Here is a 72089-nt window from a genome sequence, read left to right on the forward strand (position 1 = left end):
AAAATTAGCCTTATAGCTGCTCAATGTATCTTAATACCTTTCCAACAACTATTCGTTTTTGTAAAATAGAGTTGTGAGAAGAAAGATATGATCTATAAAAGGGAAAAAAAACATGCAGCTGATTCAACCTGCAATATCTAACAAAGAAGGGTAGAATATTTCAATAAGACTTGCAATTATGAAGAGTGCTCATTTCCAGCTTTCCGTCAAGTACTCATTTGCAAAAAACTGACACCCGAGGCAAAAGTTATGCAACTTTTAAGAAAGGTTGCTGAATTTTCCTGATAGAAAAACGGCTTAAGCCTTGTTGAAACTCGATTTCTGCAAAAATTATTAATTTTCTAGAAAAACCCTCCAAAACCCAGAAGTTTTTCGATGCTGGGAACAAAACCCATAAATATTTTTTTTCTGAAAATCAACAAAGGTTAGAACACTAGGGCCGAAATGAAAACAACTCTAGTAAAATATTTCACTCTGATTTTTTTACTGTGTTCTCCAAACTCTGAATTTGGTGAAATAAAAGTCACTTATGATTTTCACAAGCCTTCTGGACACTCTGGAAATGCTAAAGAAGCCTCCAATATTACCAAAAATGCTGCAATCACCCAGATCTCAAAGAACACATATATAAAACCAGATTTAACTAGAAGCTTATTTTCCTTTAAACTGTTCTGATTCTCCAGATCACACGAAAATGCAGGAGAAGAGCATACTTGGTTTTAAAGAAAAATATTAGCTATCTAACAATCTCAAATCTCTCAAATAAATCAGAAAAGAAATGAGCTATACCAGACAACAAGGCTCTGATACCATGTTAAATTCTGTGAGAAGCAAGAATCGAGCCAGGATCTGATGTCGGTCATAGATCACATGCAACTCCAAGAAACGGATGATCGAAGATCAAAATAGTTGAATGAAGATAAATCTGATATGAGAGAAAAATAGAGATAAAGAATAGAATTTTGAGAAGACTCTCACCAAGCTATCACTTAACTAGTGAAGGTGAAAGTATATTGCTTATTATATAAAAAAATAATAGCATATACAACCAAGAGGTGCATTAACTCCCACCTCCATAAAAAGTGGGAGGTTTTACCTACTACCCCATAAAAGGTGGGAGGTTTTTACCTACTTGGTAAATGTCAAAACATGTGGCATAACCTCCTTACATGAAAACAAAAAAGGAGTTATAAGAGGTGGCACATAAGGCCAAAAGAGGGTGAGAAACCCAACTACCCCATAACCCACTTAGGAAATGACAAAATAGTGGTTATGAAAGGTGGCACAACAAGCCAAAAGAGGGTGTGTAACTCAACTACCCATGTGAGGTGGAGAGTTACACATGTAGCTAATGTATTCCGCCACGTGTCCTCATATTAACCACACCTAATAACCTAAGCAAGTTTAATAATATATGTGTAGGAAAAATAAATACCCCCTAACATAAGGAAAATAAAAAAACCTACACTAACACAACCAGTCCAAAAAAGGTGGTGAAGACAACAAACCATCACTGTGACCCTGACAGGCCTAAAAACCCTCATAAAAACCCTCAAAAACCCCTAAATTCACCTAGGGTAGTGTACGGACACTTGGAGGCCCAAAACCAGGAAAATATTTGAGCCTTTTCCAAATGAATAGCAGTCCCTTTAGGAAGTTTCACAAGTTTGGGCATCGTTTGCAAGAGGGAGCCCTAAAAGTCCGGAATGGAGGCCTAATTGAGGCACATTCCTTGTAGCCCTATTTAGTAGGAAAGAAGCAAAATAGTGAGATCTGTAACAAGTAGGAAGGTCAAAACCTCTTTGGGGCACATTAATGGATGGAGAACCATGTCAAAGACCTATCCTATCCTTGCTAGGACCTGAGAAGGTGTAGGAAGAGTTAAACCCTTATTAGCCTATGTGAGGGTTTTTGAAGCTTGTGAGTAGTTGAGACCTTAGGAGAAGAATCACATGTTGTTGGTGGGTGGATTGGGCAAGGTTAGGGGATTCCACAAGCAAGGGAAGTCCTAGAGACCCTAGGGTGTGGTTGGAACACCTGGTGATCCAAGGAGAGGATCAAAGAGCATAGACTAGGCTAGTCTATCCCATACCCATTTCCATCACTAAGGAATTTGTGTTGTATACTGACCATTAAGCCTTGCAATATTTAAACAGTTAGAGTAAGTTGAATTAGAGACATATGAGTTTGGTATAGTTCTTGCAAAGTTACACCTTTGTGTTGAAGCATAGAAGTGGAAAGTCAAACAAAGTTGTTGATGCATTTAGTAGGAGGAGGAATTTGTTAACAAAGATGAGAGTGACAGTATTAGGATTTGAAGAGTTGAGGACCTTGTATGATGATGACCCAGATTTTGCAGAACCTTGGAAAGCATGTAGAGAACAGATTGTGGTGGACATAAGTCAGTGGTTGGATTATTTCATTCAAGATGGGATGTTATTCCGAGGAGTTGAGTTGTGTATACCTAAGAGTTCTATGAGGGAGAATCTGATAAAGGAGAAGCATAGTGGAGGATTGGCTAGACACTTTGGTTTTGACAAAACAATAGCATTGGTGAGTGAACATTACTTTTTGCCCCAAATTCATAAGGATGTTAGGAAATTTGTGCAAAGCTGTAGAATTTGTCAAGTTGCAAAAGGTAGTAATTAGAATGTGGGACTATATAAGCCTTTGACAGTACCAGAGAGACCTTGGGAGGACATAACCAAGGATTTCATACTTGGATTACCTAAGACACAAAGAGGAAATGATTCTATATTTGTGGTGGTGGATAGATTCTCGAAGATGGCTCATTTAATACTTTGTAAGAAGACATCAGATGTAGTGCATGTAGCTGACCTATTTTTCAAGGAGGTAGTGAAATCACATGGATTACCTAAGAGCATAGTTTCAGATAGAGACACTAAGTTTGTTGGTTATTTTTGGAGAACGCTTTGGAAGAAGATGAAGACAGATTTGAAATTCAGTTCTACTTTTCACCCACAAATAGATGGACAGACAGAGGTAGTAAAATGGAGTTTGCAAAATTTGTTGAGATGCTTAGTTGGAGAGAAGACCGAAAGTTGGGATTTGATTCTTGCACAAGTAGAATATGCCTACAATAATTATGTAAACAGGAGTACTGGAAGAACGCCTTTTGAGATTATTATCGGAGCACACCCTAGAGGTATATCAGAATTGAGAGATATCAGTAATGAAGAGAAGCAGAGTGTAGAAGCAGAAGAGTTTGCAGATCACATGGCGACCTTACATATTCAGGTTAAACAACATTTTGAGGATATGAACAACAAGTATAAGGAGAAAGCAAATGAGAAGAGGAGACAAAAGGAATTTGATGTTGGTGATGAAGTGATGGTGTATCTAAGAAAAGAGAGATTTCCAGTTGGAAACTATAACAAAGTGTTGATGAGGAAGTTTTGACCTTGCAAGATCTTGAGGAAATCCAATTCCGGAAATGCATATGAGGTGGAGCTACCAGATAGATTGAGTATTTCACCTATATTCAACATTGTAGATCTACATCAGTATCATGAATCAGAATTCAAAAAAGACAATATTGGAGACTTAGAGAAACAGTTTCCCCAGAAGGAGTGAGATCAGATTGAAGACATTTTGGATAGTAGGATTGGGCATAGTACCCAGAGTAGTCAGTATAAGGAGTATCCTGTGAAGTGGAAGGACAAACCAGTTGAAGATTCATCTTGGATTTCTTAGGCAGAGGTGGACCGCCTTGGTTTTCCTCTAACCCCAACAAAGTGAGAGACTCACTTTTTGAACAACCTTGGATGTTTGATGCAGGAACAACCCCAGTTCTTGGCAATCTTGCATCAACCAAAAACATTTATTTTATGTTTGTTTTCTATTTTGTAGTTTCAACATTCATTTCTACATTTTCTTGCATTTGCTCATCGGATCTCACAGAGCTGGATTTTTCTTATGAACATGATCATCTTCCTTATTCCTAAACCGCAGAGCATTTGGATCATTTTCCGACAAGTTATTACCCCTGAATTTTGAGATAATTTTTTGACACCGAAACCGCTTGGGCCTATTTTCAATTGGTGAATCTTGTTGATCCTTTCCGTAGCTTGTAGAGCTTCAGTTTGTTGATTCCAATGTTCCTTGGTGTGTGGCCGACCATCCCTTTGATCCACACTTCTTCCTTTGTATTTTCGGGAAGAATCTCATTGGTGGAGGCCGACCTGGTCTTTGACACATTTGATCTTGTTTTTCGGCATTTGATCTCTCTTGGGCAAATCAAATATCTCTACACCAAATAAATCAATGTAATTTAGCATTATAATTCATCAAATAGAACATAAAAGACATATCTTAAGAATTAGAGGTCTAGAGTTCATCGATTCTATAATTGAGCATGTATGTAGCAGGTCAGTGGGCCGAATCTTGTAATTCAGATGTTACTGGTTATCTGTAATTAGTTTTCATGATCTAATTCATTCAGTTTTGCATTGCCTCCATCATATCCTCTTGTTTCCGTTGTGTTTACTCTTGCTGTCCGTTCCAGATTGATCTCTTTGAGGTCCCTCCTAACCGGTGACTGCATCAATCTCCCTTTGTCATTGGTGGTAACATAATCTTCTTTATTTTCTGTAACTCTCCTCTATTCTGCATCTCTTCCCATTTGACATAAATGGAAAAGGGATGTTCATTAAGCGTCTACCCACAAATAGGTTATGGGAACATTCATTCATATGCTCACATCCAATGCATATACTTTTCTCCTTGTTGAAGATTCTCTGATGGCCCCCTTTCTTTAATACTCCTTTCTCTCTATTTATTGATCATTTGTATTATGTTTTTTCTTGGATGGAATTCTTCTCTCTTAACATTTACGCCATCATTATTTCTTTGCTTTAAGCTTTCCTCTTTTATTAGCATAAAGGCAATATACTTCTTTTTATTGGTATTATTCACAATAGATTTGGATTGCTTGTATGACATCTTTACTCCCTTGATCCTTGATGCAATTTCTCTTTTCATGCTTAAGTTTCTTTTGAACATTTCTCTCATAACTCCTCATCTTGATCAATGATATTGTTCTCCCTATTTCAATAATTCATCTCCTTTTAAATTGATGGTAAAGAGATGTTTCATTATTCTTCCATTCAAGTTTTCTACATCATTGTGATATTAATAGGATCTCCTTTATATGTGAAGTTGAAAACAAGCATATAACTTTTCTCTATCAAATTCTTATTCTTTTGTCAACACATGCTTTTCAAATTCTAATATACAAGAATAACTATTTGGTTTTTCTTCATTTGACTTCTTTTGTGCCTTTTTAGATTCTTCTTTATTGATCATTTGATCTTTCTTTTCTTCATAACCAAGACCTGTCTTTATGGATGGTAGCCTCTATCTGATGATGATATCTTCTAATATTTCACTACTTTTACCAAATTTGAGAATTTTGCTCAATTTGGAGGATGTATTTTCTAGTTCCTTTATGAAGGAAACAATCTTGAACTCACACCTCTCATACTATTCTTATTTTTCCTTCAAATTCTTACCCCCTCTTCAATTCTTTTAGCTTCTTCAAGTTGAATTTTTAGATCCATTATCATCTTTTATAATTATTGATGTAGCTTCATCTTTGATTAGTCATTTTCTTGAATTTAAATTTTTAGTTTTGAATTTTGCTTCCTGAGTCTTTTTATTTCATCTAGGGAAACAACAAGTTCTTCCTCTAGATCTACTATTGTTTCATTATGTTTCACTTCTCCTTCATCTTCATCATTTTCTGCTTCTAGGTTTTTATCAACATACTTATCATGCTTTTGCTCTTTTAAATCATTTCTTCTTTTGTTTCTCATACAACTTCATCTTTTCTTTCAAAGATCTCATTTTATTTTTAATACCATGTTGATTCCATTTGTCTCCACATCACTTTTTCTCGCTTTTTTTCTATTACTTGCATTTTCCCCTATTCTCTTTTCTTTTTTCCATGTATTATTAAAAAATATACCTTCTAATGGTTAGGATATCTCTGAAGGAACTAGATTTGATACCAATTGAAGAGCACACACATATATTGAGAGGGGCAAAGATCTGAATTAGTATGATGCAACTTTCTTTTACCAATTTAACACTTTATCATTCACAATAATATCATTTAATCAAGTTCAAAAATCATGCACATGAGAAGAACATAATGACACACGATATTCACATAGAAACCATTACAGGAGAAAACTATGACACAATATTGATCGCATATACATTATCTTCTTACAACATTGTAGGTTCCAACCCACAGGATAAACAAATCCCCTCCACTGAGCTCCAACTTAGTAAGAGACTCCGATATTTTTTAATGAGAGGCTCCAACCTCATGTGCTTATAAAATAGAAGGCTCCAACCTTCAAATGTAAGGTGACAATAATTTTTTTTGGGTTTTTCCTAGATCCCTTGAAGATCTTCTAAAATCTGCCCACTCCTTCTCATAAGTTTTCCTTGAGAATCTTCTCTAAAAACCATCACTCAGATTTGAAAATAAGTCTTCAAAAGTAGGCTAAAAAATCTAATAAAATTATACACAGTCTACTATAGTCTTCATAAGAATTTTCATGAATTTTCCTTCAAAATCATATTGATTTAAGCTAAAAAATCTTCTCATATACTTGTCAATTTTTTTCTCCATAAATATGCTCCTTATATTTTCTCTTAATGAAAAATATATGAAATGAAAAAATTGATGTGATGAATTCTCTTTATGACTGCACCAAAATGATGTATTGGTTTAATCAAGTTTTGCTCCAATTGTAGACCTAAACCCACTCCAAATAATTTCTACTATAAATCTGCAATGATGATAGCTCCAAGATCACATGAATGTCATTGCATCTTCCATGCTAAATCTACTTCAACTTCCTTCAGTATAAATCTTCAGTACCCTTCATATGTATGTTCTAGATCTTATCTTAATTGGACTAATCTATCAATTTCTTGCTTACTTCTTGAACCTTCACTATGTTCCTTTTATATACCTCATCTAATGCCCAAGTGAAGCATCTATACAAATATCCACAATACCTTACAAGTCAACCTTGTCTATTTAAGGGAGGTGACTCTTTTATATACTAATATCCTCCTTAACGTAGACATTTAAAATTAAAGGAGTAAACCTTCTTTTAATGCACTTTATTTAGCCTTCATTAATAGTTGATCCTTCAATTAATTATTGTTCTTAATTAATCTTCACTTTAATATTTATTACTACCTTTTAAAGTTGCCTTATATATCTACCTTTTAACACTACTTTTTTTTTGTTAGAATTGCCTTTCTTAAACTTGGCCATTTATTAACTTTAAATTTTGCCTTTTCAAACTTCAATCACCCCACTTATCATATAGATTTCTCACTTTATTATTTAATTTGGGCGCAATGTGCAGTATCATAAATTGTATACCTTTAATTAGGGTGTTCAATTGCACACTCTCCTAGCACTCATTTAATTATTTTGCATTCCTTTATGCATTATGAGACCTTTATTGATTTAAATTAATATTTAATTCAATATTATGAGTCTTATTCCACTTTAATACCTCAACACTTTATTATTTGGGCCCTTAATTCTAGGTGTGCCCTTTATCTTTATAAATCATGCCCCATTTTAAATCCCAAGACACATTCATCCCATCTAAACATTATATATTCATACAAAATTAAGTTTGACATTAGAACCCTATTATCACACATCCCTAAAAAAGTCAGTTTGAAATTGCCATGACCAAGCCACCCCAAGCTTCCCAGTTTGATGCAAACCATCACTCAAGAATTATGTGGAGAAACCCTTTCACGAAAAAAAATCCACACCCAAAGAGATCCAAGACTTGTATTAATCCTTCAAATGAGTTACATCAATACAACTCTCTTTGAATATTTGCAACACTTCTTTGCTTCAACAACCTATGAATAACATATGTTTCCTCCAACTCAAGCACTAAATATATTGGCATGAGAGAAACCATAAATCACAATTTTTTTTTAGAACCACTTAGGCACACATCACAAAAAATAGAAAACTTCCTCTTTTAACTAGTGATTTTTTCTACCTTTTGAAAAATCTTCCTTATCTTCAGTTTCATTATACTTTCATTTTTTCATGCTTTTACTATTTTGACAATTAAAAAATATCTTACAATTTGTCACAATTGCATTTAGCAACTTTCATGACAACTACAAGATCATTACAATTTTCCGATTAATAATTAAATTAAAAAATAGTAACAACAAGGTTGAGACATTTTCTCAACATTCTCCCACTTGTTGAACACCTTGCATAAAGTATAAATGGAAATTGGACAAATTAAGATTTATAAGAGGTGATTCCAATGGCCTCTCTACACCAACTATTTTTTTTTGTGCTCATTGGTTTAGTAAGAGAATTTGGAACATTCTCTAAAGTGTCCACTTTTTGTAACACGACTCTACCACCCTCAACCATTTCCTGAACAAAATGATACTAACCATCTATGTGCTTCATGTGAGCATTGTATATTGGGTTTTTAGCCAAATAGATGACACTTTTATTGTCACATCTAATTATTACTAGTTTACACTCAAATCCAATACTTGAACACAATCTCTCTAACCACACTGCCACTTTACAAGCATGTGTTGCAACCATGTACTCTACTTTTGTAGTAGACAATGCAATTGTAGGTCGCATTTTTCTCTTCCAACCAATTACTCCTCCAAACAACGTAAACACATAGCCACTTATAGATCTTCTTCAATCTAGATCACCAACAAATTCTGAATCAACAAAGCCCTGCACATCAATCACCCTACTCATATCATTACATCCATTATAACAAGTACAATTATTAAAAGTCCCATGCAAATATCTGGAAAACCTTTTTCACATAAGTCTAATGTTCTTTACCAGGATTTTCCATAAATCTACTAAGAACTCTCACTACTTGGGCAATATTTGGTCTTGTACAAATGGTAGCATTTATAAGGCTTCCTACAACACTAGCATATGATATTTTACACATCTATTCAAGTTCATCATCTATTTTAGGAAATTGTTCTAGATATAGCTTAGTGCCAACTAAAAAGGCAATATTAACTGGTTTACAATCATGCATGGAAAAATGCTATAAAGTCATGTTAGCATACTTCTTTTGACTTAACCATAATTTGATGTCAACTCGACCCCTATCGATTTCTATACCCAAGATATATTTTGCAGCCCCTAAATCATTCATATAAAATGTACTAGATAATTGACTCTTAAGCTCCCTAATCATTCCTTTATCATTTCCAATAAATAACATATTATCAATATAAAGGACAATAATTATTAATCGATCATTAATTAATTTGAAATTTAAACACAATGATCTTCTTCACTTCTAACAAAGTCATGATTCAATGCAAAAAACATTAAATTTCTAATAGCACATTCTTGGTGACTAATTCAAACCATACAAAGATCTCTTTAACCGACAAACCAAGTGTGCATGTCCCTTAATAGTAAAATTATCAGGTTGTTTCATAATTATTTTTTCATAAGATCCTTGTGTAAGAAATTTGTTTTAACATCCATTTGCTCTACTTCTAAATCGAAAGCAACAACAATAGATAAAAGGAATCTAATGAAGGTTACTTTAGCCACAAGAGAAAAAATCTCACCAAAATTCACTCCCTCAACTTGTGAGTAACCTTTTGCCACTAACTGAGCCTTGTACTATTCCAACTTACCATCCACTCTAAATTTCTTCTCAAATACACATTTGCATCCAATGACTTTCCTCCCCTTAGGTAGCTCAACTAAATCCCATGTATCACATTTGTGCAAAACCTTTATTTCATCTTTCATTGCCTCTAAACAAGACTCATGCATATATGGAGATAAGGCCTATTTCACAAATCTAGGTTCATTGTCAAGTCACGATAAAGCAAAAACACAACAAAAATCAAATGGACTATATCTATACTTATCAATGGGCTTGCATTATCTAGGGGATCTTCTTTAAGGTGTAATAAGATGGTATGGTTGTTCATCTTCAGGATTATCTTCTAATCCTTCTCCTTCACGTTCATGTTCATCAAGTTATTCTACATGTGAATATTCTTAATGTTCTACCTGTGTACCTTTATGTGGTTCAACTTCTATATCAAAATGCACTATTTTGTAGGCTTCACTTGAGGTTGTTCATCATTTTAAATTCCTCTAGCTCCATGAAAAATACATCCTTAGAATATACTATAATTATTGCTACAAGATCCCAAAGCTTATAACCCTTAATGTTTTTGTCATAACCCACAAAAACACACTTGTTAGCACTGAAATCAAGCTTAGAACATTTTTCTTAAGGAATATGAACATATGCCTCACTGGTGAAAAATCTAAAATGTGAAACTGATGGTCATTTACCTATCCATACCTCATAAGGGTTTTTATCAACAAGAGAAGAAGTGGTTGATTTGTTAACTATATAATAAGCAACGTGAACTAATTTAGCCTAAAAATGGTTTTCAAGATTTTCACTACTCAACATTCTTCTAGCTCTATCTATGAAAGTCTTATTCATCCTTTTTGTCCCTCAATTTTATTGTGGGGTATATGGAGTTGTTTTCTACCTAACAATTCCCACATGCTCACGATAGTCATTAAAAACCTTAAAGAGAAACTCACCACCATTATCCATTCTTAAAACCTTTACTTTTTTATATATCTATTTCTCAACAAGTGCTTTAAATTCTTTAAATATAGAAAAAATGGATTTTTCCTTCAAAAAGTAAATCCATGAATATCTGGAATAATCATGAATAAAGGAAACATAGTAGCGAGACTTTCCAATAGATGGTACATCCACATGACCAAAAACATCACTATGAATTGCCTCCAAAACTTGATTAGCTCTAGTACTTCCAAATTTAAAAGATACTCTATGTTGCTTTCCATACACACAATGTTTGCAAAAATCAAAATTGAAAGAGTAACTAGACAAACCATCAACCATATTTTTAGTTATGAGGGTTTAAGACCCTTTTCACCATAATGGCCCATCCTGTGGTACCATAGCTTACATGATACAAAGTTACAAGTTACATTAACAGAGTTACATAAACTAGAAACATCAAGTCTAAATAGGGTGCCACACCTATTACCCTTAGTTAAAATCAAATTCCCCTTGCTTAACTTGCAACTACTCTTTTAAAAAGTAACATACACCCCTGAATCATTCATTTTAGATACAAAAATCAAATTTCTAGCTAAACCAAGAATGTGCAGTACATCTCTAAGGGTTTTAACCCTTCCATCATTGAAAACCAATTTTATCTCCCCTTAGCCTACAATTTTTTGTGTGCTATTAACCTCAAGGAAAACTTCCCCACCATCATAAGTTGAATATGTTGAAAAACACTCCCTATGAGGAGTGATGTGGTAGGATGCACCTGAATCCACTAACTAAGAGTCATCGTAAGTCATATTACTAGAAATAATAAAAGCATCAACAACTTCATCATCAAAAGATTTATTTATAGAGGAATCGTCATTAATTTTATTTTTATTCTTCCATTCCTTTTTTATATGCCAACACTTACCAACACCTCAATCTACTTTTACTAGGTGATTTAGACCTTCCCTTGTAATTAGAACGATCCTTAGGTTTATCTTTTTCACCTTTCTTCTTGTCCTTACCTTTCTCCTTGGTTCTACCTTGTACATACAATGGATCTTTACACTCATTTGAAGTATTTCTCCTCATTTCCTCTGAAAGTAGGGAGGCAACAAGAGCATCCAAATCTAGATCATCTGCAAAAGAGCCATTGATTGCAAGAATAAGATTATCCCAAGTTTTAGATAGTGAACATAACAACAAAATACATTCATCCTCATCCTCTATATTGACATTAATTGACTACAATTGACTCATAATTGGATTAAATGAATTCAAGTGTTATACAATTGAATCTTGATCATTCATTTTAAGAGAATATAACTTTCTTTTCAAAAACTTGTTAATGAGACTCTTAGTTTGGTAAATCTCTCCTGTTCTATTCGATAATTTATGTTCAGTAATATCATTTGAAACATTCAATAGAACAAAATAAAATATACACAATTGAATAGTGTTGTGAGCCTTTTTATCTAATTTATTCCAATCTTCATCTATCATAGTATCTGGTTTTTTCTCTTTATTAACAGCAGTCCATTGGTCTTTTTCTTCTAAGAGATCCTCCATCTTTAGCTTCCAAAGCTCATATCCATAATTGTCCAATTGAGATGAGCTACGCATAATTCTTATTGTAATGAAAATGAAACTGCAAGAAAAAACAACACACTCCCACTGCAGCAAAAAACCCAATTAAACACTCCAAGAAAGACATCCCCTTCTCAAATCAAGCCTACTTGGCTCTAGGACCAAATGTTGAAAACAAGGTGAAACTTTACATTGAAATTATGTTGATAATTTTATGCAACCAAATAAATAAATAAAAATAAATCATAGATGGAAATGGATAGAAAAATAAATACAATCCATAGCTCAAGAATAATATGGAGAAACCCTTTTGGGAAAAACAACTCCACACCCAAAGAGATCCAAGACTTATATTAATCCTTCAAATGAGTTACATCAATACAACTTCTCTCTAAATTTATACAACACTTCTTTCCTTCAACAACCTTTGAATAACTTATGTGTCCTCCAACTCAAGCACTAAATATATAGGCACGAGAGAAACCATAAATCACAAATATTTTCGAAAACCACTTAGGCACAAATAATTTTTTTTTAGAAAAATTCATCTTTCAACTTCTGATTTTATCCACCTTTTTAAGATCTTCCTTATCCATGCTTTCATTTTACTTTCCCTTTTTCATGCTTTAACAATTTAAAAAATTAAAAAACATCTTACATGTTGTCACAATTGCATTTAGCAACTTTCATGACGACTAAAAGATAATTACAATTTGTCAATTAATAGTTAAATTCAAAAATAGCAACAAGGTTAAGACATTTTCTCAACAATAATAAGGTGGTCCTATCCTATTCAAATCTAGCTCTATGTCAAAAAAAATTATTCTAAGTTTTCCTAAAGGTGATTTTATTATGAAATCCCTATATAAGGCATCCCTCTCAATTCATTTTATCATCTATCATTATCACATTCTTATCACATAATTATGCTATCGTTCCAATTCAAGAGCAATGAACTACATCAAGGCATCTTGAATTATGTTTCAATCATGATTTCACGATGGATTTTATATGATTTATCAACACATGGATTTATCCTAAGGACATCGCTTCATCAATTAAAGGTATAATCAATTTAGTCAATCATTTTAATTCAAGCATTTCCAATTTAATTTCAATTCAATTCAAATCATGAGGACACTTTGGTGCAAGAAGAGACTATGAACACTTCTTTCAAAGATCTCCTTCCCAAGGATGAAGCTTTAAAGAATGATGTTCATCCTTCTCCTAGAATGTATCTCCATCGTAAGGGTCATTTGGTGCAAGAGGATGATATTGTGGCTATCCTTCTTAATGATACCTTACCTTCTTTACATTTCAATGCTTTCCCTCAAAAAAATGAATCTTTAATGAATAGAGAACCTAACAAAGATAAAATTAATGACATTTATGTTTCTGAGAAGCCTTAAATTGTTTTTCACCTTCGTTAAGATGTCCCTCAACCTTAACAAAAACTAGTGATTGTTGGAGTGAATCACAACTCAATTACCATGTGTTGGCTCACACATATAACAATAAGCAATACCCTCAACCTAACATTGAGTTATATCAACATGAGTTGCCTCTTATAGAAGTTCAAAAACAATGTGATCCTCTCATGATTGTTGTCCTTATCAATGGTACTGCCATAAGAGGAACTCTAGTTGATAATGGTTCAACTCTTAATGTGTGTAGAATTGATTTGTTGCATTAAACCAAAGTGGACACTTCTCTTATTTAACTTATTTCTCTTCCTATTTGTGGCTTTGATAATGTTGGTAAGCCATCATTAGGTACAATCACCTTGCCTATTAATGTAAGTTCTATTATTTTACCTAAAATTATCCATGTCATGCTTGAAACTCTCACATATAACCTTATTCTAGGTAGACCTTGGATTCATGCTATGCAAGCGGTCCCTTCAACTCTTCATCACAAAGTCAAGTTTATCTATGAAAATGAGATGTATAGTTTGGAAGCTGATACAAACTTAAAAAGTTGTTTGCAAACACAATTTAAATCTTCTTCAAATTCTTCAATATTTTCTTCAATAAAAACAAATGCACCATGTCCTACTAAATAGGTACTCTTGGAGGATGATTGGGGGTCTTTAGACTTCATACCCTCCTTTCGTAGCAAAAATAAAATACTAGAATCTACGACTCAAACTTATTATCCTAACACATGTTTGGATGATGATTGGAGCTCTTGAAATTTTAATCCAATTAAACTTAAGAGTGAACCCTCTCATCTAAATATTTCAACACCTATATCTGATTCTACACATGGATAAAATGGACATGGTTTAGGATGTGTGCAACAATGTTTTGAAGGTCATGAGAAATCACACTCTTCCAACAAAGATTTAGGTTTCCAACCTCTTCCTTTGTTGACATCCCCTCCCCCATTGTCTAGTGCATCCATGTCTTCTCATGTTTCATTAAAAAAAGATAATATTTTGTCCATTCTTCTTCAAGCTAATTTGATTACCCTTCTTTGGCCCAAATGAAGAAGAAAACATATAATTTTTTTTGACAATCCTACTTTTTGTGTGTATCACCAACTCCTTGGCCATTCCACTAATGAATGACAAGCTTTGAATTATAAAATTCAACAATTCATCGATTCTGGTATCATTCAAGTAAAAAGTGACAATGAGTGGCATCTACGTTGTCACTATTCTAAATAACATCTAAGTTCTCATTATGTTGCTCCTCACTATGTGAAATTGATAGCTTACTTATTGGGGGCTCATTGTCATTCATGGTGGAATCATACTCAGTAAGTAAAATAATATTCTATTTATTCTTGTCTTCACACTTAGGTGGCAAGAATAGTTTTCAATCATTCCTTCTTTCTAAGGATCCACTTTTTATTTTATCGAGTTGCATCTTTCATACATTGATGTACTTAGGACCTATTCCTTACTTGAAATGGTACGTCTATTATGAATAATCTCTCCTCCGTGAGAGTGTGCAATCCTTCACTAAGAATCTATATTTTCCTAGCAATAAGGAAGATGTGTATTCCTATTCTACTCCCCCTTTTTAAAGATGCCATCTTTATTAAATATCTCCTCTCTTTTTGGAGGTAGATATCTTTATGCAAAGTTCTCTTCCTCCTCTACCAATCATCCCTCAAAAAAATCCTTTTACACTTGTTTCTAGATATCTCTTTTACAACTATCTCTTCCTTGCCCATAAGAGTTATGCTTATTTAGTTTGGATTTCATGAACATTGTTTCTTAAATGATATCTCCTTGGTGATAAAGGCATGCATTCTTATTCATTGTTCTTTATACCTTAAGATATCAACATAAATGTTTACATCTTAGGGGGGCATATATGCAACTTCCTTGTTCAATTTTGTGGATTTCCTTACAAACAATGGTTTATTCGGTTATCCTTTTGGACGAGTCGACCGAGACTCTCCTTTTTCAATCATGTTTTAGGATGAGTTGACCAAGACTCTCCTTTTTAAATCATATTTTAGGATGAGTCAATTGATGATTCCTAGAAATGTCTCTAGTTTTTACTTGATTTTCGCTACTTTATAAGATTTTATTAGACCATTATCAGAATTACTATATGTTCTAATCTTTCACACAGTTACATTAACATCTAGTTATAATATATAAATGACATGTTGATATGGAATGTTTTAAGTGGTTTAATGATTTAAATATTGTTGAATTTTTTGGGTGATAATTTGTATGGATTATTATTTGTTGCAAAGAAGTAACATGTAGCTTGGAGGGAGCCCAAAGCCACCCATAACCAAAGGATACATACTCTGTCAATCCGCATGGAAATAATCAAGGAATGGTAGGATAGTTGCAATCATCATGGAGTCCTTACCGACTCTGTCTCTTCAAGTGAATATGGAGGATCTCCAATATTAGGGAGCATGAGGAGGTTATGCCTCATTAAATCAAATTCAATGTAGTGAACAATGTCCCTAATTTTGTGCTCCTAAGGAATAAAGGAGTTCGTTCTAGAACATGACTCTATAGTCTAGTTGTTTCTATTTTTTCCTAATTAATAAGTTGCCTTAGTGTTAGGAAAATGTGACATCTATTTAGGATCAGTTGGAAGAAGTAATGATCCACTTCTTCTAAACTGATTTAAAAGGAGGAAGTGCTTTGTTAGTTGGGATCTTTTTCATTTAGCGTTAAGTTGTTTTCAGTTTTACCAGATAATGAATTTTGGAATTATGAACAATATAAACACTGGTTGTTGCTAGATTTTTTGTGTAGCTGTAATCCGATTATTTTGGAAACTCATTATGAATGAGAATATACAACGACTATTATCTTTTGAGTTAATAATATTGCTACTTCTCAAATATTTAACTCCTCAAGAAAGGACCACTTGAGGTAATGTAATTCTCCTTCTTCTTTTTTGTTGATTAAGTTATTTATGAATGTGGTAGTTAGTTGGCTATTAATTTTTAATTATTGTTAATGTATTCCTTTAATTCTTTACTAATAATGTCATAATTATAGTCCTGGTTGCAACTAACTTGTTAATTGCCGCTAGTTATCAATTGTTGCCTGTGGCTACTGTTGAGTTACTCTTGAAGTCTCCTGCAACAACTATTGTATCAAAGAGGTTTTTATTTAGCACTATTTGTACTTTCATTAGTTAGTATTTCTTTATGCAATGATGGGAAGCTTGATAAATCCTTTGTTGCACATGTGGTGCCATTACCATCTTTGAAGATGTCCCTGGTCGATAACTACGTGAACCCCCATTTAGGACACAACGTTGCCCTATTGAATTCCTCAACCGGGCTAAGTGCATTATATACTGCACCGACTTTATGGACATAGTGGAAGCTATCCATCAACCATGACTCTACTTTTTTAATTTGCACCAAATTTTAGTATGATTAAAACTAACATAACATATCTTGTTAGACTATTTCAACTATTCCTCTTCCTTTCTAATGGATCACCTAGCATAACACAATTTGCTAGCTCATGAAATCCATATTCCTTTCCCTATCTCCCATGAACCCATAGAATAACACACTTTGATAGAATTGGATCATGGTATCTTCTCCTTTCAATTGGTGTATGTTCTCATTCTTTTTATAAGTGTACTTGTGCTCTTGCAATAACATGCCAAGAAAGATATTAGCAGACATGACATTTTGATTATCGAGGTCTCTTCAACTAGTTGACTTGGAACTTTTCTTTTAAGTACTAACATTGTTCTCTTTTTTGTATATTTGAAGGTTACTTGCATATATTGATAGAATCCTATGCTTGGGGGATTGCATATCCCTCAAATTTATTGTTCTCCTATCCCTAGCTTATCTTTCTCTCAGATGCTCTATCTCCTCATTTCTACTTCACCGTGAGTATGAATGTAATATTATACTTTGGTAAAGTGAGGGCTAAATGTAGTATTGCAAATTGTACACCTTTAATGAGGGTGTCCAATTTCACAGTCTCCTAGCACTCATTTTAGTATTTCCCATTCATCTATGCATTATGGGACCTTTATTGATTTAAATTAATATTTAATTCAATAATGTGAGAACTGTCCCACTTTATTATTTGGGGCCTTCAATCTAGGTTTGCCCATTATCTTTATAAACCCCACCCCATTTCAAATCTCGAGACACATTTAGACATTATGTATTTTCATACAAATCTATTTTCATCATTAGAACCCTATTATCTCACATCCCTTAGATTGAACCTATCGAGATTGAAGCATCCCAGTTTGACACATTTTTCCTCAAATTTTGAGAGGATAGTAAGGCGATCTTGTCCTATTCAAATTTAGCTATGTGCAAAGAAATAATAATTTTAAGTTGGCCTAAAGTTGATTTTATTATGAAATCCCTATATAAGGCATCCCTCTCAATTCATTTCATCATGATCTATCATTATCACATTCCTATCTCATCATTATCCTATCATTCCAATTCAAGAGCAACACTTCCAAGTGTAGATCTAATTCAAGGAGCAACAAACTACATGAAGACATCTTCAATTATGTTTCAATTGTGATTTAATGATGAATTTTATGTGATTTATCATGTTATTGCATCAACACGTGGATGAATCATCCTAAGCACATCGCTTCATCAATTGAAGGTATAATGAACTCAGTCAATCATTTCTGAAGAAGTTGAGAAAATACTTCAGAGATCCCAATAACACCTACAAGCAAAATACCTGTCACAAGAGAAGAATGGAGGTAAAAAAAAATGGCTTTGTAGAAGAAGATTATCATTAAGAGGAAAATCAATAATTAAAAAGTACAATACAATCCTTATAAAAGGAAATTAGCAACCCTAAAGGTGTGCAACCCTAAAGAAACCCTAAAGAGATAATGTGTATTTAATAATTAGAATAATTATTAAATACCTATAATATTATTAAATGCCTAAGTTTAGCTTAAGCATAGAGTATAATAGACTAACAATTAAATAAATAACTATTAGCTAATACACGATAACTCTAACACCCCCCCTTAAGATGAACTTAGGGAGTAGCTAAAAAACTAAATGCATGAAGCAAAAAATGCAACTACATGAAGAAGGCAAATTTGGGTCCCGACAACAAAGCTTGATGAGGTACCCAAGTACAAAAGATTTCTGTAAAGTGGAGAAATACAGAAAACCACATGGGAAAAAACTCTACTCCAAAAAGAGATGTAATATAAGTGAAGGGCTGAAGAATCCTCCAAACGAGAATGTTCCAAAAGATAGGAACAAAAGAAGAGCAGAAGAATCACTGAAGTATGAAGAACCTGCAAGCATTGTCGAAGAATAACTGCCGATCTGAAGAACCTCCACTGAAATAGAAGATGATCAGGTAGAGAAGACTGTAATCTGCATGAGTGCCCTCAAATAACACTTTCTCGAATCAGATGGCAAACAAAGGCAAACAACTGAACTCGAAGGATATAGATGGCAAAAACACCAAAGTCTGAAGAGTTGATCAATCGAAGATGGAAGGTTGCCTCCAAAAATAGGAATGAAAGAGTGTACTCCAACGAACCAAGGAAGCATTAGAACCAACAAACAATAGGAGAAATCCCCCCCATAATGATGACAAGGGAGAGGTGATAGGTACACTGAAACTGAATGCCAAGAAAAACTGCATGATGAAGAACCAGGAACAACCAGAGTGCAGCAAAAAGTACAAACACATATAAAGGCTGGTGTTGTGGAAGGAACACTCACTTGACAAACATCATGAGGCTAATGTCGTGGAAGGAACACTCACTTGACAAAGGTAGATGGAAAACAAGGCAAACATCAAACCCCCATGACACTTTATAATGTAGTGTGAGTACAATAAGGCACAAGATGTGCAAGATCCCAAGCATGCAAAGCATAGTGGCACTTTATCTCAGTGCGTTTGCAAAAAAGAAAATGCTTACAAATATTGTATCAAATGCTCAAAGAAGACAAAAGGCTAGAAATACATGGAGAACAACCAACAACAAGTCATTCCACCCAAAAGAGAAGTTTCTAGGAGCTCAAATGTCCAAGTAATTCACCAGAGTGTGAAAACACAAAAAACTGAATAAAATGTACTTGGAGTAAAATCTGGAAACAGTGCATGGATGGTTGTGAAGAGATTTGAAACATCGTCCCAACGCCGCTCGAATCGCAAAAAATGGAGAAACTGGTGAAAAGTTATGAGCTTGGGACTGAAAATAAAACCTTTGACTTAAAATGGCTATAGAATGTACTAGAAGAAAAATCAAGTGATAAAACCCACAAATCTAGAAAGTAGACAAAACCAGCTTTCCAATGATATCTCATTTACCCAAAACCAATATCGTATGCCCAAGTTATGGCCAAATTAAAAAACCCCTCTTTTAGGGCACAAAGAGGGTCACAGGGGGCCATGCAAGTTGTTCGTACCACTGACGTTAGCATGACGTCATGATGATGTTAGCGAAATATTCCCAAAATATTCTGTCACCCGCAAAACAAATCCTCCTTGCCAAAAAAAAAATCCGGTGCCTGAAAAATCCACCGAAAAATTTGGCGATCGTTGGGAAAAGTCTGCCTGCCGGAAACAAAAAGTGACTCGCTCGAAAAAGGTCTCGTCGCCAGTAAATACCACCGAAAAAAAAAACTTCTACTTGAAAAAAATCAGCATTGGAAAAAAAAATCTAGTGGTCGTGCATGGAGGCGGCGACAAGCTCAAGGGAGTCGGCAACATCGGGCAAGAGACGACAATGGGTGGGACGGGAGCAGCTTGGCAGCAGTGCAACAACGACTGTCGGTAGGGCGGCATGCGGCAGTCGGAGTGCAGGTGGTGGCCAAGAGCGGCAGGTGGTGATTGGGAGGGTGGTCGAAGCACGACACGTGACGACCGGGAGGGCGGACAGAGCGCGACAGGTGATGGCCGGGAGCGTGACAGGCAGCAATCGGGAGGGCAGCAGTGGTCGGGCAGTGGCTGACATTAACAGAAAACAGAGGACCAACGAGTGGGGCCTACACGATGCCAAGGTACAGGGGCTATGCAGACAGTGTGAGGGACCATAGCCTGCTGTGGGTCGTACAGACCTGTAGAGGTTGTCGTCCCCCCCCCCGCCCGCCCCCCTTGATGTGGCTGTGGGTCGTACGGACCTGTAGAGGTTGTCTTCCCGCCCCGCCCGCCCCCCTTGATGTGCTATTTTTGAAAATAAAACAAAACCCTTTTTTTGGAAGTTTGTTTTACAAATTTTGGTGCATTCGGCCTAGGTAAGCCATAAAACTGCCCAAAATATATATTTTTTCTTTTTTTCTTTCGAAAAACGTGCCCAATAAGGGCAAAAATAAAAATAAAAATTGCTAGAGCCAAAGTTGTCCAAATTGGACAACTTTTATATGAAAATGGGGGGTTTTGGGTGTTCTGAGCTCAATGGTGAGGTCTGTTTGAGCTGAAAATGCCTAGAAACAAAAATCTCCCTAGATGCAAATAAAAAACTCTGAAAAAGCTTGAAACCCTCCAAAAAATCTTCTGAAAAATCAAGAACAAGTAGCAGCAGATGTAGGCTCTGATACCATGAAGAAGTTGAGAAAATACAACTTCAGAGATCCCAAGAACACCTGCAAGCAAAATACCTGTCATAAGAGAAGAATGGAGGCAAAAAACAATAATGGCTTTGAAGAAGAAGATTATCATTTAGAGAGGGAATCGGTAATTAAAAAGTACAATACAATCCTTATAAAAGGAAATTACCAACCCTAAAGGTGTGCAACCCTAAAGAAACCCTAAAGGGATAATGTGTATTTAATAATTATTAAATACCTACAATATTATTAAATTCCTAAGTTTAGCTTAAGCGTAGAGTATAATAGACTAATAATTAAACAAATAATTATTATCTAATACATGATAACTCTAACAATTTCATTCAAGCATTTCCAATTCAATTTCAATGCAATTCAGGGGCTAATTCCAAACTCGGGGTTTAACTTAGGGAAACCCCTATCAACAACACCATTTCCTCTCTCTCTCTCTCTCCGTTCGTGGTAGGTTTAGGAGCCACGATGATAGAATTAGGAAAATAAGACATAGACGACCAGATCCAGCTTTTGTAGGAGCAAAAAGCGGAGGAGTGGTTTCTTGGACGTCATTATCCGAGCTTTTGGCATAGATTCTAGGAAGCATTCTAATTCTTAAAGTTTCTTATTTGTTTGCATTCGACAACTAGAGAATAGGGTCGGCCCAAGCTCCCCAGTCCTATACTTTCGGGCCAGGTTTTTAGGCACAGGTTCCTCTCTATTCCCTCACCTCAAATCTAGCTCTATGTCTACATACTACATCTGCAACATACTATTTATGAATTTTCCATCATTTTCCCTAGATCTAGCATTCAAATTACATCCTTTCAATTGCATTTTCAACTGAATCAAAAGGAATAGAATCCAATTAGTATTTGACCCTCTTCTTAAAAGAATTGAGGTTGAATTGAATGAGTTCATTCTCCTCTTAACGTATATAAGCATCTTCGTGATAAAGTTGGCCATATTATTTAATTTCAAGTTGGCTTAATGAGAAAGTTTCTTTTTGGTAGACTAAGAGGTTCAACCTAATATAAATTCTTTCTTTTCAATGGCTTGGGCACTGCCTTAGCTTGTTTATTTAAAAAATATAGTAATCAATGTGTATAATTAATAATGCCTTTACAAAGCATGATCATTACTCCTTAATTACAATTAATTTTGCTCCTTTTCATCAACCATATCCTCCTTAACTATAATCTCTACTCTATGAAATACAATCATTGCTATTGTTTTTCTTTAGTGCTCACATGTGAATAATAATCATTGCTCTTTCTTATATTTTATAAGTTTCTTCTTAATCACTTCTCTTTATCCATATTTGTTGGCCATAATCCTTGTCTTCATGCATTGCCATTTTTTGAACAACCTTTCTTATATTTTTTGTCCTCCTTATGTCACAGTCATTCTTAGGCTGATTTAATTGTTCGTTCTTTGATCTTTGTCTTGTATTATTGAATTACTATGATATGTCTGACAATGACCTTTAATAATCTTGCTCATATGCTTGGAAATAATCTTGCTTAAAAATGTATGCTACCAACATGTCCATCGATTAGTGGCTTGTGGCCTTTTATGATTTCTTTGACATAGATATCATTTAACATCAATAACATATTCAATTGTCTATTAATCTCATTCATTCATCGAAGATAATGAATATCTACTTGACATATATGACAAACTTTCCATCATATTCATCTGTATTATATTCTTGAGATCTTTCAAAAAACGTAAAAACATTCAAAAAATTCCTTGATTTTCACCCTAAAAAGAAAATATATGAAAACTAATTAGTCAGCATAGAGATGATCATTTTGTCATTTTTTGTATCTCAAAAATAAAAATGCAAAGAGTAGACCCTTGCTAAATTTTTGATAAATTTCTAAAATATAGAAGTATACAAAAAAAATTCATTGATTTATGACCTAGAAATTAGATACATGAAAAATCATAAAATTGCTATAACTCATCGAATATTGATGATATAAACTTAATTTTTTGTTGGAGTTTTTTTAGATGATTCATAAACTTCAAAAAAAAAATTATAAATTTTTTTTCCACCTTTTGAAAGATATGATCAAATATATAAAAACCTATTGTTTTATCACTAGATTTGCTTGCAAAGTTTATCCCCAATTATTTTTTGCATAATAAAATAAAAAACACAATAATCCCTTCCTATTGACCTTCAAAAGAAAAACCCATTTTACTCATCTGAAGATACTCGAGAGGACCACCTTCAATTTGTTTGTCATTACTTTTGTGACAATCTTATATCCATAATACACAAAGAGATTGGATGGAAGTCATCAAAAGTCTCTACTGAGGCCTTCTTTGGGATTAAGGGCAACATAGTATTGTTTTGATTAAAAAGAAAGCAGCGTTAAAGAGGGCGCTGACCCTTTACAAAGCCAAAGGCTATCAATATTAAAAAGACCAACCAGGGGAGCAAATCCCAAAAAGCAAAGTCGGACAGGCCAAACTGACCTATCAAACCATCAACAACCCAGCCCAAATCAAGAGGGGGGAGAAAAACCTGGAACTTGACCAAGGGGGGCTTGGGAAAGGGGGTTAGATTTTCCTTTCCTCCTATGACAAACAACTGTCCAAGCAACACTATCATTAGGAAATTTCAAAGAAGAGTCAAGCGGGGAAGACCCTGCAGGGTCATTGCCAGACTGTCGATGCAGAGTGGCAACAGGTTGTTGCAACGGAGCAGCAGCAAGAGAACAAGCGCCAGGAGAAGAGTGAAGGTGAGGAGCAGGAGCACAGGTGCAGGAACTAAGGGGGAAGGATCCGCCACTACAGTAATATCAACCAGGCCTTCATCAGCAGTTAGGGGCACCTCATCATGAGATGAATCAACCAAAACAGAATCTGAAGCGTTAATCGTCAAGTGGTCTTCCGTAGCATCTTTCCACCAAGTAGCAGCACCATTGTGATGGGAGAGAGAACAGTCAGAAGCCAGGTGACCCATTGAGAAGCACTTTCGACAGCGAAAAGGGAGGCCCTCATAATCCAGCGGTTGGGTCCAAGGCCTATCTCCAACCATAAGAACAACATCCCTAGGGAGGGCCAGAGATAAATCAACATCAATTAAAAGGCGAGAAAAGGTAGAATGACCCATGGAGAACGTGGTGTCATCAACCTTTAAGAAGCTGCCAATGGAGTTACCGATGGCCTCAAAACAAGAATGTTCCCAGAAATGGAGGGGGAGATTGGGGAGGCGGATCCAAATCGGACGCACAGAGAGGGATTCTGTAAGGGGGTTGAAGGAAGGCATCCAGGGCTTGATAGAGAGGGAGTGATCCCCCCAAGTCCAAAGTTTTTCCAGAATCAAATCACGCTCATGAGTAGAGGTAAAGGAGGCAACAAAAAACCCCTTAGCACAAGAGAAAAGCTCAATGCCATGAGAAACAAGGGGCTTCCAAGAATCACTCACCCAACGATGAAGGTTCGGGAGGGAAGGCCAAAACCCAATAAATCTGTAGACCGGAGCGTTGCATTGATTGAAGTCCATATTCTCCAAAACCTCTTGGCCACAGACCACAATAGGAGAGGTCTTGGCACAAGGGAGAGGATGAACAACCTTAGAAGGTTGGGCAGCAAATTTAGTCACACGGGCAAAGCTACGCTTCCTAGCAAAGGGCCTGGACAGAGCATCTTCACCCCGAGCATCACCCGCAGCAACAACAAGGGCCTCCAAATCCAAAACTGGGTCAACACCAGCCATGGGGGACCTAGCCTAAAACCCCCGCGCAGAGGGCGTGGATGAAGGCGGAAGGGAGCCATCGTCAGCAACCACGGGAGGGGGGAGACCAGCACCCTGCAGACCAACAATAGAGGCAGAGTGACGAGATGAGGCACCCACAACGCCCACCAGGGAGGAGGCAGGGCCGCCAGCAGGGGATGTCGAGAGAGAGTCCAGCGAGGGCCACAAGGATCTGCCACCAGTAACATCTGCAACAGCACTGCCCAGCACAGGGTTAAGGTTTTTCAAAATCGCCTGGGCGGGAGACGTTGCGGGAGCCATGTTTGTTAATGTCCTTTAACACCATGGATTTTCTCTTTGATTCTTGTTCTTCTTGCTTCAAATCCCCTTTAATGATCTCCCAAAAGGCCTGACAGAAACTCGCGAGGGAATCATCTCGGCATGGTGCCTTGTTTGATCGAATTTGAATGGTAATTTGTTTGACCTCATCCATAGTAACTATCTCACACATCCTTATATTTTGTTCCTCTCGATCATTTCTAGATATTACTCAAAATCTCTTCCTAGATCCTATCAGTTGTCACATGCCCCCCATTTAGTAATCCTTAAAATAGTCAACCCCTTCTTTATTAATGTCCTCTATAGTATACATAAGTTCTTTGTCCTTGTTTTTTTATTTCAAATATTATGTTTCTGCTATGCTTTACTTTAGTGGAGTTGTGAAAAACTTTGTATCCCTATCTCCATCCTTCAACCATACCTCTCAATATTTTTGTCTCCAATAGATCTCCTCTCATGCCAACACTTCCATATAATATCTTCTCAAAGTCTTTTCTTTTTCAGAAGATAAGGCATTTATACCTTCTTTAATTACATTATTGTTCAAATCTACTAGTTTTGCTTCTAACCTTTCTTTTTCCTTGAGGATATCCTTCAAATTCTTTCTATTCCCTTCTTTTAATTGAGTTTTGATAAGCTATAAATTCTTGTGAATTTGAAACATCTTCGATCCACCAAGCTTTAGCATTGTTTAACACCAGGTAGCCTCTAGATCCTTCATGCCCCTATCTATGAGTGCCACATTTTCAAACTTGAAGGGGCAACTTTTTGGTGTCTTGTCTGGCATAAATTTTTAAAATAAGAGGAAAATGAAATCTCAACCAATCAACAAGAGAATGGATGTTTCATAAGTACTTGCAACTATTCTTGATTCCCTGACAACATAAATCTATTTAACATTTTTGCTATGCTTGTGAATTTGCTTCTTCTATTGGTTGAACTAAAGATACCATTTTTGTGCTTTGACTCTAATAGATGATATCACAAATGAAATTTTGGAAGTCTCTATGTACTTGAGTTTTTCGTACAATCCCAACTTTTTTCTCTACAACTTCCAAACTAGCACCCAACCACTACCTTCTTATCCCCCAAATTTTGTAGCAAGCCTAAAATATGATTTCAAACTCACTTTTTTCTTAAAGTTCTTGTCAATCCATACACATTAATGACAAACACTGGTTCTTTCAAAGATACACATTTGATTTTTACCATTTGCTAGTTTTGATCTCTATGATATCTTCTACTATTTAGCCTCATAGGGTTCAAAAAAATCTCTAAACCTCCATAAGAACCCATTGCATCCACAAATAGCCCTCGTCATTGCCTCCATTTTTCCATTAAGCCTTTCATTCCCTCTTTATCCAATTTAGTTTTTTGAAGAATAATTAGGTCTAGTTTCACTTGATCAACTTGTTGTTTGATCAAGCATCTTATATTAGGGTCATTAAAGCCCCTAAATTCCATGTTAGGTCCCTCATGGTAGCTTGGGAAGGGTAGTACCTATCTTAGATCTCAATTTCATCTATCACTTTGTCATCCCTACAAACTCCAGATTAACTATGTTAGACTTTTGACCTCTTTGTCCCCTCTCACCTAGCCTAGGCTTTTTAATCTTAGATAGACTTTGACTTAGTTTTCATTGTTCTTATATATCTTTCTCGTCTTCCTCAAAGATTTCTTCTTCCTCATTTGGACCTTTCCCACTCTCCTCTTCACCATCCATCCTTGGTGGGGTATTATCCTTATCCACATTACCATCCCTACGAAATGGCCTGTATTCTTTAATTTGTGTCCATTAACATCATTGATAGGGACTGATTTTCCTCCATCCAAGTAGAGGGTATCACCCTTCCATTAGGGTGTGTTTCTTGTTCACTCCTATTCTTAGTTGTCTCCTCATCACCCTAGGTAGCTTCTTGGGCTTCTTCACAAATTGTGTAACAAACTCCTACCTCAATTTTTTCGATTGCTAGAGTACCTTCCAAACCTAGTCCTAGCTTATCCTTGTGTTTTGGAGGGATTTGATTCTCTAGTTGCTAACCCTTATCTACCTCATCTTGGGGAAGATGTTTGTTACTGATCTCCTTAGTGAATGCCCTAGTTACCTCCTCCTTGATTGCAATCTTTTCACATGTTTTTGCTAGGTGACCCCCTTTCTTACAGACATCGCAAAATTCCACAACTTCTTCTACTTTCATTGTCTACATTCAAATGCCCTGCTATATTTTCAGCTCAACTTCTAAAGGGAGTGGGGTGAGAAGGTTTAAGCTTGATGCAAAGTCTAACATACATACTGAAGTCTCTCTGCTATACGCTCATCTACCATGACAAAGGTCCCCAAATGCTTTTAGATACCCTTTTTAGAGTTTTCTTTTCTTAATATTTTGATGGGAAGGTTATACAATCTCAACTAGACTAGGATCTCCTTGATCTTTTCCTTTGAAGGCATTAAAATGTGCTTTCCAATGCCGAAACCACCCATAAAATATGGACCAACATTCAATATTTTCCTTTTAAAACCCCTAGCAACACATTCTACCAGAAAAAAAACCATTCGTAAGGGTCTTCAACTTCGTATCTTTACCCCTTTTTTTATCATTTCAATCCCTAACTTTGGCCAAAGGCAGCCACTCATTGGCCCACTTCATCAAGAAGGTTTTCTCTTTCAATCTCCTTGTGGTATTTGTTAAATCCCTATTTTCTAGATCAAAGGAAATCAATTGACCGCTTGATCTAGGGAGTATAGGGATTGTGTTTGCACTTGTGGAAGACAATGTAAAATGCCTCCTTTCCCCTCGATATTTTCTCTCCATCCCCTCCTCTTGAATCGTCCATAGGTTCTAAAAGTCTGCAACCTTCTTTCGCTCCAATTCTTATTGAACTTTTGCACATAAAAATCAATTTAATTGTTATTATATTATGTAATTTCTTTTAATTATTGATTTATTTTATCTTATATTATTTTATTTATATTTTATTTAGTTCATATAATAATATATATCTTAATCCATTGATTATTAATTTAATTATTATTCATATTTTTTAATAATTAATTATTAAACATTTTTGAATTAAAAATATCATTATTATTTAATAAAATAATACTATTATTATAACAACTCTTAGTATTTTTAGGGTTGAAGCTAACAATATTATCTCATTTAAGATGTTTTTATGATTTTTGGTATCGTAGGAAATCATCTTTGTATATATGATCTTTAAGTTTCAGGGCAACGATATTACCCCTTTTAAAACAAAACAGATAATATTATTCCATTTGAGCTAAGGCACAAGATATTTTAATTTTTAGATTCAATCCCTATGTGGTTACGACAATAAAAACATTTAGAATTAAATTTGTATAAACTCTAATATAACAATTACATGCCTTAAGATTGGAGGTATTTTGAAATCTCTCCTCTTTAATGTTTTCAAGAAATTGTAACCTTGTTTCCATGTGGTTGATGCTTTGCACTCTATCATTGGCATTTGATGCAATTTCTCTTTCAACACTAGTCAGATTTGAAATATTTTCAAAGAAAACAAACATCAACTTTTTAAAGGAAAATAAATTTGAGATATCTATTTAATTCTACAATTGTAGATTTTTAAATAGAAGTAGCCTCTCTTTTAAAACCCTCAAATCTGAATCGTTTACGCTTTACATAGAAAGCAATAATTTAAACATTTTTAAGTTATTATTTTAAAGGATTAATGCATACATGTATTTGAACTATCTATTTATTGAGCACCACAAAACTCATACAACATTATTCACTTATATTGAAGTTCCAAAAATTTAATATATTTACTTCATATACCAAGTTACATAATTTCAAGTTGTCAATTATGCTTGATTATTTAGACTATAGTGAAACCTTCTTCCTCTCAGTGCCTTCAAAACATTGATCTCATGTCAGTTGTGATATCATAAATCATAATGTCGTTTACACAACCATTATTTTGTCATGCTCTTTAGTTGTTAAATCAATCGTGAATTAAGAAAGCAAAGCCAAGCCTTCTCAAGAAATATCTAGTAGTTTATATACACTGGAATACAATGCTTTGCTTCTTCATAAATAGCCATTAGGTAATATGCATTAAGCAGTTTATAGTTGCTTCTATTCAATGTGAATCAACTAATACATTTATAATTATATTGAAAGCATGACTTCTATCAAAAACCTTTCACTCAATGATAACAATTTTCAATCTTGCTCTGTCAAAGCTACCCTGAGAATGACAAAATTTTGTACTTGAAAGGATTTGTTATAGCTAAGGGTTCATTTTTATGTTACTTTAGAATTCAATTATTTAGTACTTTTGTAGGTGAATGAGATTAAGAATAGAGAAGGTGAGACAATTTATAAGCATAAGAATAATATTTTTTTTTTTAAATCAATTAAAAATAAAGTAATTATTGTTTCAAAGTCTAGATTGAATGGCTGCACAATTAAAAACCAAATGGCAGTTCAAAGAGTTTTAGTAGCTCACCCACAATCGAGATTAGATTAGAATTGTTTTCTTGATTTTCTTGTGAGACTTCACTTTTTTTTTTTACGCAAATACACTTCAAAATTGATATGCCTCAATGTTCTTTACGTAGAGTTTTCAAAATATAGGTATACTAATTTAATTATTATTAATTTTAAATTGTTGTGCTAAGGCTTTTGGGCTTGTCCCATGTAAGTCCAAGGTTCAACTATCGGGGGTTGGATTTAACTAGTGGCTGGGAGGTTTGAGCCTACTCAGTCATCCTTAGGGAACTAACCTCGCCTCAACTTGCCCCTCTGTGACACTTGACAAAAAATGTAAGCCCAAGACTAGGTCTAATAGGAATTGCTAGATTGAGACATGAGATATCTGTGTTAAAAAAAAAATTGTATGTCTTAATCTATTGATTATAATTTGATTACTATTTTTTTAATAATTAAAAATTACATATTTTGAAATTATAATTATTATTATTATTTAATAAAAAATACTAAGATTGTGACAAAACTTAGTCTAAAATGAAATGCTTTGATTTATTCCATGTCAACTCTTCTTTCAAATCTATGTTTTCCAAACTGAAGTTAAGTGAACAAGACATAATAGATCATGTTATTTTTCCAAACTAAGTGCAAATGTCAAGTTGCACAAAATAGCTTTCATACAAAACTAACATCCAGCTATTTTGCAGAAAAAGATTCTAAATAATCCTGTAGCAAATTTCTTTTTGATTTATGAGATCCCTGCTTCATGACAATAGATCCCAACGCCCCCTCATGGGGCCTTACCCTAAGTCCAAATGAGTAAAAATGGACCCTTCAAATTTCAGGTGTCAAATTGAGATGCAAATCTTCAAATTTGGCCATATCATGAAAGGTTTTGAGGTACAATGCATTTGCCATGGCAAAGATTTTTTTTTTTTTACTTTCATTATAACTCATAAGCATTGCAAGCCACTGCTATGCCCCTACCGTAGACAATAAAAATAATAAACAATATGCAGTTTTTGATGCATACAATTTAAAAATTATGAATATTAAAAAAATGCGTTAAACATAATCAAAGTACATTTTGAATCTGGTATAAGTAACTTCGACATGAATGACATTGATATGGAAATTACATAAAAGTTGAAGTTCCATTTGAATGTCACCAAGGAAGCAAGATTGTACCAAAATAACATATTTGAAGTTCAATGTCATTAATAATACATAATGCTCAACCAAAAATGCCTTCACATGAGCTAATGGTAAGAAATATCAACCAAAAATACAAGAATAAACAGCAGACAAGCTTACAGTCTGCTTATATATCACCTTCTAATTTTAATTTCCTCCTATGGTATTTAAACGAATATTGTTTCTTTTCATGGCCACCACCTGAGCATTGCACTTTAAACAATGAAAAGATGAGGTAGATGCACATCTAGTGCGAAGGCAGTAATAACAGTACTTGTGCTCACATGGAACAGCAATGAATGAAATTAGGATGGGGTTTGCCCCACAAACTGGACAGGCATCATCTTCCAGAGAATTTCCATCTGATTTATCTTTTGCAAAGGGAAAAAATAAGATTTTCTTTATCGATGTTGTGTTCAGTAAAGGCAACATTAATAATAGTAACTCCTGATCAAAAAAGAGTACATAAAAAAAATTAGACTGCAAATATCAAAGGAGGGAAACAAGAAGAGTAGTGTGAACAAACAGATCAATACTGCAAATTATTATTTATTCAGAAGAACTAAAATAAAAACAGGCAAGAAATATCAATACCGAAAACTCGTTCCATACTAGCTGGCGATTCATATATTCAAAACTGACACTGCGGTTCATATTTGGCCTTTCATAAACAAGCCTAGCTCTTAAAATCCTTTCAACAATATTTCTATACCTGCATCTAACAGAACTTCTCAGTTTCTTTTTTCAAGGAGGAAAGTTACCTTTCATTTATTATCAATTAAGATATTGGTAGCTTTTGTTTCAATGTACTTTAGAGAAGCTCCCTAATATTTCAACTGATAAGATAACTATGCAATTTTACCTAGTATCTGAGATTCCATATTGTTGTTAATTTTTATCTTCAGCGTGGTGTTACTTAAGTCAGATCTGCTAAAGAATATTTGATAAAAAGAAGTAATACCTTCCCGTGTAAAGGAATATAAGGAGGTTTATGAATAATGCAGCTTGGTAGAAACTCTCTGCTCGTTGGAGGAGAACCCATGCTCGACGAGTCCAAGACCTCTGTGAAGCAAAACATGCAAATGAGAAAATACTGGAATAAATTTATGAATAATCGAACTATTGCAGGTACAAAAGTCTCTAATGTGGCATGCAAAAACCTAGAAAATACATGTTCACTGTCACCCCAGCTTCGATAAGCAGAAAAAGACTGCAGCCTGGTCCATCCATATTGACCTCCAATTGTGGCCAGGCAATACCAGAGCTTTTGAGATCGGGTAAGACCAGGACCCTCCAACCCTGTCCTGACTGAAATCAATCATATGATAGAAAACAACACCAATGTTAAGGACTTTTCTCTTAATCACATCTGCAAGGAGCAACAGTAAGCAATCAACACAGTAAAAAATTGTAACAATCCGTAGAAATGAACCTAATTATTTTGGCAATCTTTGAGATTTTCGAGATGAGAAGTTTACAGTAACACCATATGAAACAACTAGTTAAATTAAAATGCAACAAAACTAACAGAAAAAGAGCCTTATAATTTTACAAGAAAATTGCAATGCCAATTGCTTGCCTCAGCCCTATTAGTATCCAGATATTGCACAGCAAGCGACAAATTACTTAATACAAGTCAAGTTGGTACATCAACGCATTCACAATATATCATACTTCATAAATATCAAAATTTCTATTTGAGAAAAGACGACACAGAAAGTTTAGTCATTAGAGCTGTCTTTATCAAAATAAAGCATTTCAATCTGAAGGGTATAAAGTAGAACATTCAAATTTGTTTAGGTTCATTTCCATGCTGAAGTTACCAGACTTATCCATCAGTTGTGGTCATTTAGGAAATATGATTTTCTACTAGAAAATCAAATTACTTTAGGTTCATTTAAATTCTAAAGGTAACCAACTCTTCTGCCATTTCTATTGCTTGTTTGGAAATATGTTTTTGTAATATAAAAATAGTTAGTAATTGTCCAACCCTTCATTCCGAAACATAGGTTCACATCCAGGTTTGTGTTCTTGTCATCAAGTTTGATTTTTAGATTTGTCTCATCTTAGATGTAAAGACTTTCATATTGTAGCTATTTTACATAATTTCAATCAATACCGTATAACTTCCAAAACTCGTGTGCATATTAAACAGTTTGCATTTCTAGCAGTTCATGGTTGCTCAGACGCTTTTGTATAGTCTTTTAGAAAATCATGTCAAGTTCAACAATTTGAGACACTGATTTAATTTAACAGTCTACAACTTAATGTGGTTTGCAGGCTGGCTTAAGAAACAAAGAAAACAAAGGATTTAGTGAGTCAGGCTTCCTTTAACCTGTCTAAGCATATTTTACAAGAATCTGATGTAATAAAGGAAAAATTAAAAAGGACAGTAGAGATTTGACGAAAAAATGAGCACAATGCTTCATTCTTTGATGTTCACGTGCACATATATTTGAAGTATTCTTCAACGAATTTGAAACTGTCAAGTTATAACTACAAATAAACCTATAATTGTAATGACAATTATATATTCTAAATTTCTAATACCCTCCGATACCCTCCCTCAATGGTCATGCATAAAATACAATAGAACATAGAAGTTATTATCATCATGACATGCACTATAGATACCAACCATAAATGGCCGCACATGGTACAACTCAAATCTTATAATTTAACTTCCAAACTTGTCAAGTCCAGCTAGTTTTGTGAAGATATCAGCTGTCTGTTGTTGAAAATTTTATCTGGTCCACCTTGTTTTGTGACGATATCAGCTATCAGTTCTTGAGCTGTACAGTATCGTAACTATATTTCTCTAAGTTACCGGGTTCACCCCTGGGACGCCTTGGTACGGGTCCGGGTTCGACTGGGTCCGTGGTACGGGTCCGGTTCGACTAGGGTTCGAAAAACCCAAGGTGGGTTCGACCCGGGTCGAACCCAGGCGAACCCGGGCGGACCCAAGCGAACCCCGGCGGCTGGGCGGCCCATAAAGCTAAAAAACAAACCAAATTTTAATTTTTTTTCAGTTCCGCCTTTTAAAAAGTGAAAATCATAACCTAAAAAACACTTCTAAAACACTTTATTGACACATTTCACCTCATTTGTGTTGCAAACAAATTTTTTATGAGAGCAGGTTGAAGAAAATTTGGCTTCCAAGATCAAAGAGGAGGAGTTGAAGACTGATTTTAGAAGCTTCAAAAAGTGTTGCAGCATCATTTCCATACATTTTCAAGCTTCCATTGGCTGCAAGAGGTAGGTTTTTAAACATTTTTTTCCAACTTTTTTTGTTTCACAAATTTTCAAACATGAAACTTGAATTTTTTTTCATTATTTAGTTTTTGTTTTTGAATATGTTTATTTTATTTCTTGCCATAGGAACTAGAATGGCATCTACATCTTCCTCCATTGGCAATGAACAAATAATTGCAAAACAAAGAAATGATCCAAATTCTCCCTTATGGAAATATGTGGACATTATAAAACAACTTCCGGGAGGTGGGGGATTCCGTTGGAAATGCCATGGATGTGATATTGAACGTAATAGTTCATATTATCGGGTGGTAGGCCATTTGTGTGGAATAAAAGGAAGAGGCATCAAAAAATGCCCTGGAAAAAATGGTAAACCTATACTAGATGAGATAGTGATGAAATATATTAGGGAGCATGAGGCGGCAGAAGAGAGGGAAGCCCGTAGATTGAACCAAACCGCATCAAAGAAAACAAGGGGAATGCAAGGCCCTTCTAATCCCAGTATTGTAGTATAAGACCACCCCTTCTTTGCCACAAATGAACCTTAAAGTGAACCACCCTTGACACGTAAAAGAACAAAGGGGCCTTTAGAAACCGCATTCCAAAATGAGAGTAGAGACAATGCTGATCAAGATATAGTAAGGTGCATTTATGCAAATGGGTTGTCATTCAATGTTGTTCGCTCCCCATATTGGAAGCAAATGATAAAAAGTGTTAATGAGGCACCAAGAGGGTATAAGGGCCCCAGTTATGAGAAGGCACGTGGAACATTATTGGAGAAAGAGGTGAAGAGGGTTGAAGATGCATTGAAACCCATAAGGGATTCATGGGTTGAGACAGGTGTAACAATTGTTTCAGATGGGTGGAAAGATGCTAAAAACCGTCCCTTGATCAATGTCATAGCGGTGTCCCCTAAAGGGGCAATGTTTTTGAGAGCTGTGGATTGTGAGGGCCAAATAAAAGATGGCCAATTTATTGCAGAAATTCTCATCTCTGCCATTGAGTCTGTGGGACCTCGCAATGTTGTCCAAGTCATAACGGACAATGCAAAAAATTGTAGAGCTGCTGGTTTGTTGGTTGAGCAACGCTATGATCACATCTTTTGGACACCTTGTGCGGTACATTCATTCAATCTTATGCTACAAAGGATTGGGCAAAAAATAAAATGGATCAAAGATGTGTATGCAGAGGCTGAGGACATCCAGATGTTCATCACAAACCACCACATGTCTCAAGGGATTTTTAGAACCTATTCAAATTTGGAGCTATTGAAGGTAAGTGAAATAGTAATTTAATTTTACATTTTCTAATTTTTTGAATTTTCAATGTTAATAATATCATTGTGTAAGCTATATTGTGTATTCTTCTTTAAAGTTTGGCTTTATTTTTTAATCATTTGGCATTAATTTGTGTTATAGGTTGCTGAGACCCGTTTTGCATCAAACACAATCGTCTTAAGACGACTTGTGAAAGTTAGAGTGGCACTATGCAATATGGTGATCAGCACCAATTGGACTGTATGGAAGCAAAGTAGCACTGAGAGGGCAGAAAAAATTAGGGATAGAATATTGAATGAGAAATGGTGGGATCTTGTTACATATCTCCTAAGTATCACTGAGCCCATCATGAGCATGATTCGCTATACAGACATGGATAGGCCTTGCATAGGTGAGATTTATGATGGCATTGATTCAATGCTTGAAAAAATAAAGGTCACTATAAATGAAAAAGAGAATGATCCTCAGGAGAAATTCTTCAAAGAACTGGAAGTAATTATTGTCGAGAGGTGGAATAAGATGACCACTCCTTTGCACCTTCTTGCCTATGCCTTGACACCTAAGTACTATAGCAATCAGTTTCTTGATAAACCAGGAAGGATTCCACCATGGAGAGATCTAGAAGTATTTGATGGGTATAAGGCAGCATTTCTTAGACTATATCCCGATGATGATTTGCGAGATGTTGTTACAAATGAGTTCATAGAATTCGCAAATGGGAATGGTCTAAGTGTTGATGCACTTCGTCATAGATCCAAGAAAGATGCTCATAGCTGGTGGTACTTCCATGGCACATGCTTCCAACACCTACAACCCCTCGCTATAAAAGTTTTATCACAAGTAAGTTTAATTAATTAAAATTTTAAATTTACAAGTTTTAGTTTATTTATAGTTTACTTTGTCTTCATAGGTTGCTAGTAATTTTATTTTTATTAATGTATAACTTTAATTGTTTACTTTGTCTTCATAGGTTGCTAGTTCATCTGCTTCAGAAAGAAATTGGAGCACATACTCTTTCATCCACTCAGTAAAGCGCAATAGGCTGCTATCAAAAAGAGCGGAGAATTTAGTATATGTGCATTCCAACCTACGTCTTCTTTCACACAAACAACATGACTACACACAAGGGGAAACAAAGATGTGGGATATAGAGCCAGAGCATACTGATTTGGATGCTCCTGCTTCTCAGCTTCTTGCATTGACACTTGATGACTCGGAAATTGAGCCAACTTATAGTGCAAGTGCAAGTGGCATTGGCTCATGTAATGTCAATGTCAATGAGGAGGAGGAGGAGGAGGAGGAGGATGAAGAATTAGATGATCCATTTGATGATTAAACTTTAAGTTTATATTGTTGAAAGTTGAAACAATGATACTTGAATATTTTGTCATTTTGATATTAAACTTGATGTATATGATGCTATTATCAATTATGGTATGATCATGATGCTATGATTACAAGTTTATGTTTGTTTTGTTGTTCATATGATGCTATGTGACATGCATATTTTAATTCATGCTTATAGGCTTCACAAATATCAAAATATATATATATATATAAAAAATTTACATGTTTTTGTACTAATGAACCCAAACGAACCCAAACCCCTTTTCAAAATTTTGCTGTATCGGCGTACCGGGTTCTTCGAACCCGAACTGGAACCCGAACCCGAACCGGCAACTTAGATATTTCTTGTATAAAGATATCAGCTGTCTAGTATGAACACAATTTGATACACTGAAAAACACTTCCTACTTGTCATTAGATGAGCTATAGCAGCTCTGTAATGAGTATTTTATGAAGCACTACACTTACTGAAGGTCTTGCAAATGGTATAGCAAGCTAAGCGCGCTCAATCTTCGAGGAAACTCCATTGTTAGGCGTGCTTGAGTTGTTACAGTACTGGGATTGGTGACCTCCCAGGAAGTCCTAATGCTTCACCATGGTGAGCATCACCTAGATGCACTAAGTGCTAAATTGATCATTTATGCTCATGAGAGATGTGTTTGAGAGACCCACTATGAATCACCTCATGTTCCTGGACAAAAGGCATATCTTGCCAGTTTCCTATTGAAGGTACCTAATCAGCATCAGTAAAACCAACAAGAAAAAAGAAAAATTATTCATATTAATATTCATTTTTTGCTCTCCAAAGATACATCAGAGGTTCGCTCAGAATCCTAAAAGTCTAGCTCAGAAAAAATCAAACAAGGCCTTGTAGCTGTAAGAAATATCCAGCTACCTGCTAGCTTTCATAAGCAGTTAATTAGCCTCCAGTGAGTCACTATTGAATAATAACTTTTGACAATCAGCCATCGGATTTCTCCAACAAAGTTTTGGCTTACTTCATTTGAAAAATGAAAATTCCATCATTACTCTGCCAAAACTCTACTAAGGCAATAATGCAACACCTAACTGTCATGTCGAAACCAAGGCAGAAATCTGTTTTTTCCCTGTTGCATCATGCTAGCCTTGTTGCATGTGATAATTAAATTGTCTAAATAGAATATCAGAATAACTATATCATCGTCTGAATTCTTGACATATAGATTTTGGATCAAAAGGTCTTCTCCAAATTCAAATCGAGGAAGATTGAGATCAATTTCGTTATACCAAGGTAATGAAACCAAATTCAAACTGTCAAGATCCTTGACCAACTTATACACAAGATGTTCCTTAACATGTAAATTAGAACCCTTGTGGTTGAGCCATATACGCTTACTCCTTCAATCTCAATTAAGAATTATGCTCTTCTTGTCCATTTGGCAGAATTTCCAACCAAATTGTAATGCAACAGCTAGAACCAATCTGACTATCGCCATCTTTCTATTAAAGCAAAGGTCTCCTCATTCTCTATACACTCTGGCTGAGAAAACCCCTTAGCCATCATCATCGCTAGTACTTTGCCTTGCATGCCCATTTACACCCAGTGGCGTTCTCTCCCGATGATAATTCACATAGAACTCAAGTTTTGTCTTTTTGTTTTAAATCATATTCCATCTGCATGGACATTTTCCATTCATTTGTCCACTTTGCTTGATCATACAAATTAGTCTCCCATAAACGATAATCATCAAAACAAAGTTAGAAAATGTTGAATTATCATAAAAATTCAGTGAAGCATACACTTTCTTACTTTGTCTTAGGACTCCAACCTAAAGTGCCTTTATAGAGCTTACCCTCTTCAGCTACTTCTACAGTAGAATAATTTTTTTATTCTCACTCGTGTCTGTCCTTTACAAACATAGCTTTGTGCTGACCTGTAAACAACCTTAATTGACGACAATTCAGCCTCAAAACTCTAAATGTGAGGCATTTATGTCCTATCAGCATCATGTTGCCTCTCTACATTCCTACATATTACCCTGAACCTAATCAAGCATGAAGCATATAAACAAGGCTGTCATGTCCCTCCCTTTGTGAGTCAGCTTCCAGTGCCCTAATAAATAAAGGTGTTTTTTAACAAGTATTTGATGGTTGTCACACCTCAAATCTTAGATCAGGAATTAATTGTATCAGGTGGAAGAGGGTTTGGGTTCTATTGATTAACCAGCCGCTATACATAAACCCTTGAAAAAAGGATTATCTGAGAACAGCAATAGGATCAGAATTACTGTTCACAATTAAGAATTTGCAAACTCTTTCAAGAAAGTAGATTTTCACAGATCTCCAAACCAGGTTCAGAACTTTGTTCAAACTCAGATCTTAGTCGGTGATTTTAAGTGCTAAGGTGTTTTTAGACCTTTTGGAGTTGTTTTCTCGCTCCTAGGAAGTTATTCAAGTTGATTTGTATCCCAATAGATTTCCTTGTGTTACGCTCCATTTTTTGATGAATATGCCCGAGTCTAGATGAGTTTTATTGAGTTTCGAAATTTCCTAGTGATTTTGAGTGGAAAAATCATAATTTTCCGGATGAAAATCCATATTCTAAGGGTTAAAAGGTCAAAATTCCATACTAGAGGTGCTTTTCCCCTCATATTCCTAACTACCCATGGTTTTCCCCACTCAAAATCCAAACTGGACATGGATTTCCCTTGAAATCAAGGGAAATCCATACTTGCCTCGATTTTCCACCACTTTTAATCCATACTAGGATTGATTTTCCCCTGGATGCATTAAATTTTGACTGTGTTAGGATTTATCCTGACTACCCACGTTTTTCCACCAGGGAGTATGGATAGGATTGCGGATGACATTTGTCTTGATTCCACACCTAGGTTGATTTTCCACCAAGACTTTTGTGACAAGTTTTGAGGATTTTTGTGCAAACACTCAGTCCCGATTTTCCACTGAGAGAGATTTTCTAATGTTTTGAGTCCAGATTTTCATCCAGACTGGGGTCGTTTTTCCACCAGAGGGGTATTTTTGTGTGATGACTTAATTTTGAGTGGAACTTTTCATTCCACACCTAGATCGATTTTCCCCTAGCCCCATTTTATGCACGTTTGATGATTTTCAAAGGGATTTTTCTATCCCTACTGAAATCAATTTTCCCCTAAGGGGATATTTGATGATTTTAAGTGATTTTTGTGACGATTTTTTAATCCTTACTGGGATCGATTTTCCCCAATTGGCCCATTTTGGATTTAAATTGAAATATTTTAATAAAATGAGCCCCATTTAATTGTTTTTTAATGAAAGGCGATGATTATTATTTAAAAAATAAAAAAAACAATTAATGATTTGCAATAAGCATTTAATGTTTTCAACCTTCTAGAAGCAAATCAGTTTCACCAAGCAAGTATAAGAACAAGAATTTTATCCCACATTGCTTGTGTGGTGAGATTTGATAGTGAAAGTGAGTTCAAATAAAGGGAAAGCCAGCATTATTTTATTATTAAGTCTGCCAAGTGTGTCTATGCAAGGGCAATTTTCTCCATAGTTGGCGATTTTGGAGGGAGTGTTCAAGTAAAGTGATTGATTGAAGACTCTTCTTGCTGCCATTTTTCCCCATTGGCATTCCATTTTCCAGCTGGGCAACATTTTGGTGGCTGCCATTGTTGATTGAATGCCACGATTTTTTGGTGAAATTCGCCATTTTTGTTGAGGTAGCGATTTTGTGCTTGGAGCTTCTACCTCCAAATTGGGGCGATTTTTCTTGATACCTCCGTCCTTGCTTGCTGTTCTCAGACCTAAGTTGGCAAAATTTGAATGCCATTGATGGCATTTTCAGACTTGTGTGAAGTGATGCCATAGCTTGAAATTTTCGATTTTGGTTTGGTGCCATATTTTGGTGGCTGCCATTGTTCCTACTTGCTGTGGTTTCTGCAGATCTGAATTTTGACGCCATTGCTTCAGCTAGTTCGACCTCCATTGTTGGCTGATCATCAATTTTCAGACTTAACTTTTATTGCCCAGCCAACCACAACTACATCGATTTACATTTGGAGACATTTTGGGGGCATTTTGAGATCATTTTCAGACCATTGGAGGGCTGTCACAGGTCTGCAACTTCGTTATTGGCTGCTTGTCCTTAGAAATTTAACTTTTACCAGCCATACCTATGTTTCTTAGTTTGATTGCTTTCGTCATCAAGACTGGTTTTTATCAAATTTGTGCATATTTCAAATGATTGTAACTTGTTTGAGAGGTTAATTTATTAGTTACAGGGCGTCTTCATATTTGTTGGCAGCCATTGTTGACTTCGGAAGGTGTCCTCAGACATAATTTTTGTGTGAAAACACATCCTTTCACATCTTTCCTTAGTCACTCTTGATTCGGTATACTCCTTTGCACTTTAATTTGCACAAAATTTCTAAGTATAAGGAGGTGTTGATTTCATGAGGGTTTCATACCCTAACCTTGTCACATTTCGTATTTAAATTGTTGAAATCTACCTAGAGTGTGGATTATTTTCCTGATTTCCATACCCTAATCAGTCTAAATCACTAAGAAGTCAAAAATTTTATTGAGAATATTATTATTTTTCCTAAAGTTCTAACTTCAAGCTTCATACAGGTGCGATGTCGAAGTCCGGACTTAAGGAAAGGAGAGAACAATGGAAGATACTGGAGACTGGACTCTATCCAGAATCCAAGATGTCATCCAGATGGAAGGAGATAACAGACACGAACATGCATTTCCTGAACCTGAACCTGATGCGACGGCGGATGTTCGGAGTTGGAAGCTAGATTCCTTCCCCAACGTATGTAAACATTATGAAGAGTGGTATTTTTTAAGCCACTGGATTTCCACAGTCCATACAGTGCAGTGAGCTTATCCTGGAGTGTGCACGATGTTATGATCCTCGCTCCCGAATGATCAAGACTCCTAAGGGCACTGTCATTGCCTACCTTGTTGAGGATGCGATTGCTGAAGTGTTTGGAATTCCACGTGGAGCAAACATGAAGGATGTAACTAAAGATGAATATGAAGATTGATATACAAAGAAGATGGATGCGTGTAAGACCATGGTGAATAAGGAGTGGATGATCGAGCCTAGGCCTCATCATTACAAGGCTCCCAAGACACTCGTGCACAGATTTCAAAGAGGAATATAGTGATTTAGTATTCCTACTTAATCGAGTGATGGGGATGCCACGGGGTGCAATATACGATGGATGGATTGTTCTATTTCACCCAAGATTGTCTAAGAGGAACATTGATAAATTGGTCTAGAATCATAAGTGACAATATGGACTTTCAGCTAAGGAATGTGGAGCGGTCCAAGTCATTTGCCATGACTTCCTATTTGGTATACTGCTTCCACGATTTGATATGTAGAGGTGAAGTCGAGAATGGGCAAGGACAATTTAGGAGTTATGATTGCTATCCCCAGCTGAACATGTATAGAATTGAAGATTATAAGAGAGTGAATGATGTATTCACAATGTACATCATGCGAATGCTACAAGGCGAAATCCATAGGAGGTTGTCCAAGGAGGCAATGGAGCTAATAGAGAAATATGGATTGTGGTATATACAGTTTCCCACTTTCACATACCTTAGGATTCATGGGTTTCAATCTGAACCCTAAAAACTTCCTAGGTTTCCTTCCGACATAATGATCTTGTTGGAAGTGGTGAGACAGCTTCTAGAGATTGATTCCATTCAGAAAGAGAAGCATAGGACAAGCATTACATTCCCTATTTCAGTTGGGAAAACGTTGGAGGTTTACTAGTCTGCCTTAGCTGCCAACACTGCAAGTGAGGAGCTTGAATTCTATCGATTTGCAACCTTCAAGAAAAGAGAAAGATTTGATCCAGATAAGAAAGTTGGAAGGATCAGGGGAGAGAAGTTCATCCACAAGGTAGACATAGAAAATTATTGGGCCAACTTGATGGACGAGCAGGCAGTGAAGAGACGAATGTGGTTCGGAATGTCAGTGGATTTCATGAGGAAGTGTGGACTTTTCCTAATTCCTGATCAGGTGTTAGATGACAAAGATCATACGCATCCACAGTATAAAAATGAAATGAAGAAGGCGATCTTATTGCCTAATTGGTCAGAGTCAGAGGAGATAGATTTGAAGATGTTGATGAGAGAGGTCTTGAGTTTCTCTCGTGCATGGGTGGGTATTCAGATGAATAAGTTAGTTGATATGGGTGTTTCCTTCACTTATGAAAAGATGAAGTCGGAAGAATCCGCTTCCGAGGATGATCAGAGGACTATCAGTGATGTCAGGATTCATGTGGATGAAGAGAGTCAAGCTCCCAAGAGAAGGAAAAACACACCAGGAGGAGTCAAGGCAAGAGGGAAGAAGGTTGAGAAGGTCAAAAAGAAGAAACAAACGACTATCATTCCTTCACCCCCTCTCAGTGTCTCATCAATCAAGGAAGTTGAAATGACAGAACAAAATAAGGAGACCCGACAATGTTCCAACACAGTGATACTATCGAAGAATATTCAAGATTTACATGCCACAGCGACATCTGCTCCACCAAATAAGAATGATGATCAGTCGGGATCCCTTACTGTCCTTTTGGAAGTTAGTTTGGGAAATGAGGTATATGATTTGACCAGGAGTAATCATAATCCTGATGATGATGATGTTATCTCAGCATTGAGAGGGCTTGATCAAGAGATGTGTCTCGATGATGGTATGGAGATATCCGCTATTCCTGATTGGCTGATGAAAAGTATGGAAAAGAGTAAGAAAATGATAGAGGTACAGCCTATTGATAACATTGATGACTACTTAGCTAGGAGCAATAAGGAGCCAGAACCTAAGAAAGTTGAGATCTTGTCGCACATAGCTAGAGATGAGACAGGAATGCGAATGCGCAGGTGGTTGTTCCTATTGGAGGTGTGACGGCAGACATTGCTACTCCTATGGATTTCCAGATTACTTAAGTTGCCCTTGATCGTACTACAAGACAACAAGAGTTTAAGGAAGTTGGTGATAACCTTAGGGTGACCAACGCAAGGTTGGATAGAGAGATTGAAGAGAAGGAGAAGTACAGAGAAGAGAATATCAGACTTAGAGAGTATATTGTGGGGATAAGGCGTGAGAATCCCACCCTTATTTCCCCTATTGCGGTTGATCATGGACTACATTCACACTATGAGGCAGCGAGAGATACACTCACGGAGGTGGAGAAGTGGATTGAAAGTACAAGAAGACAAGCGGATGATTTCCTTACTCAGTTTGTCCAGGCATATGATAGGACAATAGGGCTCATGTTTAGAATCCAATATTTGGATTGAGTTTGAGAAGAATTCCAACCTATCCAGGAGAGGACTATTCCACGCCTCAAAGCTTTGAAGAACATTCCCAAGTCCACATTGATCAGTGAGAATATTGTGCACAGTGGAGACAGATACGATTTCCATGGCTGGTATTGTTCATTGGCCATGAAGAAATCAACTTATGAGAACACCCAACTGAGTTGTATAGAGATGGAAGGATCAATTCAGGATATTCAGTTGAAGATCCTTGCCTCAATTGAGGAGTTATTGAGTGTTGAAGTTAGTGATGCTAGTGGTTTACACTAAGCCGAATTAAGAGACAAGATGAAACTTATGTATTTTTGTTAGTTGGACTCTTTGAAGAAGAGTCAGATGGATGATTTGGTCTCTTTGTTGATTCATGTTCATAGTTCGCAGAAGCTCATGCCAGATTGGGAGAACACTTTGGACGCTTGCTCGGATTCATTGGACATGATTGATTTGTAGTAAGATACCTTACCTAGCATTTCCATGGAGTTAGATTTTGTATTGGCTAGATTCTTGGAGTATGCTAGGAGAGAGAGATGCAAGGAGGAATCTTCTAGAAGATTCCCTATTTGATGACTAGGTATCTTTCTATTGGGCCATGTGTAGGTGGCACCATTTTTTATGTAAACCCTAATTAGGGCAATTCTAGGGTTTTGTTGGCATGATCTTGGCCCTTGATTTAGTTTTAATCTTGGCCATCCATTTTGTATGAGAATCTATATATACCTCATTATCTCTCATTTGTAAGGGAGTTTTTGTAGAATTCTTGGTATATGCTATAGCTATTGAATCTAAATCATTGTTCAATTATTGGTGATTTTGCTCTTCAAATGTTGTCTTTGCATTCATGGTTCTCAATTCCTCCAAGTTATATTAAAATTTGTTTTCATGTTTGTTAGATTGAGTGAAAGATTTGTTGAGTATATTTGTGTGGAATCCTTAATCCATACCACTAGCCTCTTGTCGTTGGTAAGTGCGCCTTGTGTGGTCAATTGGAAATTTGAGTAAGCTTAACTTCAATTATTATGCATCCCTTGACAAGCGTAAACTTGGATGGTGTTAAATGTGTGATTATAATAGTCTGAAAATCAATAAGTATACCTTAGATGATTGCATTGAGCTTGTGTCAATACCTGTTTGTGAGACCTTGCCTAGTTCGATTCCACTAGATTTATTCATCATTTCCTACATTCCTAGGCTTAGAATAGATTTCTTGAAGCCTATTTCTTTTGCCCATTTTTTAGTAAGAATTAAGTCCGGAGCTACATTGCTAAATCCTAAGTTGTCAGCACACATATTCCACATATTTCATGATCAAAGAAGATAATTCAAACATTTGTGTAAGTCCCCAAGTGAACACGGCAATTCAAATCGACCATTGAGTTAACCACTCGTCAAGCCCTGACATGTAGAAACCTTGGAATCATTTTAGTTGATCATACCCTTAGCATCTGAGGTGATTTTGTTCAAGAGAGGGTAAATTACCTTGGCATTTTATTCTGAAATGTTATGTGCATAAAACACACATCAACACCACCCACATAATTCGCTTTAGTAAATTGCCCCTTCAAATATTCATGCCGAGTGTGTGTGTCATAATGCATGGTAAGCTTCGAGTTTATTTGCCCTCAACTTATATCACAGTTTACCAATATTTAGTATTGAGAACTCATTGATTAATAAAATAATCACCACCAATGACTTAAGAATGATATAGGCTCAAAATAGTGGCTAAAGTAATATTCAGAAGTATGTTAACCTTTAAAACGAGCTACATGGCAATGTATCCATTCTCACTTCTGAATCAATAATAAACTCTGCAAACATCTTTATTGATAGAACTTATCTTCAAATTTGTCTCCAATGGAGACTTCACAAATTTGCCCTAGTTGTGAACTTCGTTGTAAATCCACTCCCAGGAAGAGCTAAGTTTTTGTCCAACCCTCTTGTCAAACTCTTGAAGGTTTTCGTCTCCAGAAATCACAAAGCATTTATCAAATCCCAAGCATGCCTTTGCCACAACCCCAAGACCTCCTTATAAAGCACTCTAGGAAACATCTAGAAGATCGGGCCTACTAGAGAACTTTATTTAATAAAGTGACCTTATAAAAATATTTTATTATTTAATTAAATTAATAAATATTAAGTCATCGTTTGAATATTTTATTTATTTTTTGATAACTTAATAAAATTAATTTAATTAATTAATTGTCACTTAAAAAATTGGGGACATTACAAGCTAATGGATGATCTAAGGATTATGAATCCCAAAGAGATGAATTGAAACCCTCGCATTAGCAAAGATTTGGTTAAAAATCATCATTGCTTGAGGACAAGCAAATTTGGGGAGGGTGGACTGTAACGCCCCCACCATAGGGAAGATATCAATACTCAAAAAAATGGTCTTATTAATAAGACTTCGCCATTTTTTGCCTTTCCTAAAACTGTATCTAGGCATTAATACCCAGCAAACCATTGGCAAATCAATTTGGCACCAACTAAATTAAGAAAGCTTAAGGATTGTTATATTAATATGGGTCTCCACAATGACTAATGAGGTGCGACTACACCAAACAGCCACAGGTGATGAGTAAAGAGGCATGGTCAGTGATTACATTAAGATGACTAATGATAGTTAAAGGGCAGAGGTCATAATAATAAGAGACACCACCTTTGAAAAGGAGACATGTTTAGTAGGGATGTGACTCTCCAATACCAAGGCAGATCGGAAGTCGGAGAAGGGGCATCAAGGAAAAGAACTGGATAAGGATTGAGATTCAAAAAGAGCAGACCAATTCTGATTATACTATCAGGCGTAGAAGTCCGATCAGAAGTCATTAATTATTCCAGGCTATAGCAGTATTATTCAATGTGGATCAAATATCAAGGAAGACAATCGATCAAGACAGACAAAGGCATCTGCAGCAATCAGTAAAAAGGGACACAAATACTGTTAATGCATTGGTAGCTTCTGCAAGATAAGATTTTCCTAACTCGTTAATCTCCCCTGTTTTAGTCTACTCATCTATACTATTAGATTATCTGATTTATGCTTTCCGAACTGAATATGTTTAGCAGACTGTAACCTTTGATCTTGATTATGATATTGATATTGGATAAAATGGATTAAGATCGACGACCTGCTTAACACAGTTAAGCGTCGATCTAAATGCTATCGGGCTAGTAACCTGATAGCATATTAATGTCGATTCATTAATGAATCGGCATTAATATACTATCGGGGTATTAACCCGATAGCATATAATGCTATTAGTTATTGTTATTGTTTGCCTTGACACCAATTCATTATCGGGTGTGTTTATAACCCATTATCATTTGCTTTGACACCGATTCATTATCGGGTGTGTTGATAATCCATTATCATTTGCTTTGATACTGATACATTTCGGTTGTGTTTATATCGATCTATTAACATATACTAATGGCACCGATTAGTTATCATAAACACCGAAGTAAATCAGTAGACAGTCACGACCAAGTGACATCTTGGTCGGACATGTCTAAAAGACATGTCCGATCAAGGTGCCACTTGATCGTGGCTGCCTTGCTATATATACATCATTCAAAAGAAAAGGAAGACATTGAAATCGATACATGTTCTTCCTTCAGACCTGCAGAAAAGAAAGACGATAATATTATTGTCATAATAATAATACCAAAATCAGAAATACACTATCTAGCATATAACTTGTTTATTAGATTGGAAATTGCAATAACTTTTACATGGTATTAGAGCCAAGTTGATCGAACTTGAGGCTATTCAATTTTGTGAATAATTTAAGAACAAGGTTATATACTACATCACATTTCTCCAATGGCCAACGCTATCAGATTCGAAGACAGACTCGGAGGTGGCGATGATTTTTCAGCCTGGAAGTTCAGAATCCAGATGATCTTAAAAGAGAACAAAGTAGATTCATTTGTTCAAACTAAAAATGATCAACCTAAAAATGAACCTGACAAAACCGCATGGACTGAAGGAAATGAAAAAGCCATCAAAATAATAGTTGATGGGGTGAGAAACAACATAATGCCCATCATAAGAAAACATCAGACAGCCTATAAAATGTTCAAAGCACTTGAAAGCACATTTGAGATATCGAATGCAAGTCGAACTCTGGCATTAAAACGAGAAATAAATCATATCACCATGAACAAGAGGGAGACAATCAACGCCTACTTTATGTGGATATCAACTCTAAGAGATGAACTAGCAACTCTGGATTACGAGATCAAAAACAAAGAGTTAACACTCATTGCTCTAGATGGGTTGCCTAGTGGATGGAGTACATTCGTCCAAGGCATCAGTGCAAGGTCCAAATATCCTAAGTTTGAAAGATTAAGGGACGATTGTCTCCATGAAGAATCAATATTGAACAAGATGGGAATAAAACAAAAGAACATAGATGAAGACTTTCAAGTCCTAAATACTAACACAAATAAGACAACCAAGAAGAAGCAATTTAGGAAGAGGAAGGGTCATCAAGGCAAGAACACTTCAAAGAGAGACCTATCACATATTCAATGCTATAGGTGCGATAAGTTCGGGCACTTTGTTGCAAAATGTCCAGAGAGAACCAAACAAGCCACATTTGCCAGAGCAGGAAAATCTAAAAGAGAAGATAACTCCTAGAACTGTGTCCTCTACTCAGCACTTACAAGCCATGCATCAAATAAGTCTAACTCCTGGGTGATTGACAGCGGTTCATCTAGACACATTACAGGGTTTAGAGAAGTGCTAGACTCCATGACAGAGGATAATGAAGAGGAAGTAACCATCGGAGATGATTCCTCATATCCAGTTAGAGGAATTGGTTCCTGCACCATCAAACTGAAGACAGGCATATCATTGCAACTCGAAGGAGTATTGTATATCCCCAGCATCAAGAGAAATCTAGTCTCCATATCAGCCCTAAAAGATAACGGATACAGAGTAACCTTCATGGAGAACAAGGTGTTGGCTTGGACGAAAAATTCTTCCATTAAGAAAGTTAAAGTCATTGGTCAAAGACGAGGCTATTTGTATGAGCTGTGCACAGAGCCCAACCTAGCCCTGATTCACGAAGCAACAAATGCAAATGAGGTCTGGCATAGAAGACTAGGCCACCTGAATTATAGAGCTTTGTCATCTATGGGAAACCTTGTCATAGGTTTACCTAAGTTGCAGCAATATCGTTCACAGGCATGCAAGGGATGTGCCCTAGGTAAAAATATCAAGGGTGCCTTCCATAATAGTACTAGGAAAACAAGCAAAGTATTAGAGTTAATTCATTCTGATGTATGTGGACCTATGTCCGCTCCCTCTCTAGGAGGATGTTTGTATTATGTAATATTTGTTGATGACTACTCTAGGAAAACTTGGATCTACTTTCTGAAGTGTAAAGAATCAGAAGAGATCCTTAGTAGGTTTAAAGAGTTTAAATCACTGACAGAGAACTACTCAGGTAATAAAATCAAAACCCTAAGGACTGATAATGGGGGGAATACACATCATAATTATTTAGAGATTTTTGTAAAAACTCAGGGATTAAGAGGGAGCTAACAATACCTTATAATCCTCAACAAAATGGGGTAGCTGAGAGGAAAAATAGGACAATTGTAGAAGCTGCCAAAGCCATGATTCTTGATCAGAATCTAAATATCAATCTTTGGGTAGAAGCAACTAACACTGTTGTGTATATCCAAAACAGATGTCCTCACTCACATCTTGAAGATAAAACTCCTGAGGAAGTATTTACCAAACTAAAGCCAGATATCAGCCACCTTAGGATATTTGGGTGTCCTGTCTATATACATGTACCTAAAGAAAAAAGACTAAAACTAGAACCTTCTGGAAAAAGGGGAATACTTGTAGGATATAGCGAAACATCCAAAGCCTATAGAATATATATACATGGTCAAAGAAATATTGAACTTAGTAGAGATGTAATCTTTGAAGAAGACTTAGCCTTCAAAAGAGCCCTAAGTACAATAGAGCTTGAAATCTATATACCCACTCCTAACATAGAAGAAGACCCCACTCCTGAGCTTCAGAGGGAGAATCCTGAGGAAACCATAGGTGAAACTTCAAACACACCTAGAGAAAACCTCAAGAAAAGACCTCTATGGGCCACCAAGATTGTAGCAGAAGCTCAAAAGTTTGCTGCTCCTTCAGGAACCTTCAAGGAAAGCAAAAGACCAAATAAATTCACTAGCTATGTTGCTCTTATGAATGATCTCTCTAAATCTGATCCAAACAATGTATTAGATGCACTTAAACATCAAGTATGGAAGGATGCCATGTCTGAAGAGTATCAATCCATTATGAAAAATGATGTTTGGGAGATTGTTCCTAGGCCAACTAAGAAATCTGTGGTTTCATCTAAATGGTTATTCAAAATCAAACATGTTGCAGACGACAGTATTGAGAAACACAAGGCCAGATTTGTAGCCAAAGGATTCTCACAAAGGGAGGGAATAGACTATGAAGAAACCTTTGCACCCGTTGCCAGGTATACATCAGTGAGAGCTGTATTAGCCATTGCAGCAACAAAAGGATGGAAGGTACACCAAATGGATGTTAAGACAACATTTCTAAATGGTGAGATCTTAGAAGAAGTCTACCTAGAGCAACCTGAAGGGTTTGAAATTCATGATGCAGAGTCTCATGTGTGCAGACTTAAGAAAGCTCTCTATGGACTTAAACAGGCCCCCAGGGCCTGGTATGAAAGAATTGACACCTATCTCTCAGGACTGGGCTTCTATAAAAATGATGCAGATCCTAATCTCTACTACAAAAGAAATAAAGATGATATGCTAATGTTGATTTTATATGTTGATGACTTATTAATCACAGGAAATGATCATCTTATAGATCAATGCAAGAATGATCTATCCAAAGAATTTGATATGAAGGACTTAGGACACTTTCATTACTTCCTAGGATTGGAAGTATGGCAGAATTCTGACAATATTATACTAAACCAAGGAAAGTATACCTTGGACATTTTGATGAGATTCGGAATGCATAACTACAGACCTATGATGTCTCCCATGGAAACAAATTTACATAAACTTAGGGAAGCAGCAACAGAGTCACAATCCATTGATCCTACACTCTACAGACAGATGATTGGGTCCCTAATGGATCTGGTGAATACAAGGCCAGATATCTGTTATGTTGTCAATGCCTTAAGTCAGTTTATGTGTGAGCCTAAGGAAATTCACTTGATTGCAGTGAAACACATTATGAGATACTTACAAGGTACTCTAAACCTTGGTCTAAAATATGAAAAAGTCAATCTAGACCTACACGGATTTACAGACTCAGATTGGGCTGGGAGTGTGACTGACAGGAAAAGCACTTCAGGGTGTTGCTTCAGTTTAGGATCAGCCATGATATCTTGGATCAACAGAAAACAGTCTTCTGTAGCTCAGAGTTCCACCGAGGCCAAGTACATTGTAGCTTCCATGGCTGCTCGAGAAGCAATATGGCTTAGGAAGTTGCTTGTGGGACTATTTGGTGAACCCATGAAACCCATTGTCATTCATTGTGACAACCAAAGCTGCATAAAGCTTTCTATAAATCCACTATTTCATGACAGATCCAAGCATATTGAGATTCCATACCATTATGTGCGAGACATGGTAGACAAAAATGTGATCAAACTGGAATATGTTAGCACAGGAGATCAGACTGCAGATATTCTGACCAAACCACTTTCCAGAGTGAAGGTTGATCACTTCAAAAAAGGTTTAGGTATGATAGAAAGGTAATCTGCTGTGTAAATAAGATGTTTAATGTGTAAACTTCTTTTGTCATGTTGGGACATTCTGGGTTTCACCCCCTGTGTTCATATCTAAGAGGTGACGATCTCTCAGATTATGAACACTTGTATGTAGACATCATAAGGTGACGATCTCTCAGATTATGAACACTTGTATGTAGACATCATAAGGTGACGATCTTATGATTCTCTAAATCAGTTATCATGATTGGATTTCTGGTATGTCATGGATGTGCCATGATGGTGTCGTGATAAAATATTTGTATAAAATGTTTGTGCACACATCACAACCTGGATAAGACGAGAATCTAACCATTCCCATATGTTTATCCTTAGTATTGTGTGTTTAGGCAATACTGATATCACGTGTTTAGGTGATATCTTGTCATAATGAAATGATAAATCTTTTATATCACATGATTAGGTGATACTCTATGTCACATGCTTAGAGTGATGTTTTATATTTGTATATTATGTTCTGATGATACTTCATATCATATGTATAGATGATATATATTCTTAGAGATTGACATCATGGAAAAAGAAATGTGATGCAGGTTACTTTATCTATCTTCCAAAGCTAAGAGGGAGTGTTAATGCATTGATAGCTTCTGCAAGATAAGATTTTCCTAACTCGTTAATCTCCTATGTTTTGGTCTACTCATCTATACTATTAGATTATCTAATTTATGCTTTCCGAACTGAATATGTTTATCAGACTGTTACCTTTGATCTTGATTATGATATTGATATTGGATAAAATGGATTAAGATCGACGACCTGCTTAACACAGTTAAGCGTCGATCTAAATGCTATCGGGCTAGTAACCCGATAGCATATTAATGTTGATTCATTAATGAATCGGCATTAATATACTATCAGGTATTAACCCAATAGCATATAATGCTATTAGTTATTGTTATTGTTTGCCTTGACACCGATTCATTATCGGGTGTGTTTATAACACATTATCATTTGCTTTGACACCGATTCATTATCGGATGTGTTGATAATCCATTATCATTTGCTTTGATACCGATTCATTTCGGTTGTGTTTATATCAATCTGTTAACATATACTAATGGCACCGATTAGTTATCATAAACACCGAAGTAAATCGGTAGACAGTCACGACCAAGTGACATCTTGGTCGGACATGTCTAAAAGACATGTCCGATCAAGGTGCCACTTGATCGTGGCTGCCTTGCTATATATACATCATTCAAAAGAAAAGGAAGACATTGAAATCGATACATGTTCTTCCTTCAGACCTGCAGAAAAGAAAGACGATAATATTATTGTCATAATAATAATACCAAAATCAGAAATACACTATCTAGCATATAACTTGTTTATTAAATTGGAAATTGCAATAACTTTTACAAATACAGATCATGGAAAGACCCTTGTTGAACAGCAAGTACAAACTGGATTGGGCCTATAACAAATCAGATCCAGACTCATTATATCAGACAGATAATAACATTAATCATTATCTTTGTGGGCAAATTCTAGGGTGAGTCCAGAAGGGGACATTACACAAGTTCTACAATAAAAAATCATCCTTGTATCCAAGTCTGATGTTTTTCTTTCAGTTTGTTCTAAGCTTATCTTTTGAAACTGAAAAATTGTACAACATTCCATTTGTCACCATGAGCCTCAAGAACATCAAGATCTCTCTCTTTTTACTTTGAGTATCTCAATCTTCTTCAAGCTCATCTCTCCTTCTTTAGTGAACTGACTTTCTAGAACTTCCATTAGATCTATATCCTCAATTATTGCAACCATCCCACTCTTCCAATATTAGAGCTTTTCATATTTAGCTTTTAAGTCACCACAAGAAACAGATCATTTAAATTGGATATTTTTTTCAGGTTTCCAATTTCTGTGCTACTGGTTATAGAAAACAGAAATTACATCCAGTTACAGAAATGAATGAGAAATTGACTTTCTATTACCTCTCAAAAGTCTGAATTGCCTTTGCATCAGTTAGAAAAATCAACTAGACATTTGTCCACCTTCAAAGGAACCTGTGGACTTCATAGAAAAGGTTCCTGCTCATAGCAGACCACTTCTGTCTTCGGATCCTGACCAGAACACTCCTCTTGGTTATCCCTTCAAAAATTCACATCTTGGAACATAAATGAATTCTCTAAAATGCAACTGTGTTTCTGATCTTACCATTGTAGAATGCCTAGACCAGTATCATTCTAAATTTGAAGTCTCGTAAATCAGCTTCTAATCTTATTATAATGTTCTCAAACTTGGAAATAACCAGGGTCAGAAATTTTTTGGAATTCTTTTCCTTTGACTTAAAAAAATGCCATTCCAAAAGTTTCTTCTATCAAAGTTATGTGCAGGAAATACAAGCAGAAATCAAATTCTGAACTGTTTTGGTTTTATTCAAATCGTCTTTATGGCTATCTTTCTCCCTGCTGTAAAATCAGATGCAGTAACCTTCAGAATGTTTCTAGTTTCTACAATCCATGTTGAATTTTACATTGAATAATTTCTTTGTATTGAATCTCTCTTTCCTGTTACACCTTGTCTGTGAGTCCTCAGATATCAGTTTGACTAACCTGAACATTCAATTTGAACTCAAAAGTCCTTTCTCTCTGGCTCTGATAGATATCAGAAAGGAAGAATGAAATAGAACACTCAAGAATATTGAGAGTGGAAAGGAAGTAATGGTTCAATAATTAACATTCCAGTGCGCATCACATTTAAAATTTTCAAGTGCTCACCAACTGATTTTGAAACTGTCATCTACTTCTGAATTGTCAAGTAGCTTATAACTACAAACTAAATCATAAGTACCAGCTAGCGTCTAACTGCCATTACCATTACATATATCAGAACAATTAGATAAATTTGATAGGAAAAAGTAAATAGCCCTTGGTTTACCTTATTATCAAGGAAAAGCTGCCCTAAACCTCAAAAACAAAAATATAGTTGCATAATTTCATTATCCCTGAAGGTTAAGTATCATAGCTTAACATAATTATCCTTACAAGACAACAAACAAAAAGCAAAAGGGTCTCCTATGCCTAAAGATTGATTAGAAAGATAATAAAGAAAGCCATGTCTTGTCACCTAACCTTCCTCTTTTGGCACCACCATCGTAGATCCCTCATCTCTATAGCGCAGGTTCATAAGTGCATTTCCTGGAGTGGGCTTATCTACCCAAATCGAGAACCGCCAAATGAGGAATTGGAGAAATGCATCTAGCTCTGGTTCATATCGAAATAACCACCCTGGCTAGACATAATTAAAAACAGTTTGAATTGCTAAGAAGCACTTTTCCACAACCCATTTCATGGTTTCCTAAATCCAAACTGCCTTAAATACCATCATCCAACAATCTACTCCAGCATTAATCCCTCAGATAACCAATCTCCAAAGTACTACATATAACAAAAACTTTGGTAGACACATAATTATAATGTGCATATTCATACCTTCATGACAGAAAAAACCTTAACAAGCTGTTCCTTCAACATAGCTGAGATTTCAACATCAAGTTTACCAGCATCAAGCTGGTTAACTCTTGAAATTGGTATTTGGAAAATCGGTCTCTGAAAATACAATCCAAATATCAATCCATGATTTCCAATTCTTCGCACAATGAAATCTAATATATTCATAAACCAAGAAATTCTAGAACCTTTAACTTCAACCCTAATAACATTATTAAATATAAAACCACACAGTATCCTTTTGTTTCAAAACATGAATCTTAAGTGAAATTCTAAAACACTAAAAATAAAAAATGCAGAAAACCATGAGATTAAGAGTTAAAACATCAAGCGCATTTCTAATTCTTATCATAATCTTTGCAACAGAACCAGCTAAGGAAAATACAAACCCGTGATTGCTTAATCTGGTGCCACTGAGAAGCAACTCTGAGATATGCTTGCCGCCATGCATCACTAGAAGGGACGTTGTTACCCTGTAACGTTGAAGAGGAGGGTGGCAGTGTGTCCTCCATTGCCATTAAAGTGTATCAGATAAACCCCTAAAAAAAATTATTACATAAGTACAGAGTTGAAAATATAAAAACATACAATAAAACTTGTATCCATACTAATAGTCCAAACTCTAGATACAAAAAGGTACAACTCTGAAAGAACAAATGATCCTTAAGAAACTGATAAAGAAAGAATTCAAAATTTTAATGCAGACAAAGATTATCCAGCTTTTAAAAGTAATACAGATCCCATATAGCACGATGCAATTATAAAACACCGAACAGAAACGATGATTGTTCCTTACAACCTCAAAACTCATAAGATAACAGTTTGACTGAAATTCGACATAGTCACCATGCTCATCAAAAACGCAACATAGGGCATACTAGAGGATTAAGCAAAAGCGAGTAATCCTCAAAACACTAAGTAGCCTTAACAAGTATCTTACTCAGAATTACAAATTGCATTCATCATAATCATACGATCTAATTTGGGGCCAATAATAAAATGACCTATTCTTTATGGAAGTTATTTTCCGAGAGGGAACATTCAATTATATGTCGTTCATCATGGTCTGGTATCTGCCTTTAATTTGCCATTGCAATTTAGTTTGTACAAATCAAATTACAAAAGATTATCGTATCATTATAATATTTTTTTATTAAATTATATTGGAATAATATTTTTTTATAAATTTATATTGGAATGATATTTTCTGAAATATGAAAAAAAAGATAAAATCAACAACAATTAAATAATTGAGTTTTTTCACCTATTAATAGGTTTGCTTGGATTAATTTGGGTATTATAGATAGAGTTAAAGTTAGATGGAAGGCTAATTTTGATGGAGCGTCTAGTGGTAATCTGAGACCATCGGGGTGTTGGTTGTGCAATAAGAGATTGGGAGGGTAATTTAGTGGGCTTTGGCTCTCATAAATTGGAGGGAACAAATAACGAAGCAAAGGCTCGAGTGGCATTGCTTGCCTTGAAAGTGGCAAGCAAATTAGGGGTGACGAAACTACATTTGGAAGGTGACTTATAAATAATCATCAATGCGATTAAGAATAATAAGATGTCAAATTGGAAATTAAATAATTTTCTATTGCCTACTAGAGAATCATGGAGAAATTTGAAAATTTCAGATTATCTCATGTTTAGGAGAAAGAAATGATTTAGTTGATTAGATGGCTAGATGGGAGGTAAAGAGAGAAACTAGTGCAAGGGAGTTGATATGGGAAGATCTTCAACATACATTTTGGCAAGTTCATGATTGTTAAGGCTATAAAGATGATGCTTGGAGATGACTACTTGAATTTAGAGTATAATATAGAATGAATGTAGACATAACCTCGATGTTCTTTGCTTGGATTTCAGAATTAGGTTAGAAGGAGGAGGTCAAATGGGTAATTTATAGAGTGCATATGCAAGAAATGATGAGGTGGGATAGAGGTTTTTATTGCAATGGTCGAGTTGGGAGCAAGCTTTTGTGCTCAAGGAGGATGTTGGACTCAAGTCTTTACAAGTTTAACCCTCCTCTGCAACTATTCATTTTGTGGGGCACCAATTTCAACGAAGAATAGAGGAGGGAGCAAGCTTTAGCCAATTGAGAGTTTGTCAAGAATATGTTGCAAGATCTAAAGGTGGTTGAAGTGAAGAAAGCAAGGAAGTCCTTTGACTCGATGAAACTGATAATAGGGAAGAATGAAGCATATGGAATTTTATGTCAATATTTTAAAATCTCTAAGCTAAATGTGATGTAATTTTTGCTACTTAGAAAGGAACATAAGGAAAATTTGCAATGTATGGTTGAAGCCATTTTTTGGTAATATGCATCTAACATAACTTTAATGTAAAATCTTTATTTATAAATTAATATAGTGGGTGCAGGCCCAAGTCTTCTTTTTATTAATAAAAAGAGAATTGAATTTTTTTATAAGAATTATTTTTTACAAAGCTATAAATTGAAATGTATTCAACATGCGGTTTAGTATGTCAATACAAAAAAATTAAAAATTGAAAGTTGAGAACATTCTAATATTAATTTTATTTAATCTATGTACATTTTATTAATGTAATATTCACCATGAAATGTGTATTGATTCATATTATTAAAACATATGATAAATTTATGTTAGTACAATAAAATCATGAAAATAAAAAAATAGAATGGTAAATTTATGTTATGATATTATTAAATTTACATTGGTCTAATCCCTCTTTGAGATCTTTGTGGCAGCTCTCTCTCCCTCACATCCTGTGGGGGATTTGGAAAGAAAGAAACAACCGCATCTTCAGGGATACTTCTCTTCCCCAGGCTGTTGTTTTTCAGAAAATTCAAAGGGCTATAGTGGAGAACCTCAGGATAATTGGAGAATCCTGCAATCCTGTCAATTGTCTGGAAGCTCACATCCTCAACTCCTGGAACCTGAAGAGTGTTGTTAGTATTGATTCTAAACAAAGTAAGAGAATTGAAGCTAAATGGTACTCTCCCCCTCATGGATGGCTCAAAATCAACTTTGATGGTGTTGCCAAAGGCAATCCTGGACCAACGGGATGTAGTGCAATTCTCAGAGATGAAAATGGCATTTGTAAGGAAATGGTAGCTATTCCTATAGGTTGCCAAACTAACCACATGGCGAAAGCTATGGCTACTCTCCAAGGCATCCTCCTAGCTAAAAGGTGGGACTGTCCCTACCTATGGATTGAGGGGGACTCTAATAATATCATTAACTGCCTTAAAGGAATTTCTAAGCCCTCATGGACTATCAACAATATTATAAAGGCTACTAGGTATCTCATTAACACCTTTGATAATTGTTTGATTTCCCACATTTATCGTGAAGCAAATGGCCCCGCTGACTGGGCAGCTAACATGGTGGTCACTCATGACAACATGGTTACTTGGAAGGGTGAAGAGGATCTCCTCAATGACGCTAGATTGATCATTTTCATGGATTGATATAACTGCACCTCAAAGATCTTGAATGGATTATATAATGATTAATAGTATGACTTGGAGGGCTATTACTAATTATTATTGTATCAGTACCATTAATGACAAGATGAATGCCACCTTCTCCCATGCTTTCTGGGTCTTTGGGGTCGCTTTGAGAAATTTCTTTCCTATAGTTGTCTGCAACTCTTGGTTTTTTGGTTTGAGCTATGAAACAATGGGAGGTAACAAGCGTCGCTACGAGCCCAGTAATTGTAAGGAATGGAAACAAAATGAGGAAATTTGGAGTATCTTGCAGAAGGGAAAGCTAACGAAGTATATGGAAAGACTCCATGGGAGGGATGCTAAAATCACTAATTTTTTCAGCAAAAATTGGAGGAAGGGCACCCTGAAGATGGGAGATCAAACTATCTCCATTGACGAAGACCTTATTGCTCAGGTGACGGGTCTCCAAAGGGAGGGAAGTAATTTCTACAGGGACATAAAGCTTAGCAAGGAGGCCATCGAACAATACCCGGAAACTACTAAGGAGAAGAAGCGCCTGGTTAAGCTTAGCAAGACCTACTACTCTCCCAGGGCTTTTGCTAAGCCTTGGAGGGAGGTTTTGTTTGCTATTATGCGCTACATAACCTTGGATGGTGGATTCACAAAAGTTTATGGCTACCATTTTGTGATGCTCAACCATTTCAAGTATGAAGACAAAGTTAACATACCCTATTTCATGATTTGTTCAATGAATGCCACTATCAAAGCCCATAGAGAGAACCCTAAGGGAGACACTGTTATGCACCAAGGTCTTATGGTTTTAATCTATGACCATATTAAATCTAATCAGATTGCCCACCCCCAGCTTTCTATCTCTGATTCTGAGGAGGAAGGGTCGGACTCTGATTTTTCTATGGGTGAGGATTCTGAAGGTGATACGAAAAGTGAGACTGAGGAGAGTCTGGAGGACTTTGAAGCTGAACTTGGTAAGAAAAGAAAACAGGTGAGCATTCAGTCATCCTCTTCTAAGGGCAAGAAAAAAAGTAAAGAGAAGGTCTTCCAGATTCACTCCTCCTCCACCTCGGAGGTCTCAGAGGACTCTGAAAAGGATGACTCTTCATCCCCTCAGAAGAAGAAATCTAAATCTTCCTTTCAGAAAAGGAAAAAGCAAAAAAAACAGGGCAATTCTGAGTTAGAGTTGGAGGACAAAGTGCAGAGTAAGGATCTTGATGTGGACCAAAAAGTTGAGGAGGAGATTACGGGGGATGGTTTCAACCAGAGTGTTGGTGGAAATGCTAATCAAATTACTGGTGGAGATGTTCCCAATACTGATAAGGCCAAGGCTGGTGAAAAAAGCCCCCCTTCAAACCCTCATGTCGAGGGTTTGAAGGGGTTTGTGGACACCCTCGACTGGCTCATAAACAGTCACAAGAAATTTGTGGAGGAAAACAAGAAATCAAGTCATAGGGTTCAAATTTTGGAGACAATCAACATTGGTGAAGGTAAATCCATGGCTGAGTGTGTTGATGATTTGGGAAAAACTGTTGCTAGAGCAGAAGAGATTAGGGACACCTTCAACCCAAGGTTTGAGCAAGTGGAGAAGGCCCTGGACAAGATAAAAACCAATGACAATGCTAAGGACCAGAGAATGGTGGATACTGACAACAAACTCAACAAAATTGAAACCTATCTCAGAAGCATTGTTGAACAAAGCCATAACATTTTAAAGGCCTCGGCTGACAACACCAAAATCTTGATCAGTAAGCTGGAGAATGAGAAGGAATCCCTAGAGCAGGAACCTGACATGGAAGGCATGGGAGATGTGCAAGGACCAAGAATGAGGACCAGAGGCAAGAAGAAGGAGAAAAAGCCAAACAAGGAAATCGAAGAGCTCAAAGTTGCTTCGGCAAATTATGACATGTTGGTCATTAAGGCAGTTGATCTTCTTAAGTCTCTGTAGTTGTTGTTTGCAGTCTAGGTTTTGTATCTAGTTTTTTTCGCTTTGTTGTTCCTAGTCTTTTGTTGTCCGTTCGGTTTATTGGCCTTCTTTCCAGTCTTTTGTATGTTGTTTCATTGTTGGTCTTGTTGTTCTCTGCTGAACTATCTTTTGCTCTTATGTTAAAGGTTTCGGGTCCTTAAAACTTGTTTTTCATATTAATCAAAACAATATATAGAGTTACATTATAATTAATAATTTAATGTTAAGCATAATGACTATTTGTTAAATGGTTATTGTTGAGTCACTAATTACTAACTCCTTGATTGTTAGCTACAACTTGTTTTCATTATTGTTGCACTTGTTTCCATTATTGTTGCAACTTGTTTCCATTGTTGCTACAACGTATTCCTGCTAACACAAAATGCCTATTTGTTGATGTTGCAATGCATTATCATACATAAAAATACATGTTTGTTGTCCAAATACTTGAACTTTGTTACATGACCTATGTCACAACATTTTTGAGTTCATGTTCGAGTTCAATAAATATAACCATTGATCTAGCCCTCCAATAGCCCCAACATGCAAATTGAGACCAATATGATCGCATACCTCTAGACTCTTTCATAATGATGAAACTATATCACATTAAATTCATAGAGTTTTAAAATAATTTTTTTTTTCTTATGATACTAAAATACTTATCAATATATTACATTGTTTAAAATTAATTATTTAAATAATTTTATTAAATATTTAAAAAATTAAAACCTAAGATTTAAAGATAAATAGTATCGAGGAGTCAAAAAAATTAAATGATGGAAGGGTTGTTAGAAACATGGTTGTCGTTGCACCAAAAGATCGACCTATTAATGCCTGATACAACCATGAGATTTAATGAATTTACAAGAGGTGGTTAAGCCATGTCGTAAACCAAAGCACTGCGCTATGCAACACAAGGAGACCAAGGGTGTACACCTTTCAACAATCCCCCCAAATGCAAGTGAGGGGTTTGAACCTGTGACATAGGCTTTGATACCACTTGTGAGAAACATGGTCATCGTTGCACCAAAAGATCGACTTGTTAATGCTCGATACAACTGCAAGATTTAATGAATCCACGGGTGGCGGTTAAGCCATGTCACAAACTTGAGCACTGTGCTACATAGCACAAGGAGACCAAGGGTGTACACCTTGCAACAAAGAGCACATCTTTCAACTCACAAGTTTGATAAGGCCCACCATCCCAGGTAGTGATCTCTTATGCATAATTAATATTTTTGTAATTATTTGAGCTTAAGACTTGCAACAATCTTTTTAATATTAAATTGAAATATACTTGACTCGCTCTGGAAAAAAATATAGAAGTACAATTGTCTTCTCATTGTTAGAGTCACCAATGGACCGAACCCTCCAATATCACCTACAAAACCAAAAGATGCTTTCCACAAGAGAGAATCAAGAGAAAAATAATGTCAAGTTATGGGCACAATGGATTAGATTGAATTGGATACTACATCACAAATTGTACATATGATGTTTTGCTTGTAAAGGCAAGGTTGATGGGTAGGACTAGACAAGATCATAACATGTTTCTTAATCCTAAACAATGAGACAACTAATGCAATAAATGTTAAATGACCTAGGTATTGAGAATTAAATGACAAGATAAGATAAGATCACATGACACCTAAGAATTTTAGAAAAAATTCTAGGACCTAAATAAACTTAACATGTGAATAGGACCTACTAGTGAACTAGTTAGGTAAAATACCTTATTCACACCAACACCCCCTTAAGTGTAACTTAGGAAATAGTATAAATATTCAAGTGGTGCATAGATGATGATTATGGTTATTATTAGGGCTATCAACTACTAGGCCATGTTAGTTACCAATTTACAATAAAATCTCTCACAAATAGAGAAAGGAGAAAACTGAGTGGGACAAAACTACTTTGCAAAAAATAGGATAGATAAATATGCAAACAATCAAGTGATGAAAGAGTGATGAATGTAGGATCTGATGATACCCCCAAGGACTACATTCATCTCAAATGTACTGTTGGATTTTGCCAAGATCAAGAAGTCATTGAAATGTACATGAAAGAGACATAATATGGGACAAGAATAAACTGTATTCTCATTAATAGAAAATGATCAACAATCAACTGGATTATCTTATTGCATACAATGTAGATGAGCCTGCTTATATAGGCAAGGCTAGGGATATGTATGAGCACACAAACATGACATGTGGCTCAATAAGAAACAAGGGTAGGTAGGAAATAGGTGTGGGTAGGTAGGAGAAATAATATAATATTCCACATGAGGTGGATCACCCACTGAAGGTGGAATTATCACTCCACAATAAGTGGATATGATAGTGTAATAACAAGATCAACACCATAAGAGGTGGAATTTCTCCTACACACACTATCCCAATGTGGCACAAACACCCAAGTGTCTCATATCCAAACTACTATGAAATGCATTATCCTAAGTAAACTTAAGTAAGTGTAATAATATCCATGATGAATAATTATTTACACCAACACCCCCCCTTAAGTGCAACTTAGGGGAATGCACTTAAGTCTACAATGCAACTAAGCAATGCAAGATGGGTCCCGGCTACGAGGCCATGTTAGGTACCCATGAACAAATGCAAATGCATGCAAACCAATGCAATGAAATCTCTCACAAAGTGGGGAAAGAGAGAAAAACCCAATGGGAAAAAACCCTCCCCCAAAAAAAGAGATGAAAGCTATACAAGAGAACTCTCAAAGAAGTATGTGAGGAACAAAACCCCATGTGAGGAAAATGTCCCCCCCATATGAGAGAAGAAGAGAAGTCAAACTGTGATCATCCCTCAATGAAGAATCTGCACCAAAGATAGAAGCTCGATGTATGAAGAAACTGCTCCACGAACGTCGAACAACATTCCTCCCCTTAGGAAGAAACAAAACCAAAGGTGTATCCATGAAGTCTCCCCAATCATGAAGGGAAGATGTATGAAGAAAACTCATGATGAAAGGAATCTCTGAAAACTGCTCAAGTGTCCCCACGGCGATGGTGAAAGATACCCTTTCCAAAGATGGTGAACTGCTCCACGCTGCTGAAAAAGGAACTCCAACATCTAGTGAAGATGGATGTAGAACAATATCCAAAGACTCATGTGTCTCCTCAAAGAATAAAGAGACCTCCTCCAACTGCTGTACATAAGTATCCACAATCATGTCAACCTCGAAAGAATGATCATGTAGAGAATGAACAAGAGGGTCAGAGTGTGCCCTCGCAACAATCGAAGAAGGATCATCTTCATCAAAGAGAAGATGTATGTCATCAATGATGTCTCCCAAATCTGCAATGTAGGATTCCACAAACAAACCTGCAATATCTGTCATGTAATCATCCCATGAATCTGAAGCTGGAAGACAAGATATATCCTGCTGCACTGAATCACATGTAGGCAAAACTGTCGCACTATCTGCATCATCAGGTGCAATAGGTGATGTGATATCAATATGAGAAGATGAAATACAAGACTCAAGAACTGGGTTACATGTGAGAATCCCCAAATTCAAGTGTCCAAAGTTCTCCTCAAAATCTGAATCATCACAATAAGTGTGATCAACATGTGTAGAATCATCAAATGTGAAATCATCATCATCAACAAAATCTAAAAAGGAGTATAACCGAGATGCATGATCAACCACCCCAGTTGCAATGATAGCTCTAGTCTCCATGTCTCTAATAAAAACTGAGTCAGGTGTGAACTCCACAACTTTCTTAGTTGCGCCATGTGTGATTTGATAGATAGAAAGGAGATTGTTTGTCAAGTGGGGTACACACAACACATCATTGAAGGAGTTATCCCCAATGTCAATAGATCCTTTCCCAATCACATCCATGTATGTATGATTGCCCATCAAAATCTGTGGCATGGTGCAAGGCTCAAATGTAGAGAACATAGATTGTGAAGATGCCATATGATGAGAAGCCCCTGAATCTAGAAGCCATCTCTCTGAAGTATGATTTGTTGTAGCACATAGAGCTTGTCCTTTTCTTGTTCCAAAAGAGTGAGTCTTTCCACTTGTAGAAGCCATGAATGCTTGCCCTTTTCCTTTTGAATGTGAGGAAGTGGAAGTTGATGAATCATCCTTCTTGTAGACTTTAGGCAAATCAATGTTATGCTTTTTGATGATATGTGTGAGCTCATCAATCTTCTTAGTATGGCAACGATGTTCCTCATGACCAATCTTTTTACAATAAGCACAAGTAGGTCTCTCTCTCTTTGGTGAATTATCTTTCTTGGAAGAAGATGAATCTCCTTGTTGTGGAGAAGATGATGCTTTATCCTTAGGCTTTGATTGCCATTTCTTCTTGTTTGAGTTGTCCTTTCCTTGATTTCCTTTGTTTCCTTGATTTGCCACCAATGCTTGAGACTTAGAAGAAGCCTTAAGAATGCCCATGCTTATCAACTTAGTTTGTTCCATCATCAACATTTCATTGAAAGCATCAAATGTAGGCATTTTGTAGCTTGAACCCATTGTCATCCTATGAGTTTGGAAACTAGAAACAAATGCTGCATATTCTTGTGGAAGCTTGCCTATCAAGTTGAATATCAATTGAGTATCCTTTTTATCAATGCCACAATCTTTGAGTTGTGCCCTCAACTCATTTGCCTTAGTGACATAATCTTGTATAGTATCAAAGTTCTTGGGATCTAACATGGTGAGATCACTATCAATTTGATATCCCCTAATCTCATCAACTTGACCATACAAGTCTTGAAACTTTTGCCAAGCATCCTTGATTAGAGTGCATTTCTCAATATGAAAAATGAGATCCTTTGATACATACTTTCTTAAGGTACCAATTGCCATGATATTTTTAGTGAGCCAATCTAAGTGACCAACTGGATCAGCCTTAGGATCAGCTGGAGCAACAATAGTTCCATCAATGTAATGAGTGAGTCCTTTTTCCATAAGTTTACTCCATGCATCAATTTTCCAAGTAGCATAATTATGTGGAGTTAAGAGAGGAAACTTAGTAGAACCCATAGCAGCAAAAAAGGAAAGAACACAAGAACACAAAAGCACAAGAGACACCCCCCAAATTCAATCAATCAAAGTACCCCCCCAAAAGTGATGATTTTGGCACTTTATACTTAGTGCGATTACAATGAGCCACTTGCAAAACAAGGCAAAGTGGACTTCTGATGCAAATTTTACAACTTCTCAAATGAGATACAAGAGACTTCAATCAATAGTGCAATGAATCTAACTGAGATTCAAACAAATATGCAAGTACCAAGAGAGCCAAAAATGGCCTAAATCTGAAAGTACAATTTCTACTTACAATGACATCAATCTGATAGCATCATGTGAAAGTAGATGAAAAAATATGCACTTTCAAAAAAAACGGCACCTGAAAAGGAGGTCGGATGACCCCAAACGAAGCCTCTGAAGTTGCAAAAACTGGGATTACTCAGGGACAGTCACCAAAAACTGCATTTTTTGAAAAATCCGTGCATCAAAATCAAAAAATTCTTTCACCACTGTGGAGAGCACGAAATTCTAGCCCATTTCAAAAAAAATTGCACCCAAAAAGGAGCAAAAATGAGCAAGTTATGGCCATTTGAAGTTGAACTGCAAAATCAAAAATGCAAATGAGAGGGGGTCAAAAAATTTTCAAACCCTGCTGATGTGGCGCTGACGTCAGCAAAACACTAGGTTAAATTTGACGGCCGTATGACCGTCGCCAAAACTTCGCTGCCTGGCTGACTGGGCGTCCGTACCGTACGGACAGACTGCGTGGCCAGCTGACTGTACAGTCCGTACTGTACGGAAGATGATGTGGCAGGCGATGACTGGGCGTACGGTTTTCTGACTCTGCGTACGGAAATCGACGTGTCTATACGGATGTGTTATCCACGGGCCAGTGGCCGCCTGCCACGTGGCGGGCGTGGTCCACCGGTCTTCGTTGACTGGTCACCGGCGGGAGGCGGCGAGAACGAGCGGCGAGGCGGGCACGGCTGAGCGGTGCCGGAGGCCGGAAGTCTGCACACGGGGGTTGCCGGAGCCGAGAGTGGGTGCTGTGGAGGTGTCGCTCGGACAGGCGCGGCGTGGACGGCGCTGCGTGGGCGGTCTTCGGCGGAGCGGAGCGTCGGGGGAGCTACGTGCTGTAGGAGGCGCTCACGGGTGTTGCTCGGGAGGAAGCTGCGGCCGAGCGTTGGAGATGGCGCCGCTAGTGGCGGCAACGCAGGAAATAGCACAGCGCCGGGAGGAGATAGCGGGCGAGCGGATGCGGCTCTCGGAGCGGAGCAGGCAGAGGGAGCGGCGCCGGAGGCCGCGCTGGAGACCTGGGGGTGGCGCCGGGAGCAGAGCCCGAAGCAGAGGGTGTACGAACGCGCAGGCGGCGGGTACAATGCCTGCAAAAAGTACCTGCAACCTGCAATTCGAGCGGCACGGGGGTACGGGGGTCTGCGGACCCCCAAACCCAAAATTTTGATTTTTTTTTTTGCTTTCTTTTTCAATTTTTTTTGATTTTTTTTTTTCGAATTTTTTTCAATTTTTTTTTTTGATTTTTCAAATTTCGAAAACAATTTTTCTGAATTTTTTTTTTTTTGAAAAATATATATATAATTCGAAAATTCCGTACGAATAGCAAAATTGGGGAAAAAAATTTTCCTCACCAAAATAGGCCAACTTTATAACCAAAATTCATGGAAATGGCCTTCCGGACGCAATGGAGAGGTCGGATCTGGTCTAGGACGCTTCCAAATGACGATGCTCCTCAGATCTGCCTCTCGACGTCACAATAATGCCTTTTCAAGACGAATCAATGAGACTCCAATAGCTCTGATACCATGTTGGATTTTGCCAAGATCAAGAAGTCATTGAAATGTACATGAAAGAGACATAATATGGGACAAGAATAAACTGTATTCTCATTAATAGAAAATGATCAACAATCAACTGGATTATCTTATTGCATACAATGTAGATGAGCCTGCTTATATAGGCAAGGCTAGGGATATGTATGAGCACACAAACATGACATGTGGCTCAATAAGAAACAAGGGTAGGTAGGAAATAGGTGTGGGTAGGTAGGAGAAATAATATAATATTCCACATGAGGTGGATCACCCACTGAAGGTGGAATTATCACTCCACAATAAGTGGATATGATAGTGTAATAACAAGATCAACACCATAAGAGGTGGAATTTCTCCTACACACACTATCCCAATGTGGCACAAACACCCAAGTGTCTCATATCCAAACTACTATGAAATGCATTATCCTAAGTAAACTTAAGTAAGTGTAATAATATCCATGATGAATAATTATTTACACCAACATGTACAACCAATTGTTCATCCATAGGAAGGAAAGAGAGAGACTATGTAGCCCTCCCATAATGTATAATGTCCTACAAAAATGGTAAATGTTTGAAGACAAAACATTATTCAATGCCTCCAAATAACATTTCTCCCTTTAGGAAGAAGATAGAACAAGTACAAATACACGAATTCTTACCATTTTGGATAGGAATGGGTATGGAGAAGAATCCAAATGTATGATGATTGTGTCTATGAAATATGTTCATGCATTGCCATGTCCTTGGAAGATGATGATGCCACAATCCAATTAGTTACATGTGCCAAATCAAAACAAAAGATGACAAATTAGGATTATGTGTTAATTGATGTTGAATTAGACCCAAAGACAAATATTATGTGGTAATTGTTGTGCCATGACTATCATCAAATAGGAGGGTGCATCCCCTTAAATTGGATGCATCCCCTTAAATTGGTCTTCCAAATTTAAAATTAGGACTCCACGAACAAGTTTGGAATACATGTCAAGTAATCATCCCACAAAGATTTATTTGAAATAATTTGATTTATTTGCTACAAAGAATCACTAGAAGCTCTTATAAATCAACAATAGAAGATGGATATATGAGATCTCAATTGTTGAAGTGGGAGTTGCAAGAGAGGTCTCTTGATCATCAAGATGCTCAAGTGTTGCATCATATTTAAGCCTCTCTAACATATCATCATCAAAGGGTAGTGTTGATGAGGAAGTTTGCTCTTTCTAACAATGCAGGATAAAATATACCAAGAATATCTTATCCTCCCTTGAATAAGGAATCCCATATGGTATTTGATTGATAAAATGAGATGACTTTGAAAGGTTTTGGATGTTAGGTTTTGACTGTACTTGGATAAACTCAGTGAAGATGTGATTTGTTGGTAATCACAAAGGGACAAGTACGCATCTAACAAGTTGATTTGCATCTAATATGGAAATCTAGTTGATGGTTTCTTCTCAAACTGGTTAAAATAAAATTCAAAAGATATGTTCAAAGAATCTAATCCAACACCTATAGACAATGACAATAATGGTTGATGTAGTAGATAGATAAATTTTATAAATTGATTTTTGCTTGACTGAATTTCTCACAATACCACATAAATACTGCAATCTTCAAAGAAAATGAAAAAAATTCAGACTGTAAATATACATCCAAGTACCCAATTTTGGTGCAGCTTAAATAAACCTTAACAATTAAACTAACAACAATGATGGGTTTAGAATAACCATATACTATAACTTACAATCAACAACTTAGAAATGTTATGAACTAGAAATCCATCAAATATCATCACATTTCACCTTCAAAATCTTTGAACTTTAACTAATATTGAAGAAATGAACCATGAAAACAAGAGAAGACAACTAGTAAAACACCAAACTTCAATGCTTTATTCATTGCTTCAAATGTCAGTACAACAATTCATTGTTTAGCAAAAACTAACCTACTCCAATTCTACTAACTATTTCTACTTATTGGCTATTACCTTTATAATGAGAGAGGCTTTGACCTTTTATAGATAATACATTTTGGATCAATGGCCAGGATCAAATCCTTTCAATGGTCCGTATTTGCCTTCTATAATCCCTAACAACTCTTACTTAATGATTTTAACCACTTTTTAACTACTCCCACTACAAGATGAAATTTTACACGTTTTGGATGAAAAAAAGACAAAATCACAATTTTTTGTCACAAAAGGTTGAAATATCTAGTTGGATAAATAATTATCTTTTGGATTTTATTATATTATATTAATTTTAGTAAAAAAGTTATTACTTTTACAATAAATTAATTCCAATTTACAATATTTAATCATTTCCATTTCGTATCCAACTATCCTTTTTCTATTTTCATATGTTTCCTGTAGGATATTTTTAGTAATCAGTCACTATTTTCCAGTTTTTTGGAAATGACATAATCTGGATTACTGCACTGTGAGAATAGTCTTTAATCTCCATACTTGATCTTCAGCTCTACAACACGTTCTTCATTAGGACATGTTTGTTAATATTTCTAGATTTTACATAATACTTCGAAAAGCCATTTCTAGAGCATGTTACTCTTGATATTTTTAGAAAGACATCATCTTTAGAATTTTGATCTTGTGTTTCTCCATTTCATCTTAATAATCATGTGGCACATTGGGAAACAACATCTTGAATTCCTTAAATCATTAGCCCCTTCGAATGATTCTTCACCATGTAACTCTTCTGCAAACTGATGTTCAGTTTAATCACATCTTCATCTTTTTCTCTAGATCATTCATCTTCTAGCGTCTTTGCAGTGTCATTAATCTGCAAGGACAAATAACTCTTATCACTATTATGTACCCTAGGATTTATAAGGTAAGTATTCCTAATGTTGTCATATAAAAATATCATGATAAACAACATGGCAACACTACGAGGATCATAATCAATATCAACATCTCAAGATAATTTTTACTTAGTCATCAATCACCTTCCTTACATGCATTCCACTTGGGCACACATCATGAGATTCCACTACTCGGTCTTTACTCATTGAAGGATTTTTCTTCACTATTATGGAAACTTGGTCAATGGATTTCCTTTAAGAACCCTAACTTGCATTCATAGATTGGGAAAGGACAAACTCAGGCTCCTAAGGGTCATAAAGAAACTCAAGCTTAAGAAAATATTTTGGACACTTAGCTTTGGATTTTGGAACTAGGAATGTCCTTTGGGAAGCTCATACCTTAATTTGAACCTTGGAAGATCTCTTGGAACATCAACTAATGGTAATGTATTTAGTATTTTCTATTTTGAAATTCAGACCTAGAAACTTGTCATATGCCTTGATGCAAACTCGGTCAAAGGAATGCTACATGGATCTTGCATTTGCATGAACTCGGACTTAGGATAAAGACTCGTAAATTTGCCTTTTAACTTTGTAATGGGAAAATCCTATGACTTGGTACTTAGGAACACCCTTTGAAAAACTTGGTATCTCTACCTTGATCAAGAAACTCAAATTTAGGACAATACTTTGGAGACTAGGCATTTGGAACATACTCTCAAACTCGAACCCTTGAAGTAGATTTGGAATTTTTTCTCTCAAGCTTAGAATTAGGAAAGCATTCACAAAATTGGTGCACTTGAGACAAACTCGACTTCTAAAAGATCATTTGGAATCTCTGCTCTTCTGCTTTATGAACTCGGACCTTGGAACATGATGAGGACTCTTACTCAAGGAGAGAATGGGACCTTAGAGAATTGTTTGGGAATTCGAACCATTAACACTCAATTGTTGGGAAAGTCAATAGAAAACTTGGGTAAAGGAGATTGATTAGGAATTACCAAGAGGCCTAAAATTATATGATGAATAATTAGGAAACTCAAATCTTGAACAACAATGTGGAATTTGAAAGCTTGTCACTTAACTTGGAATGTGATCTTGACAAAATTCTGCATGGAACTTAGGTTGAGGAGGATTGATGGGAAACTTGGCTCATGGAACATGACTGGGAAAAAACTCGACATAAGGACATTATTTTGGAATTGGAACTATGTTAGATGTCTTGCAAATTTGAATCTTGGAAGGTAGAATGGAAAACTTATCTTAAACTCAAATTTTGGAATGTTGATTAGAATTACTACTCAAACTCAGATCCAGGAAGATCTTTTGGATTTCAAAATTTTCTATGCATAGAGGAAATTGCCTTTGAAACTTGGAATTAAAAATGTGATTGGGAATTTATTCCCAATCTCGGGTTTAGGACAAGTTTTTGCAATCCGATTTCATGTGCATTAGTTGAGAGCCTTTGATTTGCATTGCTCTACATACTTTATGAAATTCAATGAAAGGAAAATTTTTTGGAATTCAAGTCAAGGAACAAGTTTAGGAGAAACCCTAATGCTCTTGATACAACCAAGATTGCTATTAAAATTATTATTT

At 36.0% G+C, this 72089-nt stretch overlaps 1 protein-coding gene across 6 annotated transcripts; it reads right to left on the reverse strand.

Annotated features, from left to right (window-relative positions):
• Nucleotides 1–30876: 30876 nt before the first annotated feature.
• LOC131074515 (peroxisome biogenesis protein 2) lies at nucleotides 30877–56503 on the reverse strand. 6 transcript variants are annotated; one of them, XM_058011157.2, is made up of 8 exons: nucleotides 56359–56503; nucleotides 55808–55957; nucleotides 55401–55517; nucleotides 55041–55200; nucleotides 32143–32279; nucleotides 31933–32033; nucleotides 31566–31689; nucleotides 30877–31418 (listed from the first exon to the last, which is right to left on the reverse strand). In XM_058011157.2, exons 2-8 carry the CDS (start codon nucleotides 55934–55936, stop codon nucleotides 31119–31121), a joined length of 1068 nt encoding a protein of 355 aa, XP_057867140.2. In that variant the 5' UTR covers nucleotides 55937–55957; nucleotides 56359–56503; the 3' UTR covers nucleotides 30877–31118. The 6 variants fall into 6 exon arrangements, with proteins under 6 accessions (XP_057867140.2, XP_057867142.2, XP_057867144.2 ...); XM_058011159.2 differs by having other exon boundaries at nucleotides 56423–56501; XM_058011161.2 differs by lacking the exon at nucleotides 56359–56503 and adding an exon at nucleotides 56218–56352 and having other exon boundaries at nucleotides 31566–31683.
• Between the last annotated feature and the right edge of the window lie 15586 nt (nucleotides 56504–72089).

Source organism: Cryptomeria japonica, chromosome 9 (genome assembly GCF_030272615.1).
Source record: "Cryptomeria japonica chromosome 9, Sugi_1.0, whole genome shotgun sequence".
NCBI classification, from domain to species: domain Eukaryota; kingdom Viridiplantae; phylum Streptophyta; class Pinopsida; order Cupressales; family Cupressaceae; genus Cryptomeria; species Cryptomeria japonica.

Bases quoted from the DNA above. Each gene is read 5' to 3' on its own strand.
- LOC131074515 (XM_058011157.2), bottom strand. From the start codon at position 55,936: ATGGCAATGGAGGACACACTGCCACCCTCCTCTTCAACGTTACAGGGT. The intron at 31,690-31,932 runs GTATTACTTCTT...AAGTTCTGTTAG, and splicing joins ATATTCCTTTACACGGGAAG to ATGCAGGTATAGAAATATTG. The intron at 31,419-31,565 runs GTATTGATATTT...TTTTTTGATCAG, and splicing joins TAGTATGGAACGAGTTTTCG to GAGTTACTATTATTAATGTT.